The following is a 72,089-nucleotide window of genomic DNA, read 5'->3' as shown; positions in this document are numbered from 1 at the left end:
TAGAGTCATGGACTGGCTCTGCAACTGGAGTGGAGTCATGAACTGTGAACTGGCTCTAGATCTGATGTAAAGTCATGGACTGGCACTGGAACTGATCTAGAGTGGAGTCATGGACTGTGAACTGGATCTAGATCTGATGAAGAGTCATGGACTGGCACTGGGATGGTTCTGGAGTGGAGTCATGAACTGTGAACTAGCTCTAGATCTGATGTAGAGTCATGGACTGGCACTGGAACTGATCTGGAGTGGAGTCATGGATGGCATCAGACTCAGAAGTCAGACTAGAGCTAGTCAACAGTGCTGTCAATCATTTCCTGTTTGAGGTAAACTTTGCTTCTGATCATGACATCTTCTCAAGCTCCAGCTGACCTGTTTTGACCATTTGCCATTTACAAGGTCCAATTGGGCCCCATAAGTTACAGTGAAAATTCAAATAGCCTTGCAGCTCTGGCTTTCTCATTTTAGACCAAACAGTATAAAATCCCACTGTGATACAAAAACTACAAGTTATGTAAAAGGAAATGGGACTCATCTGATCAGGTGACCTTTTTCTGGTCCAGAGTAGTTGTAGTAATAATAGTAGTAGTATATTCATATAGCACATTTTTTACACAACACAATCAACACTATTTAAAATGTCAAAGCACACAACACATAAACAACTAAAACATAAAACAACCCCCTGCTTATGAGTTACAATTGTACCACAAAAACTTCAGTTTGACTAGTAAGATCTAAACCAATTGAGAACAGAGCCTTGAACCCCATGACCTTCTCAAGGCAGGAAATAAGGATCCCATGATCTACCATTTCAAAAGCTGTACTAAGGTCTACAAGCATAAGGACTGCAGAGTCCTGGGTTCCCTAAATAACGAAGTGTTCCTCATTACTTGAAGACTACTATGAAAGACTTTAAAACCCAATTGTAAAACCTCATAAATAGCATTGAGCTCCAGAAAGCTCTGTTCGCTGATCCTTCTTTAGGGACTTAGATAGAACAGTATACTTTAAGATAAGTCTAAAAGTGGACGACATTGATTTTGAGAGGGTGGACCAACCACTGGCATTATTTAGATAGCTATTGTGTAACAGACTGAAGAGGATTTCGATGTAGGCACTGGTCACAAACAAACGAAACCATTACTAGAGAGAACAACAACAACAGAAATAATTCACTGAACAGCTAGTTTTATAGAACCCATAGATATCTGCTTTCAGTAAAATGTTATAAAATAATGCTCTTACCCATTTCACCAACACGTCTGACCGGTGATAGCAGTAAAATGATCTGGATGAAACCAGTACTGGCATTGACACATTCTCAATGACACGTGATTAACACCCTATATTTTAATGAGGTTTTCACAACTTGTGCCTTACAGATAAAGCAGAAGTGCTGTTAAGATGTACCAAGTGCATCATATAGAACCTGCTCCTGAGACACAAAGAAAAAAAAATCTATAAATGGGTCTGGTTTGAGAGCTGCTGGATCATCTGTGCATAAACCTCTAATGCACTGAATGATTTATAGCTGTTTATACTCTCAGTAGTGAAACTATTAAAGGGCCACAGATACAATTTCCTTTTAAAGGAGATATGTGTGAATCTTCGATGGGGTTGTGATCTCTGTGGTTGAACGCGTGATCATGTGACCTTCATGAGTGACAGACACTGAGTGATATCACACCTAGCAGGAAGAGTAAAGCCAGAGATATTCTTATCATGGGGGAGATGAAAATATCTACCATTGGAAAACCAATAACACTAACTTGGTCAAGTGAAGTGCATCTTAGCCAATAGCATAGCTCTTTTCCTGTTTACTGCCATGGAGTCTATGTTAGCATTAGCCTTTTAAGATTTCAGGCTTGGCTTTAATTGGCTTTTGTCAAGCTGGAGGCCTCTTCACAACCCAAAATGGTGTCTCTAGTTACAGAAGTCCCACCTTTAAATAAAAGAGCCAATCAGCAGTCGGTGGAGTCAGCATGGCACTGCAGCTCTCGATGCAGATCTGAAACTTGCATTCAGGACTGAACTTGAGCATTAAAAACATGAAGCTAATGCTATTTTTTTGTTGTTTTACCATAAGAAATTTCATTCAGGTGGCGCAGTAGGTAGTGCTGTCACCTCACAGCAAGAAGGTCGCTGGTTCGAGCCCCAGCTGGGTCAGTTGCCATTTCTGTGTAGAGTTTGCATGTTCTCCCTGTGTTCGCGTGGGTTTCTCTGGGTGCTCCAGTTTCCCCGCCCAGGGTCCAGTGACATGTGGTATAGGTGAATTGGGTAGGCTAAATTGTCCAAAGTGTATGAGTGTGAATAAGTGTGTATGGATGTGTCCCAGAGATGGGTTGCAGCTGGAGAGCTGCATAAAACATGTGCTGAATAAGTTGCCGGTTCATTCCGCTGTGGCGACCCCAGATTAATAAAGGGACTAAGCCGAAAAGAAAACGAATGAATGAACTTCATTCATTGGAGAGTATGGGAATGTCCGAGCAGGTTGGTACGTCCTGTCTTTACAATCAAACCAAAAAGTGGCACAAAATGCAGGGGAATAAAACCCCTGGCTGATAAAATATACTGGATTCTTTAGTTGGATAATCTTGCTAGATACTTAAAAAAAGTTACATTTTACAATTATTAAAGCATGAATATTTTTACTTTGCATACAATTATTACGCTTAAAACAATACAACACTACAGTTAATTGCAAAATGATTTTTATTAGGCAATTAGCAAGACATTTACAGAGCATTTTGTCTAGACTGATATGTGCCAGCCATATTTTCAGTTTGCACTGCATAAAGCAGAGATTTCCTCTGTGATTGTGGATTGTTAAATACTTGCTGAAAAGGTGCATTTCAGTTCATTATATAACATCTTTTATTGTTTAACAACTCAACTGAAATATTTGATCAAACACAAAAAGTGGTCAAATACTTATATGCTAAATGTATATGCTAATAGCAACTCTTTATTCCACTTCCCTTGATCGTTTTAAAAGAGATTATAATTTTGTTTATCAAAGTCGCTAGCATTTTCTCCTGCTGCAGCTTCGCTCAGAGTGGGAATGGAAAACATGGAATGGAGCTGCAGAGGGTGATAACGGGATGCATTGAGTGTGGAGGAGAGTTCCTCTGCTGCTCCATTCTTCTAAAACTCCAGTCCGGGTTAAAATCTGTGTATCCGTAACATATGGACGCTGATAACGCAGGTGAGGATCCACATGCAGTTCTTTAATAATGAGAGTAGTCAGACAGGCAATGGTCAAAACAGGAGCAAAACAGAAGCATAAAGGTAATCCAAAATATCAGTGCCCTACTGAAGTGCCCTACTGAAAAAAACAGCTTAAACCAGCCTAGGCTGGTTGGCTGGTTTTAGCTGGTCGACCAGTCTGGTTTTAGAGGGGTTCTGGTCACTTCCAGCCATTTTTTAGCTGGTCTTAGCTGGTCAGGCTGGAAAATGACCAGCTAAAACCAGCTTGACCAGCCTAGACAGGCTGGGAGCCCAGCCAAAACCAGCTATGTCCAGCTTAAACCGGGCTAGTCAAGGTGGTTTAGCTGGATTTAACTGGTCATTTTACAGCCTGACCAGCTAAGACCAAAACCAGACTGGTCAACCAGCTAAAACCAGCCAACCAGCCTAGGCTGGTTTAAGCTGGATTTTTCAGAAAGAATACAGGCAAAACGTCAGGCTAGGCGCAAGGATCAAAAAATGGCAAGACAAACAAGGAAGAATGGTTGTCATGTTACACGGGGTAAAACAAGACGTGTTTTTACAGTCCAGTTAATGATTCACTTATGAGCTTCAGCTGTGTGTCTCTGTGTATGTCATCATCATCAGTGATCTGGAACAGGTGTGTATGAATAGGTAAAATGGGATTTGTAGTTGTTTTGGTGGCAGATTCGTAGTTCTCCAGCGATCAATATGGACTAGATTGCTGGTGATTGTGATAGTATAAGTTAAGGCTCAGGTTTACTTTAAATAAACTTTTATTTCATTCTTCATTTGAGGACAAAAAAAGTTTTCACGACTGAGTAGGCAGGGCTGTAAATAGGTCATGCTGTTTCTATAAGTGCTATAAACAACAATAGCGGCTGGAAGAGAACAGTTTCATAAACATCTGGCAAACAACCCTCTCCCCGAGATACACAATATATTCCATTTACTGCGCAGAGAAACTATTATGCAATGCAGTTGTGCTTCTCAACCAGTGTGAAACCTTCTGATTCTTAAAAATCTCTCTGTGAGCAATCGTCCAGGTGTGGATAGATCTGTATCAGCTCTGCTGCTCCACCCAGCTGTGTCGTAAGTGGGGGAAAGGAGTGACAGAGTGCTTAGGGCCCTAGCATTTTTACTCTACAACCCCCCCCCCCCCATTTTTACACATTCATCTATAAATGAAACACTGAAATGTGTGAAGCAGTGAAATGTTTGCTGTGCTTCTGAAACACTACTGCTTCCTCTTGTGTTTCTAAAGAAAAAATACAGTAAATAATTTATTAATTACAGTTTTTAACTAAAATATCAAGAACATTTAGGCTAATATGTTTTCTCTATCTAGTCTGTTTTTTTTACTCACCGGAAGGTTTTCATACACAGAGGAGTCCAGTGCAGGTTTACAATTGTTGATTTGAAAAGCCTTGATAAAGAGACAAACAGAAAGAGTTTCTATATAATCAGACAACAGACATTTGATATTTACAACTAATTTTATTTGATTTAGCATTATGGAGTATTTCCTTTTTTTCTATAAGGTAAAGAGAGATCAGTGTTTTAGAAAAGCATCAGCTAAATCACTTACCGTAGCATTCCCATACACAGGCTGATCAACATCACAAGCTTTACGTTTATCATCCTGACGTCTGGAACGATTCTACTTGGTCACGAAAGAGAACAGAATAGAGAGAAAATAATATTTTTACACAACTCATAAAGTCACAACTCCATTCTGATGTGTACAATCCAGGCTCATTCTGAAAATGTACCTCTATATACATTTCTGCAGACCGCAAAATTCGTTCTAGGAGCTAAATTTTTTTTTCTTTGCAGTTTTTGTATTTGTAAATCCACCAGAGGCCGCTATGTATGCTTTTTGAGATCTCAAATTTCTCCCACAGGTGCCATTTGCACCTGCTGTTCTCACGCAAATCCTCCAGAGGCCATTGTTGACAGACTGACCCACCCTCCTCCTTCGCTAAACCCGACCAATAGTATTTTGAAAAGCACAGACTGACACGCCCACCCACCTGCCTTAACCCAAGTGACAATTTTAAAAAGCAATCGAGAAAAACAAAAGCCCTCGCCTGATTTTTACCACATTTTCAAATTGTACCACATCCTCACCTTGTTATTTACTTGTGTATTAAATTTTTTTGGATTCTGTTTTTGTCTTACCGGCTGGAATCGTTCCTCACTGGACTCGAACACTACGGTGAAAATTTAAGAAAGCACTTACAAAATACACCAGCAAATAAAGAAACGATCTTCATCAATTTGACAGCACACGTGTTGAAAATTGGTCACAACACAAACAACTGAAGAAACTGAAGACATTGTCCGTCATGTTTTAGGGTCCCCTTGAAACATTTTCGTTGTTTTACGTGGATATTTACAAGTGTTGTGACCAATTTGCAGCACGTTTCTTCAGTTGTTTGTGCTGTGACCGATTTGCAACACGTGTGCTGTCAAACGGATAAAGATCGTTTCTTTATTTGCTGGTGTTTTTTGTAATTGCATGTGCTTTCTTAAGTTGCAGCGCATTAAGCTCTCTCGGCCACTATAGACTACCATTCTCGTGGTCAACTCCTCTCTGCATCTCAAGTCCGCTGACGTACATAGTGAACATACTGGACAAACTTGGAACAGCAGGATAGCCGTCCATGTGGAGGTAAGCAGTCAGCTGGTAACCAAGAAAAGGTGTCATACCACCCTGTATCGTTCGTTTTAAAAATGAAATACAGCCATACGTACTTCTGGCTGCATAACTCGTGATCTCCAGAAACGTATATAGGACTACTGTATGCTTTCAGAATAAGCCTATGTTGGATGAGTAAATTACTGATTGTTTTCTGACCTGTTGTTTGGCTTTTCTCTCCTTCATCCTCCTGATTCCCCTTTAAAGTCATTAATTTCACACATTACCAAACAATCAGAAGCTCAATGTTTAATACATTTATCATTTACCCAGTGGAATTTATAAGACTGACCACTGCCATTTTAATGTGATGAGATCTGGTTTATAAACAGTGTTTACTGCAGTAATCCTGTGAATTTCAGACTTTCTCATTACATCGAGCCACACACATCTTACCAAATGATCCCCATTGTGATGAAAACTGCAGCTCCACAAACCACTCCAATGGAGATGTAGAATAGCACTGGAGGACCTACAACAGAGACAAAAGAGTAACACATCAGAAATGACCCAAGTTCATCATCTTTAAAATAGTAAATGAGCTGCTTTACCTTTAACAGTGACAGTGACGGCGTCTGATCTCTGAGCTCCATGTGGATTGTGAGCCTCACAGTAGAAGCGTCCACTCTGTACTGCACTGAAACTCTGTCCAGATCCAACAGCTGAGCTTTGATTCTCCTTAAACCAGCTGAAGTTCAGAGCAGGAGGGTTTGAGTCACTGATGCAGCTCAGACTCACAGAATCTCCCTCCATTATTTCAGCAGATCCATTGATGGACACGGAGACATTCCTGGGTGGGTCTGAAAATGACAAAATCAAGTATGTTTCTGAAGATACATTTTAAAAATGCTTATAAAGACCTAACAAATCTGTACTCACAGGTGACATTGAGATAGACCTCAGGTGATGTGAGTGTGTGTCCATGTACAGCACATCTATATCTGCCTGCATCTTCTCTTCTCACTGGATCGAGGATGAGTTTTTCAATAGTTCCTTCAGTCAGTGTGTGTGAGTTTCTGTACCAGATGAATGTTGGTGTGTCAGTCAGATTACAGCTGCTTTTACATGTCAGATTGACTGAATCTCCCTCTGTCACTCTCTCAGGAGACTCCAGCTGAAGATCTGAACACAACACACACATTATATCTAGTGCTGCTCTCATACACTGATTATTATTCTACATAATGCACAGAAGAAGAGAGAAACCTCAGGAAAGTCACCTGTGACAGAGAGACGCACTCCAGTTTTACCAATCCATTTGCCATTTTTATCAGTAGTGATTCTGAAATAATACTCGCGTTCATCTTTCTTTGTCACCTTAATCAGTCTGATGGTGCAGTTCTGCTGTTTATCTCCCAGATACTGAAGCCTCTGACTGTATTCAGGGTCCTCAGACAGATCTGGAAACTCCTCATCATCCTTTTTATCTTTTGTTTTGGTCCAGTACACTTTCACGGTCTGATGTCCAGGAGGGTATTTATAAGTACAGCTCATTATCACTGATGAGTTCTTCAGTGCACAGATGTGTGAAGGACTGTATTTAACATCCCATTCAGTGGTAGAACCCCCTGAAACACAGAAGTCCAAAAGTTATTTATGATTGAGAAAAGCATAATAGTTTTGTGATCTCCAGCAGGATTGCCATCAGGGAGCACTACTTATATCTCCCTCGCAGACTACACATACCATCATGCCTTGCAACCACACACCAGTTTCATTTTACCTTTTTACTACACATAGTTGTAGAATATAATCACTTATAACATGGACTTAGTACCGCGGCTTGTAATTTTGGGAACTATGAAAGAGTATCTGAAGTTGGGCCCATGCTAATATTGTTTATACTAATAAAGTAGGTCTCAAATCAGCTAATTTCATGTTTATACATATAGCGTTTTCACAATGTAGATTGTGTCAAACACCTTAACATAGAAGTTCTAGTAAACTAAAACTGTGTCAGTCTAGTTTTCAGAGTAGAAGTTCAGTTTAGTTCAGTGTGGTTCAATTTTCACTGCTGAAAGTTCAAACACTGAAGAGCAAATCCATCGATGCGCAGCTACACAAGTCCCAAACCAAGCAAGCCAGTGGTGACAGCGGCGAGGAACAAAACTTCACCCGTTGACAAAAGTGAAAGGAAAAGAACCTCAAGAGAAACCAGGCTCATTTGGGCATGACCATTTCTCCTCTGGACAAACTTCTTGTGCAGAGCAGCAGTCCAGGTGCCGAAGGCTGGAGATCTAGGTCTCTTAGAATCATCCTAAATTACCCGGGCTTAGCGGTGCCCCTGCATGGACTACAAATACATCACTGTCTCATTTATGCATGGCTGAGTCGGGTTAACCTGGGAGTACACTGTGTGATTTTTGGTCCAATTTAAGCTTAATACTAACTTGTATGACTCTTCTTTAAATCTGGCTGAATTTCAGCGTTGTCGTGCATCATTTGTGTTCGTGCAGTGTACAGGAGGGACGGAGAGGCAAATAAACTACTAATCGGCTATCGGATAGTTGGATGGTTTTCTGACATTTCAGAAGTCTTTCTGTGCCCTCATCAGGGAATCACACAGTTTAATCAGAGCTAAATTTTAAGTTTTCTTTTCACCAAGCCTTGCACTCTATCCTATTGGTGGCATAAATACACCGCATACTGGTTGGCCAACCACCATGAAAATAAAAAGAAGCAGCGGGTGTTATGTGTTGATTTCATACACATAGTGTGTGACAAATCACATTTGTGAGAAATTACAAAGAAGTTGCACAGTGTATGCCCGGCCTTAGCTGTTGATGAGAGGGGACCGAGCTTTTACTGTGGCAGCACCTAAATTGTGGAATGGGCTGCCTCTGCACATTAGACAAGCCTCTTCTATTACTCTTTATAAATCTATTCGTAAAGCCCACTTCTTTAATTTGGCCTTTGGCACAATGTGAGATGTTGACATTTTATGTTGATTTATTTGTATTTATTTAAAGTATATGTCATGCTTTGTTTTACCCTATATTGTTAGCACTTTGGTCAACTTTGTTGTTTTAAGGTGCATAATAAATAAAAAAGAAATTGAAATAAATGCATTTCAAAGTGTTTTCCCTTGGTTTAGCCTTGCTCTTGTTTCTGACCTTCGGACTGTTTCTTTTGATTTTTGATTGTTTGCCATAGTGTTGACCATTTGCCTGTTTAACCGATTGCGCTCTTGGAATATCTCTGTTGTTGTCTGTGCTAAAATTCGACCCCTGCCTGTCTGACCATTCTTGATAAAGCTGGAATTGGATCTTCACTCCTGTCGTCACGTCTCCTCCTTGCAACAAAACAGTACAGTCACTGAAACAGTAATGGCTTACCGTGAATCATGAGCAGGAAGATCAGAGGAAGGGGAGGAGTCATTCTGATTGACATCACCATAGCGACACCTACAACACAAGCATAGTGGCTTATTGCAGTGTTCATGAGTTAGAAATATATATATATATATTTAAATCTTGTTTCATGATTCATAAGCCAGAAATAAAGTAGTTCTCTAGGTTTGTACATTATGGAATTATGCTCAGGGACGGTTTGCATTCACACTAAATATGTACAGCTCCCGAGCCCAACTGCACCATGCTGTGGCCCACCTCTTCCAACAAGGCCAGAGGCAGGCAGTAGCACTCAGACGAGTCAAACGCTCCAGCATTTTGGGGACAAATGCACTTGGGCACAGTTCAGATTTCCCAGTGCAGGGGTGTCCAACCCTGGTCCTGGAGATCTCCCTTCCTGTAGAGTTCAGCTGCCACCTTGATCAAACATATTTGTGTTCAATTACCAAGTGCTAATTCAGATCCAACTTACTGTAGTTGGTTTAGTTGTGTTCGATTTGGGTTGGACCTGAACTCTGCAGGAAGGCAGATCTCCAAGAACAAGGTTGAACACCCCTGGCCTCGTGTGAGTACACCCACCCAGAAGTGTTTATCCGGTATTTAGCCTTACCACAGGGTCTACTCTTCAGCACAAGGTTTAAAAAAAACCTAGACATGAAAACTCTTTTAAATCCCAACATAAGAGAACAAGTCTCAATTTTCACAAATCTGAACAACAACATATCTCTCTCGTTATTAATATTGTAGCAGTCTGAGGAGGGTCAGGAAGCATTTGACTGTTTAAACTCCTCTTTTAATGAACTTTTGCACAGTGTAGATGAGAGTACTTTCATGCCTGAAAACAAGCCAACTCTCAGATCAGAAAAACATACATTACTGAGGGAAAAACATCCCGACAAGTGCACAGACTCACTTTACCCCAAAACCTGTACCTCGAGGGTTTACTTTACTTTAAACTCTTCTACGCTACACTACTCCCCTCCCCCAGAAAAAAGTGAACATAGTCTTTGGTTTGGACTTGACTTCTTCTTTATTCTGGTGCCACATCGTAGAACAAAACCAAGCAAAGACGATGCAGAAGTTCACTTCTGACACCAGCGTAACAGGTAAGGAAGCTTATAATTCATCATCCTTAACCTTTAATGAACTTTTGCACGGCATAGACGAGGATACCTTCACTTGACGAAAAACAAACCAACTCTCTCTCATCAGAAAAAAAAAGTACATTCCCATTAAAGAAAACCCAGTGAGTACACAGAGTCACTTTACCCCAAAATCTTGAATATTAAAGTCTGCCTTTGTTATTTAGAAAGCTACTGTGCAATAAATTAAAGAGCATTATCAATTACACTTTAGTCACAAACATACAAAACCATTACCAGACACATCAAAAATGTATCCACTAAAAAACTAGCCCCATAAACCATAAAATAGGCAAATACGGTGCTCTTACCCATTTCCCCAACACCCGTGACCAGTTATAGCAGTAAAATAAACTAGATGAAACCAGTACTTGCCTTCACACATTCTCAATGACACGTGATTAACACCCTATATTTTAATATGTGGTTTTTACATCTTAAATAGTGCAGCTAATGCAGAAGTGCTCAGAAAGTTTATTAAGTGCGTCATCATAGAAATTACATTATGCTAAAGGTTATGAATGAGAGAAGCTTTGTATGAGTCTTTAGGGATACTTATTTTGTAATGCTTACAGACTATATCTATATATACACTCACCAGTCACATTATTAGCTACACCTCACTAGTACCGTGTCGGACCCCCTTTTGCCTTCAGAACTGCCTCAATCCTCCGTGGCATAGATTCAACAAGGTACTGGAAATATTCCTCAGGGATTTTGCTCCATATTGACATGATGGCATCACACAGTTGCTGCAGATTTGTCGGCTGCACATCTCCCATTCCACCACATCTCAATCAGTGATAATGATCCAAAGGGATGGACATAGTAAGCAACAATACTTAGGTAGGCTGTGGCGTTGACACAATGCTCAATTGGTACTAACAGGCCCAAAAGTGTGCCAAGAAAATGTCCCCCACACCATTACACCACCACCACCACCAGCCTGAACCGTTGATACAAGGCAGGATGGATCCATGCTTTCATGTTGTTGATGCCAAACTCTTATTCGACCATCCGAATGTGGCAGCAGGAATGGAGACTCATCAGACCAGGCAACGTTTCTCCAATCTTCTATTGTCCAGTTTTGGTGAGCCTGTGTGAATTGTAGCCTCAGTTTCCTGTTCTTAGCTGACAGGAGCGGCACCCGGTGTGGTCTTCTGCTGCTGTAGCCCATCCGCCTCAAGGTTGGACGTGTTGTGCATTCAGAAAAGCTCTTCTGCAGACCTCGGTTGTAACGAGTGCTTATTTGAGTTACTGTTGCCTTTCTATCAGCTGGAACCAGTCTGGCCATTCTCCTCTGACATCAACAAGGCATTTGCGTCCACAGAACCACCGCTCATTGGATATTTATATCCTCTTTGTCAGACCATTCTCTGTAAACCCTTGAGATGGTTGTACGTGGAAATCCCAGTAGATCAGCAGTTTCTGAAATACTCAGAGCAGCCTGTCTGGCACCAACAACCATGCCACGTTCAAAGTCACTTAAATCACCTTTCTTTATCATTCTGATGCTTGGTTTGACCTGCAGCAGATCATTTTGACCATGAGAGCTGCTGGATTTGTGATCATGAAACACTAGATAATTATTGCAGTCAAAAGAAACTATGCATTTCATAAGCTTCCAATGCATTGATAGATTAATAGATGTTTATAATCTCAGTGTCTTTTTTAGGAAGTGTAACTTCTCAATAAAATTGCCACAAATACAGTTGACTAAAACACATTTTCTTCCTAATTGAAGATTGTGAGAACCCCAAATGTGTGAATCTTTGCTTTGCTCTGTGGTTGAACGCGTGATAATGTGACCCTCATGAGCGACTGAGACTCTGAGTGACATCGCACCTAACAGGAAGGGGAAGTCAAGCAGTTTAAAGCTGGAGGCCTCTTCACAAACCCAAAATAGTGTCTGTAGTCACATAAGTCCTGCCTTTAAATTAAAGAGCCAATCAGCAGTCAGTGAAGCTCCCATTGCAGATCTAAAGCTTGCATTCAGGACTGAACATGAGCATTATAAACAAAGTTAATGCTGTTTTAATGTTGTTTGAGCATGAGAAACATTAGTTATGGGGGAGTTGACAGTATGGGAATGTCAGAGCAGGTTGGTAAGTCCTATCTTTACCATCATACCAAAAAGTGGTGCAAAACGCAAGAGAATAAAACCACTAGCTGATAAATAAACTGGCATCTTTGGTTGGATATACTTTGGATTTGGCTGCAAATACTTTGGAAAAGTAAAGTTTTACAATTATTAAAGCATGAATGCTTTTATTTTGCATATAATTCTCATGATATTTTAAATAATAAAAATGTATATATTGGAATGAACTGAAGTCCTGTATTAAGTACTTAACAACACATTAACAAAGCATTATGTCAGAATTAACCTGCCTACAGTATAAGATAGAAGTGAAATTTCCATTAACATTGCCACAAGTTATTGTGATATATAGTATTTCAGTTCACACTGCATAAAGCAGATAAAAAAGGAGTTTACTTTGAGATTGTGAATTGTTAAAATCAGCATAAAAAAGTTAAGATTGTCTTATTGTCTTATTTTTTCCTTTATCATGACGTACATCCACTTGAAACAGTCCTGAAATGATAAAAATGCAGGGCGGTGTGTGAATTTGTCCTTTGGGAACTGATTGGATTGTTGGACATTACCAACAAAATGGAGGAAGATTAACAAGTGGATAAAAGCTGAGCAGAAATGAGACGTGACCTGATAGCCACACCCTAAAGGACTGATAGGCCATGTCCTAAATGACTGATAGTCCTGCCTTTAAGGACTAGTAGCCCCGCCCTAAAGGATTGATAGGCCATGCCCCAAAAGACTGCTAGTCTTACCTTAATGTAATGATAACCCCACCTTACAGGACTGATAGCTCCACCCTAAAGGACTTCCATGTGACCAGAAGAAGTGAAATTTTTGAATAAAGATTCTGAGGGCAAATAAACTTTTCCAAAATAATGAAGTGCACAGAAACATCCTTTATAACACTACTAAATACATCTAAAAAGAAGAAAAGCTCATTTTTAATTTAATTTTAACTTAAAAGGTGAATTATCAGTTGCAAAATGATCAGTATGCCATCTTTTATTATTAAATTTCTATAAAATATTTGGTCAAACAAATACACTCGTGTCTACGTACTCTGTGCCCAGGGGCGTAGCTAGACCCAATTCACTGGGGCACGTGCCCCAGTGAAAATCTCCAGTGCCCCAGTAAATGCATTGAGATATCATTTACCTCATATGCAAGTGTATTTATTAAGAGTGGTAATTCCGAAATAAAGACGTTATTCTCTATGTGCAACCGAACCAACGCTGGTGAAAGCAATGTGTTTAACCAAAAAGCAAACTGAAGCATCTCCGCGTGTGCGCAGACAACCCGCGCGCCTCTCCCACGCGCTGTTTTCGCACGCGCTGCTCTTCTGCTGGTGCTAGTCCCGGTAGTTAACATGCGCGCCAAAAAAGCAGGCTACCTGCTTGTTACGCGCCGCTCATGCGTTGTAAAACCAGCGTAACAGCCTTTTTTGTTTAGCTAGTCACAAAACTAAAGTTTAAACAATATGACTGTGATCTTACTAGCATGCCTCCTGATAGATTTATTTTGTATGAAGCAAAAAGGAGGGATGAGGAGTCAGAGAGGTAAGACTTAACAAACTTAATTATCTGCCATGTGTAAAGTCTACAACAGATAATTCTATAACACATCTTTTTTGTGTGTGTGTGTGTTTTATTTAATTGTCTATAGAATTTCATTAAAATGAAATTAATATTTATGCAAAAGTAATTTCTTAAATGATCTTAGACTAATCACTCCAGTTGTCTTAACATTGTTTTCCAGTTACATTTAAGATTATTTAGAAGAATAATTGTATAATAATAAGAATACTTTTATTTATAATAAATATAATATGATATTATATATATATATATATATATATATATATATATATATATATATATATATATATATATAATATTTATGAAATTTATTATAAATAAAATAATATAATAATTCTTATACTTATATATGCAGTGTGTGTTTGTGTATGTATATGTATATATGTGTGTGTGTATATATATATATACACACACACATATATATATATATATATATACACACACATACATATATATATATTTTTTTTATTATTATTATTATTTTGAGGGGGGGAGGGGCACGTGCCCCAGTAGAGCTTTATGTCTAGCAACGCCCCTGTCTGTGCCTGTCTTATAACTCTACCTCTCTTCTATAAATCGCTGTAAAGGAGTGCAACACCTCCTCTCCTCTATTTGCTATCACTCTGAGGGGGTTCTACAGAATTTGACTCTACTGAATGAACACTCTCTTGAAACAAATGAGATCAAGTGTAAACTTTTATTTTACATGCGTGTATGGTTTTATCATCAAATAAACATCAAATTCACAACAAGAATAAACAAGGTATACCAAAAAGTCAAACTAAATAGTCTTTCTGAAAAAAAAAAAAACAGTCAGAGACCACGTATCATTTAGAGCACTTGAGAGCGATGCAATAATTCCTTATGATGTCCTGTGACTCCTTAAGAGAGGTGGTTGTTTGTAGGAAAGCAGACAAGTTGCCCTGTTTAAGTGAGATTGTGTTGCTCCCCAAGAAATTGGATAAACTTGGTATATCCCAGTGAGAACAGCAAACCAACAGACGCACAAGGATAGCAACATATAAACAGCTCTTTCTAAAACAAGCAAACAAAATGACTTAAATAACTGTTTACTAGGGATAGCTGACGTGAAACTGACGTTTCGACACAGTGTTGAGATCCCGAAGCGCAAGTGTATCGAAACACTGTAGCGAAGCATGATCCAAAACACTCAGGTCACGTGACTTAAGTGTTTTGAAACACCTGGTCACGTGACTAAAGCGATTCAAAGCATTGATCAGTTCAGAAGCGTTTCGAGACCTGGAGAATCTGCATTTGACTGACAGGGTCAGTTGAAAATTTCTGTCTCGTATGGCCCAGTAGACCGTCCATGTGCGTGTTGTTACAGGCTTCAAATGACTTTCGGGTTCGATTCCCAACTTGTACAAATACTCCAAAATCATGATTTTATGTATTTTAATCATGTTACTGTTATGGTGTACTCTAGATAGGATACAGCTGCAGATACGCATTCAATTTAGAGCATCATTTTTGTAGATGTAAAACAATAATTAATATTTTACAGTACTGTGATGGTTGGGGTAGACATTCATAAAATACAATAAATGGGAAATTTAATGAATAATATAAATAATTCTTGTTAACTTCTGTCCACAACTGCATCTGATCTATCAACAGCCCAAAACAAGACATATTTATTCACAAAGTGTTTATTCGGATGTCAGACCAATGTTGAAACAGAACGATGCATGAACAAAGCATCTCAAACTGATATTAAAGCATTTCAAAACAGCTATAATCAGCCTGGATTCGAACCAACAATCCCCGCATGGTAGTCAGGAACCCTAACCACTCCACTATATCACTTGAGGGTTCATTCTTACAAAGTTAAGCGTTAACTTCAAATATATTATTTATATACCCCCCCCCTACTAGATGGATCAGGAACAACAGGACGGTCCTAGAAATGTGTTTAAGCCTCTACGGTTGTGCAGGAACATACTATTGATAGTTTTGGCATCTGTTAGACAGATTGTCATATACCAAATAGACAAACAAAGACCAGACTGAAAAAAAAAAACGTAATTTACATGTTGTTAAGAACAGGATTAACATGGAGAATACTGCATTAAAAAAAATGAAGCATTTCTCATACAGTCTATAAGTATAATGTGATTTGATATTTGTTTTGCTGTCATTCTGATGTCACCTATTTTACATGCCTTTCACTAAAGACTTACTTAAGATTTTAAAAATTTACTTAAGATTTAATACTTAAGATTTAAAAAATTCTAAATCTAAAATGAGTATTTGAGATATAAAAAAAGCTAATTTAAGTGATCATAAATACAGTTTTACACCAGTCGATTAATATTTTTCCATCCATTCATCTATAAATAAACACAAAGAGATTGAGAAAGGCGGTGAAATGTTTGTGTGCGTCCAAAACACTACTGCGTCCTCTTGTTATTCTGAAGAAAAAAAATAAAATAAATGAATTATTAATTACAGTTTTAACTAAAATATCAATAAACTTTCAGGCTAATGAGTTTTCTGTATCTAGTCTGTTTTTTTTACTTACTGGAAGGTTTTCATACACAGAAGAGTCCAGTTCAGGTTTACAATGATCAGGGCTGCATTGAAAAGCCTTAATGAAGAGACAAAGAGAATAAGTTTCTATATAATCAACCGATAGACATTTGAGTGTTTAAGTCCTTTTCTATAAGTTGAAGAGAGTTTGGTCTAGTAGAAAAGCATCAGCTAAAACCCTTACCGTTGCATTCTCATACACAGGCTGATCAACATCACAAGCGTTACGTTTGTCATCCTGACGTCTGGAACAATCCAGCTTTACCATGAAAGAGAGAAAAAACAGATCAGAGAGAAAATAATATCTTTACCCGACTCATAAAGTCACGACTACATTCTGATGAGTAAATTACTGATAACCAAACTTGTTTTTCTGACCTGCTGTTTGGCTTTTCTCTCCTTCATCCTCCTGATTCCCCTTTAAAGTCAATGATTTCACACATTAACAACCAATCAGAAGCTCAATGTTTAATACATTCATCATTTAACCAGTGGGATTTATAAGACTGACCACTGCCATTTTAATGTGATGAGATCTGGTTTATAAACAGTGTTTACTACAGTAATCCTGTGAATTTCAGACTTTCTCATTACATCGAGCCACACACATCTTACCAAATGATCCCCATTGTGATGAAAACTGCAGCTCCACAAACCACTCCAATGGAGATGTAGAATAGCACTGGAGGACCTACAACAGAGACAAAAGAGTAAAACATCAGAAATGACCCAAGTTCATCTCTTTAAAAGAGTAAATGAGCTGCTTTACCTTTAACAGTGACAGTGACGGCGTCTGATCTCTGAGCTCCATGTGGATTGTGAGCCTCACAGTAGAAGCGTCCACTCTGTACTGCACTGAAACTCTGTCCAGATCCAACAGCTGAGCTTTGATTCTCCTTAAACCAGCTGAAGTTCAGAGCAGGAGGGTTCGAGTCACTGATGCAGCTCAGACTCACTGAATCAAACCAAAGCTGACCAGAATCATCAGTGACAGATACTGAGACGTTTCTGGGAGGATCTGAAAAAGACAGCAAAAGGAATTAAATAATCTTAATTGGTGATCTGGGCTGTGCTTTACAATTACCGACACCATAATATCTACGACAAACATAAGGCCAGGTGTCATGGTGGCGTAGTGGGTAGCACGATTGCCTCACAGCAAGAAGGTCGCTGGTTCGAGCCCCAGCTGGGCCAGTTGGCATTTCTGTGTTGAGTTAGCATGTTCTCCCCGTGTCACTTAGGTTTTCTCCGGGTGCTCCTGTTCCCCCACAGCCAAACACATGCGCCATAGGTGAATTGTGGGTGAATGCAAGAGTGTATGGGTGTTTCCCTGTGTCGGGTTGCGTCTGGAAGGGCATCCGCTGCGTAAAACATATATTGAGTAAGATGGCGGTTCATTCCGCTGTGGCAACCCCTGATTAATAAAGGGACTAAGCCGAAAAGAAAATGAATGAATGAACATAAGGCCTGTTCACAAATTCGTGCTCACTCAGAGAACCAGTCCAGGCTCCTTTTTACTGAGAGGTACGGTTCAGTACAGTATAGTGTGGTACACAATAATCGCATGTCCACTGTCAGCAGTTTTAAATAGTATGAAAATGGTGGACAATACTATACCACTTTTTTGAGACTCTTTCGTCAGGGTGCCTAGCACAATCATACAGTACCAACAGGGTGGAGGTAGACTCACTGCTGAAAGCTGATTGGTTTATAAAGAATCGTCAATTGCGCATGCGACAAGACAGGGGAACGGCAACATAGGAGAGCCATTTTTAAATACAGAGCTGAAACACGACAGTAATAACACACTGTCGGTGTGCAGCAGTAGACCATGGCGGACCTGAACTCAAACAAAGCTGGTCTCTTCTTGTGACAGTCACTTGCCATGAAGAACAACAGATTCTGCTGTATGTCCTCCATTGTTGTTTACAGGCCATTCTTGTTGCATCTAAAAACATGTGGATCACATGAGACGCCGCTTCCTCTTTCTCAGACACTACCACCTACTAATTAAGGATACTATTGGCAATGGAAACACAAGCCTGATCAGGGTGACTTGTACCAAATTATACTAAAGCGCACAGTGGAAATGAGACACTAATAAAAAAATTAACTCACACTGAATGTTTAAAGTCACAGGATCAGAGTTTTTCTCTCCGTGGTCATTTCTGGCTCTACACTTGTATTTTTCACTGTCATCAGAGCTGATCTTGGAGATGTTGAAGATTCTTCCAGATCCTACAAATGTTTCTCCATTAAACCATCTGAAGTTCAGAGCAGGAGGGTTTGAGTCGCTGCTGCAGCTCAGAGTCACTGAATCTCCCTCCACTATTACAGCAGATCTATTGATGGACACTGAGACCCTCTTTGGAGGATCTAAAACAAACAAAAATGAATAGAATTAATAATTTCCCCTGATACAAAATAAATGTGAAGATCAACGATTCTGTACTCACAGGTGACATCGAGAAAGACCTCAGGTGATGTGAGTGTGTGTCCATCTACAGCACATCTATATCTGCCTGCATCGTCTTTTCTGACTGACTTGAGGATGAGTTTATTTCCAATAGTTCCTTCAGTCAATGTCTGTGAGTTTCTGTACCAGATGAATGTTGGTGTGTCAGTCAGATTACAGCTGCTTTTACATGCCAGACGGACTGAATCTCCCTCTGTCACTCTCTCAGGAGACTCCAGCTGAAGATCTGAACACAACACACACATTATATCTAGTGCTGCTCTCATACACTGATTATTATTCTACATAATGACCACAAGAGGAAAGTCACCTGTGATATTAAGAGTCACTCCTGGAACAGCAATCCATTTGCCATTACGTTTATCAGTAGTGAATCTGAAATAATACTTGTGTTGATCTTTCTTTGTCACATGACTCAGTCTGACGGTGCAGTTCTGCTGTTTATCTCCCAGATACTGAAGCCTCTGACTGTATTCAGGGTCCTCAGACAGATCTGGAGGATCTCCACTCTTTACATAATCTTTAGTCCAGTACACTTTCCTGATCTGATGTCCAGTAGGGTATGTATAAGTGCAGCTCATTATCACTGATGAGTCTTTTAGTGCACAGATGTGTGGAGAACTGTAAATCACACCCCAATCATCACTAGAAACCACTGAAACACAGAACTGGATGTTTGAGAAAAGCATAAAACTACATTCAGCCAAATGCTTCACTAAAACATTACTGACTTACCATAAAACATGAGCAGGAAGATCAGAGGAAAAGGAGGAGCCATTCTGACCAACATCACCAATGACACCTACAATAACAACACACAGCTTTCACTCAAGGATATATTTGTCAAATCTTGTTCTCATGTTTAAAATGTTAATTATTCAAGAAAAACACAGCATTAAACAACAAAACACATGGGGGGGGGGGGGGGGGTGTTTGTGAGGGGTGTGTGGCAGACCAGATTGGCCAGTCCTGATGACATCCATATTTTACATTACTGTGCTGACAGGTCACTTTGAACCTGCTTTTTACCATGCAAAACTTGTCGCTTGTATGTCCAGTATTGTTGCATTCACATGGGTTTGAATGGAGGTCTATGGGGCAAAAAGTGTAGAGTGACTGCAGCTTTAGACGATACAACACTATTAAGATACATTAGCATGCATTACCGAGTCACCACAGGCCATCTGAATGATCTGTCTGTGGTTTGACTTTGCTCTGACCTGTTGATTCTCTGCTCTGTTGAATATACAGGGGTTGGACAATGAAACTGAAGCCAATGACCAAACTGATCAATTTAGTTTTGGATGTTTCATGGCTAAATTTAATCAGCCTGTTGACCAATCTTCATTGATCTTCATTCCAGCAGTAAGAGCCGTCAAGTAGAAGAACCACATCCAACAAGAGCAACTGTGGACACAAGAGGAAGCTGTCTGAAAGGGATTGTGAGTGCGCATTTAGGTTTCAGAAATCTATGTAGTCCGTTTCTTGTCAGATGTTGTCTTTTAATCTTCACTCAGATACATAAACAAATAAAAATAAACAAAATATCATCTCAAATTTCAAACATCATAGATCAGTGCTGCCAGACATATGATAATTATTGTATTTGTGCAATAATTTCAACCTCTGTACGATCAATAATGAGAAAAATCCTATTATGTACTATGATTTCATTCAAAGTAATTTCATTGTCATCTTCGGGCTTCTTATTGATTTAGCTGCATCTTTTCTGTACTGTTCTGGCCTGCTTTACAAAAATAAATGCATTCAATAAATAATCACTGGGTGTCGCTATCACATGCCTTCAATTTGGCAGCAGTTCCTGTTATGAAGTAAAACGAACCGAACAAACTGAAGGAAACATAACTGATAATCAAGTTTTGGCGAGCCATGGCACAACCAAGAAAAAGGCAAACCAACAGTGAGTGCAGGAAATTTCAGTCACGTTGGGGCAAAGAATATTTCTTCACAGAGGTCAGCGGAATATGTGTCTGTTTAATTTGCCAGGAATCAGTTGCAGTAATGAAGGAATATAACATTATAAGACAAAACATCAGGTCTTCAGCTCTTACACTGGTGCCGAACGAAATCAAAAAGTAAAACAATTAGCAGCTGCCCTTTCAGCTCAACAACAGCAGTTTGTTTCGTGCTAATAAAGTCCAAGAAAATTCTACGCTGGCTAGTTATGAGGTAGCTCAGCTAATTGCACAGCACAGGAAACCCTTCGCTGAAGGAGAATTTCTATAGGAGTGTCTGATGAGTGGTGCAACTGTAATTTGCCCAGAGAAGTTTCAAGATTTTAAAAACGTAAGTCTTTCTAGAAACACAGTTGGATGACGAGTTAAAATAATTTCATAATATACAAAAACGCACAGACATACATACATACATACACATATATATATATATATAAATTTGGCCCGGGACGTTTTTTTTTTTGCATCTGGCCCTTGGCCCAAAACGTTTGGACACCCCTGGTCTAGACAACAGCCGTATACTCTCCGTTTGACTCATGTACAATAATTTTTCTCCAAATACGATAATTTTGAGGTTCTGGTTTGATACTTTGACGTTTCCAATCTGGCAAAACTGTCCCAGACTCTGCTGTCTTCTAAACAACGCACTGCAGTCAGACTTAACAGATGCAGATTTTTCCATCTGCATTTTTCCATTTCCATAGAATATCCATCTGAACAACATGAATAATAAGTTCACAAATGCAAACAACTCAAAATACACAATATTTTAAACTGAAATGCATCATACAGTTAATATAACATCAGTTACTGAACCCAAACAAACAGGCTCCTATAGGAATGTCTGACTGATAACTCGATTGTATCAAAAAAAACATAAAACCACAGCTACTTGACTCACTGCAGAGTCAAACGTACAGCTCAACTTTCCTGTTTCCACCAAAACTACTTATCAGGAGCTCCACAGGGTCAATATACATGACCGGGCTGCTACAGCCAAACCTTTGGTCACTCGTGCAAATGCCAATTGTCACTTGTGCCAGCAGCGAAAATCTGGACTGTGGACAATGTGACACGTCTTGTTTTCTGATGAGTCCACCCTCAGTGTCTTTCCCACATCCAGGAGAGTTATGGTGTGAAGAAGCCCCAAAACAAGAGTCCCACCCAGACTGCTGATGCCCACAGTGAAGCATGAAGTGGATCAGTGATAGTTTGGGTACAATACCATGGCATTCCCTCAGCCCAATACTTGTGCTAGAGGAGAGCATCACTTCCAAGGACTACCCAAGCATTCTGAAGGACTATGTGCACCCAATGGGTCAAACATTGTATCCTGAAGGCGGTGCCCTGTATCAGGATGATTATGCACCAATTCACACAGCAAGACTGGTGACAGAGTGGTTTGATGAACACGAAAGTGAAGCTGAACATCTCCCAAGGCCGGCACAGTCACCAGATCTAAATATTATTGAGCTTCTTTGGGGTGATCAGCAAAGATTTTCCTCCAACATCACATAGTGACCTGAACACTATTTTGCAAGAAGAATGGTGCAAAATCCCTCTTGCTACTGTGCAGGACTTGTATCTGTCATTTCCAAGACAAACTGATGCTGTATTGGCTGCAAAACGAGGCCCTACACCAGGGGTTCCCAATCTCGGTCCTGGAGGTCCAATATCCTTTAGATTTTAGCTCCAACCGCAATTAGACACACCTTGGCTAGCTAATCAAGCTCTTACTAGTCTTTCTAGAAACATCCTTGCAGGTGTGTTGAGACAAGTTGGAGCTAAAATTTGCAAGACACTCGACCTCCAGGGCTGAGTTTGAGAACCTCTGCCCTACACCATACTAATGAATGATTGTGCTGTAAAACCAGGTGATTCAGTTTCATTGTCCAAGCATTGTATGAATCCGACAAGCCATGCTGATTCACAGAAAATAAGTCACCTTGCAATTACAATTTTTGTCCAACACAATAATGAGAACCAATTGTTTTCACATCTCCATCAGGATAATGCTTTGGTTCACCAATGTATATACAATATAGTACATAAACTTAAGGCTGTTAAAACATTTATTCCAGCTAATATTTTTTGTGGTTCATAAACAAACTTTCTGTACAGAAACATACTTTATAATCTTGGATATTATGATACGACTGTGTTATTTAGATAGCAATAAACAAGTTAAAAAGCATTTTGCTTTACTGTTGGCACTGGACATGAACATACAAGAAAAGAAAAACATTACCAGAGAAAACAAAACTTCATCCACTGAACCAGTCAACGTATACCATAAGATGTCTCATTTCAGGGAAATTTTATGAATAAAATCACGCTCTTACCCGTTTCTCCAACACACAGGATCAGTGATAACAGTAAAAATGAACTGGATGTAACCAGTACTGCCCTTCACACATTGACATATGATCAACACCCTATATTTTAATATGAGGTTTTAACACCTCATGCCTCACAGATAAAGCAGAAGCGCTATGAGAATTTATAGTGCATCTAAAAGTGCATCTTATAGAACCTGGTCCTGAGAGATCAACTGCTAACAGTTCTGGTTTGAGAGCTGCTGAACCATCTGTGCATACACTTCCCAATGCATTGACTGATTAACAGCTGTTTATATTCTCAGTGGTTTTTTTCTTGGAAGTGTGAAAGGGCCTCAAGTACAGTTTCCTTTTAAATGAGACATGTGTGAATCTTTAACAGGAGCTTTGTGCTCTGTGGTTGAACGTGATCATATGACCTTCATGAGCATCACACCAAGCAGGAAGAGGAAGTCAGTCAGAGTAAAGCCAGAGATGATCTTGCTATGGAGGAGATGAAAATATCTATATTACAATTGAAAAACCCATAACACTAACTTGGTCACGTGAAGCACATCTTAGTCAATCTTAGTCACTGAACATAAGCATTGCAAACCTGATGAAATATACTGGCGTCTTTGGTTGGATAATGCTGAAAAATACTTTGGGAAAAGTTTAATTTTGGGATCCTTAAAGCATGAACACTTTTATTTCGCATACACTTGTTATGATGTAGTAAATAATACGGCACTACTTAATTGCAAAATCAATTTTTATTAGGTACTTAACAACACATTTAAGGGTGGCACGGTGGCTCAGTGGTTAGCACTGTGGCTGGTTCGAGTCATGGTTGGATCAGTTGGCATTTCTGTGTGGAGTTTGCATGTTCTCCCCTTGTTGGCTTGGGTTTCCTCCGGGTGCTCCGGTTTCCCCCACAGTCCAAACACATGCGCTATAGTTCTGGACTCTGGCTGGAAGGGCATCCACTGCATAAAACATATGCCAGAATAGTTGGCAGTTCATTCTGCTTTCCCAAACTGGGGTGCGTGCACCCCTAGGTGTGCGCAGTCTGACCACCAGGGGTGCGTGATAAAATGTTTGTGATGGCGGAAAATTGTCTCTTTTATTATTTTTATGCATTTATCTTGCGTAAACTTCACGTCATATTTTGGAGAGAAAAGAAATTCACAGAGAGAGAAAAAAAATCACATTACAAATTGTGAATTACAACCTATGCATACCTGATGCACACTCACTCATCTCTTGGTTTCACGCCTGCGTCACTATAGCCCCACCCTTTCACATTAGGCGCTAAATGATAGTACATTCGTAATTTTTTTCCACATAATACATTCATCAAAATGGACACCTGGTTAAAAACTGCCACTTTAAAGAAGTCAAGTGACAGTAGGGATGATCCCTCTACATCGGCCTCTTCTTTGGAGATGTGCAGCGGCCTTGAATATATGGACTCGGAGGATAACGAAGAGGTGCAGGCGGGAACAGAGAAATCCAGCAGAGATGTACTGATGAAGAGAATTAGGTCTATGCTAGAGACTGAGAAAATGTCAAGTAAGAAACGGAAATAAAGCAACATTTACATGGGTTTCGGGTTTACATGGATTGGAGGTACAGACAATCCAAATCCGCAGTGTGTAGTCTGTGGTGAGGTTTTAGCTAATAGCAGTCTTGTGCCCTCATATATGGTCCGGCACTTACAAACAGACACAGCCACTGAAAAGACATGCCTGTAAGATTTTTTCTAAGGAAAATTGGTGGAACTGCAGAAGAAGAAAAAAGGAGGCACTAAGAAGCAGTAGCTTTCATCTGAAAAGTTGCACCATCGGTTTCATGTGTACACTGCAGCATCCGCCAAGAAGCTCTAGCGATGAAAAGCATGCCTGATGAACTTTTGTCTGTACTTAATGACGCTGTGAAAATTGTCAACTTCATAAAAGCTTGTCCATTAAATTCACATACTTTATTATTTAATTTTAATCACGTATACAGATAATATGTGTTTAGTTATCATAGTTACAGTATGTGGAGTATAATCGGAAAAAGTGATGCTTGACAGGTGTCGAATATTAGAAAGGGGTGCACACAGCAAAAAGTTTGGGAACCACTGTGCAATGGCAACCCCTGATAAATAAGAGACTAAGCCAAAAGAAAATGAATGAGTGAACAAAAAAATTTACAAAGCATTGTGTCTAGAATTAATATGCCTACACTGAAAAAAGTGTTGCACGCAAAACTGTTGCGAACAATTTATTTGTGTTGAATTTAAACAAACAAATTAAATTTAAATTTAATCGGAGGATAACGAAGAGGCGCTGGCGGGAGCAGAGAAATCCAGCAGAGATGTACTGATGAAGAGAATTAGGTCTATGCTAGAGAGTGAGAAAATGTCAAGTAAGAAACGCAAACAAAGCAACATTTATTTGAAATTTGAATTTATTTAAATGGGTTTCGGGTTTACATGGATTGGAGATGCAGAAAATCCAAATCCGCAACGTGTTTAAAAAAGTGTTGCATGCAAAACTGTTGTAAACAATTTATTTGTGCTGAATTTAAACAAACAAATTAAATTTTAATAATGTTCAACTTAATTTGTTTGTTTAAATTCAGCCCAAATAAATTGTTTACAACCACTTAACGTAAAAAAATTGAATAAATCTAAAGAATCATCTTTGAATAATTTTTTTTTCAGTGTACAGTATAAGATCTAAATTACATTTAACATTACTGTTATGTGTCTGGCATGTTTTCAGTTCACACTGCATAAAGCAGATAAAAAAAGGAGTTTACTTTGGGATTGTGGATTGATAAAGTCGGCATGAAAAGTTAAAATTGTCTCATCGTCTGACCTTTTCCTCCATCTTGACTTACATCCACTTGAAATGTTGCTGAATTTATAAAAATGTAGGGCGGTACGTGATTTTGTCCTTTGGGAACTGATTGTTAGAAGACGGACATTGCCATCAAAATGGAGGAAGAAGATTGATGAATGGATAAAGGATGAGCAGAGAGAGACATGCCCTGATAGCCACACCCTAAATGATTGATTGATAAACAAAAAGGGCTGATAGGTCCACTCTAGAATCACTGATAGTCCCCACTGGACAGGGTTAAAACTATGGTCATGGAAATGTGTTTAAGCCTCTTCGGTTGTGCAGGAACATACTATGGAACGTTTTGGCATCTGTTTAAAAGGATTTCTTGCACCAAATACACAAATAAACACCAGACTGAAGAACGAAATTTAATTTACATGTTGTTCAGGATGACATCAACATTGTGTTAAAAAGGGAAGCATTTCTCTTGCAGTCTAGAAACGTAATGTGGTTTGATATTTGTTTTGCTGTCATTCTGATGTGTTAAATAGTTCAAGATTGTAACACTGTACATGACATCTATTTTACATGCCTTTCACTGAAAACACACTGATGCTTAAGATTAAAAACCTTCAAAAGCTAAAATAAGTATTTCAAGTGCAAAAAGTGATCAGTAACACAGTTTTACATCAGTCGATTAATATTTTCCATTAAATAATCTAGCTGAAACACAAAGAGATTTATAAAGGCGGTGAAATGTTTGCTGTGCTTCTGAAACACTACTGCGTCCTCTTGTTATTCTGAATAAAAATAAAAATAAATGAATTATTAATTACAGTTTTAACTAAAATATCAATAAACTTTCAGGCTAATGAGTTTTCTGTATCTAGTCTGTTTTTTTACTTACTGGAAGGTTTTCATACACAGAAGAGTCCAGTTCAGGTTTACAATGATCAGAGACGTCTTGAAGAGCCTTGATAAGGAGACAAAGAGAATAAGTTTCTATATAATCAACCGATAGACATTTGAGTGTTTAATTCCTTTTCTATAAGTTGAAGAGAGTTTGGTCTAGTAGAAAAGCATCAGCTAAAACCCTTACCGTTGCATTCTCATACACAGGCTGATCAACATCACAAGCGTTACGTTTGTCATCCTGACGTCTGGAACAATCCAGCTTTACCATGAAAGAGAGAAAAAACAGATCAGAGAGAAAATAATATCTTTACCCGACTCATAAAGTCACGACTACATTCTGATGAGTAAATTACTGATAACCAAACTTGTTTTTCTGACCTGCTGTTTGGCTTTTCTCTCCTTCATCCTCCTGATTCCCCTTTAAACTCAATGATTTCACACATTAACAACCAATCAGAAGCTCAATGTTTAATACATTCATCATTTACCCTGTGGGATTTATAAGACTGACCACTGCCATTTTAATGTGATGAGATCTGGTTTATAAACAGTGTTTACTACAGTAATCCTGTGAATTTCAGACTTTCTCATTACATCGAGTCACACACATCTTACCAAATGATCCCCATTGTGATGAAAACTGCAGCTCCACAAACCACTCCAATGGAGATGTAGAATAGCACTGGAGGACCTACAACAGAGACAAAAGAGTAACACATCAGAAATGACCCAAGTTCATCTCTTTAAAATAGTAATTGAGCTGCTTTACCTTTAACAGTGACAGTGACGGCGTCTGATCTCTGAGCTCCATGTGGATTGTGAGCCTCACAGTAGAAGCGTCCACTCTGTACTGCACTGAAACTCTGTCCAGATCCAACAGCTGAGCTTTGATTCTCCTTAAACCAGCTGAAGTTCAGAGCAGGAGGGTTCGAGTCACTGATGCACATCAGACTCACTGAATCAAACCAAAGCTGACCAGAATCATCAGTGACAGATACTGAGACGTTTCTGGGAGGATCTGAAACAGAAAAACCCATATTATTAACATTTTCAATAAATATGGCACAGTCTACATTTATAGGAGATAATATATCAGTTACTGAACCATCAAAACTCACACTGGACATCTAAAGTCACAGGATCAGAGTGTTTCTCCCCATGTTCATTTCTGGCTTTACACTTGTATTTTTCACTGTCATCAGAGCTGATCTTAGAGATGAGGAAGATTCTTCCAGATCCTACAAACGTTTCTCCTTTAAACCAGCTAAAGTTCTTAGCAGGAGGGTTTAAGTCACTGCTGCAGCTTATAGTCACTGAATCTCCCTCCACAGCAGACCCTCTGATGGACACTGAGACTTTCATGGGGGGGTCTGAAACAGACATAATTAAAAGTTATATACCATGTAAAATTACAGGAATCATTAAAAAAGACTAACAAATCTGTACTCACAGGTAACATTGAGATAGACCTCAGGTGATGTGAGCGTGTGTCTATGTACAGCACATCTATATCTGCCTGCATCTTCTCTTCTGACTGACCGCAGCAGGAGTACATTGCTTCTGTCTCTTCTCTCAGTGAATGTGTCTGAGTTTCTGTACCAGATGAATGTTGGTGTGTCAGTCAGTTTACAGCTGCTTTTACATGTCAGACGGACTGAATCTCCCTCTGTCACTCTCTCAGGAGACTCCAGCTGAAGATCTGAACACAACACACACATTATATCTAGTGCTGCTCTCACACACTGATTATTATTCTACATAATGACCACAAGAAGAGAGAAACCTCAGGAGAGTCACCTGTGACATTAAGAGTCACTCCTGGTTTACCAAGCCATTTCCCTTCAGGTTTATCAGTAGTGAATCTGAAATAATACTCATGTTCATCTTTCTTTGTCACATGACTCAGTCTGACGGTGCAGTTCTGCTGTTTATCTCCCAGATACTGAAGCCTCTGACTGTATTCAGGGTCCATAGACAGATTTGGAGGTTCTTCTGCATGTATTAACTCTTTAGCCCAGTACACATTCATGATCTGATGTCCAGCAGGGTATGTATAACTGCAGCTTATTGTCACTGATGAGTTCTTCAATGCACAGATATGCGAAGAACTGTAATTTACAGCCCAATCAGCACTAGAAACCACTGAAATGCAGAAATTGATGGTTGAGAGAAGTATAATACAGAATTTAGAAAAATGTACCAGTAACACATTAAAGACTCACTGTGAATCATGAGCAGGAGGATCAGAGGAAGAGGAGGGGCCATTCTGACTGACATCACTATAGCAACACCTACAACACACACACACACACACACACACACACACACACACACACACACACACAGTTTTCACTTATAAATATAGTTCAAAATCACGTTTTCAGGTTTAAAATGTTAATTATTCAAGAAAAATACAGCAGTATAGGATTTCTTGCACTGCATGAATTTTTAAGTGTTCAACATATGTCCCGCCATATTTTGATTGACAGCATGTCTTTGACATTCTTAAGTTAGAGATAAAATTCATCCAGCAGGTTGTTATCACAAAATAAAACCTGACAGGTTTATCAGCAGCCTGACACAAGGCAGAACACTGTTGTATAAGACTGAAGGGTTTTCTCCAATAGTATCTGACTGGGCGTCATGATGGCACAGTGGGTAGCACAATCGCCTCACAGCAAGATGGTTGCTGGTTGGAGCCTCAGGTGGGTCAGTTGGCATTCCTGTGTGAAGTTTCCCCTTTCCGTGTTAGTGTGGGTTTCCTCCGGGTACTCTGGCTTCCCCCACAGCTCCAAAGACTTGCATTATAGGTGAATTAGTTAAGCTAAACTTGTCTGAAGTTTATGTGTGTGAATGAGAGTGTAAGGGTGTTTCCCAGTGATGAATTGCAACTGGAAGGGCATCCGCTACGTAAAACACATGCTGGATAAGTTGGTGGTTCATTCCGCTGTGGCAACCCCAGATTAATAAAAGGACTAAGCCGAAAAGAAAATAAATGAATGATTGAATGAGCATATGCAAGCTGAGACCTGCAGTATCAGTCATGTCATCTTAAGACACAATGCCCTCAATGAGGCTAGTGACCTCACTGTAATGGGCAGGGTTAGGTGTGCACATTAAAGAGCCCCTATTATGCACTAAACAAGTGCATATTTTGGTTTTGGTGGTCTCACATATGATTTGTTTAGCGATTCATTTGTTCACAAACCCCTCCTTAGCACGATGCTAATCTGCGCTGATTGGTTCGATGACCCAGTCTGTTGTGATTGGTCAACTGCGTTCAGCACGAGACAGAGAGAAACGCTCACCACGGCTTATCAACATTGTTGAAGTAGTCAGAGTGCAGAGTGTATATGTGAGCCCAATGCAGGAGTGCATTAAAGCAATGCAGTTAAACACCAGCATATTGCTCTATTCTTAACCATATGTAAAACAGTGACACACATTCAGTATTAATCCACACAGCGGCAAAAGCTGAACTATTTTGAAACTTGACTCCAGCATGTGTTTAGGAACAACTGAAGGTGGCCATAGCAACAACAAACAGCAGAGGATCGCGAGCTCAAATATCCGTAAATCCGTAAACAAAGCGGCACAATGATAGATGCGATATAAGAATATAAAGAGTTAACCAGATACTGTACAAGCCGCATGGAGCAATTACAAGTAACAACACACAATTAAATACATATTTTGCAAGCTAGAACTAGGAGGCAGCCATTTTAATCACACATACTTACAGTTGTGAAATGGAGGAAGAAACTGGTCCATGAACTGTGTACTGATGAAGTTCCTGTCAAGCTCTGACAAAGTCCCATTCATCAATAATCTTTTCCGATCCTTATTTTAATAAATGGCTGATGAATCCCCCGTTGCAGGGTAGATTATTGCATTAATCACCAGAATGTTCACTCATTAATGTTCACTCATCTTCAGTCATGATCAGTCCCACACACCTGCCCTCTGCTAGCATGTGAAAGGCACATTCACGCTTTACTGGATCTGGCACTTCATATTTGGTATTGTTTCATGTTGACGTCAATATAAACAGGCAAAAGACCCTGACGAACTACAAATCATTTAAACGACTTCATTTAAGTCGAATCTTTTATTAAAAAAAATCAACAGTTTTAAATATGGTGCGCTTTCACATTTAACCCTCAGCTGGATGTAGAGTTGTGTGGAAGGTCATTTTCAAAAACCCATAATAGGGGCTCTTTAAAAAGCATTGGATGCAGCTCAGCTTGCATCTGCACCCGGTCTGCAGCCAGACCCTTCTCATCTAGTTTGCAAAAACACTCCTAGATGTATTTAATCACATAGCTACTTGCCACAAGACAAAAATAGACACAAAAAATGGTTCCAAGCCGTAATAGTTTATTAATTATTTATTTCATGGCAAAGCTGTCCGAAATGAAAACAGCTGATGGAGTGATTGCCAATTCCTGGACGAGCCTTTGTTATTCAGCGGTTTTTATATGGGAATAACCTTGGAATGTCACAACTGACCAATCAGAATTGAGTATTCCAGGTGGCCATGTAATAGTATGTATTAGCATTGTAGGAATGGGTTTTAAACCACAGCTGTTCGAAATGTAGTTCTGCCGAATGACTAAAAAGTTATCAGTATTGATGGTAAAAAACTGTACATTTCTAGTCAAACCATTTTTCTGCAATCGTATACCAAAAACAGAAATAAGGGCAGTATTAATAGCTATAAATGTGGGAGAGCGTTGATATTATGTGATTGTATTGTATTGCAATATGGAACAGTTAAGTGTTGATGTTAAATCAAAAATAATTCACAAATACTTGATAATGAAATGATTTAATGACAATAATTCTCTATGGTTACAACTGAATTCATTACAAAATAACTGTATAAAATGATGAGATATGAAATGATAAAGCATATGATATAAATTGTACCCAGCTTAAATGTAAAATTAAAGTTACCAGAGGTAGAAGGAGAGACACAGGGAGAGGGAGAGAGAGACAAAGAGAGCAGGCCCAGAAGTTAGCCTGATTGCAGTAGAGTCAGAGAAGATAGACTCCAGAGGAGGAGAGGAGCAGAGCAGGAGAGCGCAGACCAGGAAAAGACGGGCCAGGAAAAGAGAGCCTAGGAAAAGAGCCCAGGAAAAGACCCAGAGCAGCGTTTTACCACCTATTTTGTATCTTTCTTGACCATGTGACTAAAGCCCAAATGTTGAGACATTCAAACTGACCAATCAACATGTGACCACATCGTAAAACCCCCAAAGTCCACACACCAGGCCCTGATCTTATCAGTATCTGCCTTTGGAGTCAGTATGGACCTTCTTGAGTCAAAAAGACATGTTTTGTCATATAAACAAAAGTATATGATAATTTAGCCTCTTACAGCATGCATTAACATGTCACCATAGGCTGTCTGATTGGTCTGCGGCTGTGCTGTGTATTTCTCACATAACCATCATTATAACTTTATTAGATGACCTGTTGGTTCAGACCAGATGGTGTAGCTTTCTTTGCCTTTGTGTATCAATGAGCCTCCAGTTTGTGTTTGACTTTGCTCTGACCTGTTGATAAATTCTCCTCTGCTGAATATAATTAACAAGTCATGCTGATTAACCTCCCAAAGGAGCTGCTGAAACTGTTCTACACCTCCAACCTTGAATCAGTCATCAGCACATCAATATCTGTCTGGTTTAGCTCAGCTAATACGATCTCCAAAGACTACGTCGAATAGTTCGGACTGCTGAGCGAATCACTGGTACAACCCTTCCTACTCCCCAAGAACTGTACTTATCCAGAGCGAGCAGGAGGGCTGCCAAAATCACTCTGGACTCCTCACACCCAGCACACTGCCTCTTTGAACTTTTACCTTCTGGTCGACTCTACAGAGCACTGCGCACCAGAACAGCCCGACACAGAAACAGTTTCTTCCCTCAGGCAATCCATCTCATGAACACTTGATGATAACATTTGTGGAACCAGCATCACGACATGCTATACACTTTTATACACATATACACTTATTTAACAACACACTTTACATGCCAATTTGCACATAACAGCTGCACATATAACGTTGTATATAGTAATAAACATGTACATACACTTGTCAATCTGTATATTTGCACTCACTACTTACTTCTATTTTTAAAAATATATTTATTATCTGTTTTTTTGTCCTGTCTTTGTTATCCTGTTGCACTGTAGAAGCTCTGTCACCAAAACAAATTCCCCGTATGTGTGAACATACCTGGCAATAAAGCTCTTTCTGATTCACAGAAACTGTCACCTTGCAATTACAATTTGACCCTTAGATTACTAAATAGCTTCCCATTTCTTCTGTCCAACACAATAATGCGAACTGATCGTTTCCTCCTCATGTTTTTTGGCTCTTAAATGTTCAGTATAGCACATAAACAGAGGCTCGATTTCTGTACAGAAACATACTTTATCTTGGATATTACTTGACTTTGTTATGTATATAGCTGTTAACAAGTTAAAAGGACTTTGATGCACTGTTGGCATTGGACATATAAAATCATTACCACTAACAAATCTTCCTCCACTGAACAAATAACCCATGTATGCCACAAAACTATAAAAAGATATCTGATTTCAGTCAAATATTATAAATAAAATGGTGCTCTTACCCATATCACCAACACCCATGACCAGTGACAGCAGTAAAATGATCTGTCTGAAACCAGCAGTGGCATTCACACATTCTCAATGACACTTGATCAACGCCCTACATTTAATGATATCTGATTAATGCCTTATATTTTAATATGAGGTTTTGACACGCAGCTCACAGATAAAGCAGAAGTGCTATGAAGCTTTATTAAGTGCATCATTTTCTAAGAGACGAAGAAAATAAAACCTTTGTCTATGCAAATTGTTCTGTTTTGAGAGCTACTGGACTTTTTTTTCCCTAGAACTTCTAACTTCTTAATAAAGATGGTTACAAATGTGTGATCATGTGACCTCCTTGAGCTACAGAAAAGCACTGAGGGAGATCAAACCCAAAGTAAAAAGAGGAAGTCAGTCAGAGGGTGCATCTCAGTCAGATCCCTTGTGCACTAGTCAGGGCACTGATTAGGATCTCATCTATTTTAAGTGCAGTCTCAACCGCGAAATTCTTATAGTGCACTAAAACATTCGCACATTGAACATTTGTGATTGTTTAATGGTTGAAATGTTACTGGTATTCACCTTATTCTTTGCCGACCAGCGGGCGCAGCCATTTTAATCTTTTTGGCTCGAGACTTCCGGTCTCATTCACTTCCATTCATTTTTAGACGTTAAAAACTGCTCGTTATGCTGCTTGATGTTGCAAACTGATATTTTCGTATTATATTATTATACTTGGTCTGTATAGTCATGCAAACCTTTGTTTGTAGAGCAAGTAGTTTGACCGTTTTCTGCCATTTATTATTTCTAGTCATTTCTCCCATAGGGGACCTAATCGGAAGTTCTAAAACAATCGCGAAAACAGGCGCACTTCCGCATTTTAGAATAAGGTCAATAGGAAACAATCAAATAATTTAATGTACTTTAAAAAACTTAGTGTAGTTCGTTAACTCATCGATGGCCGAATTTGTGTACATGTGTACACGTAACTTTTTGATTGTGACTTATTCGTATGAATTTGTTCGATCTCATTCGTACATTTTAGTATGACTTGCTCCTCCGCCAATGATGGTGGGGTTTAGAGGCAGTTTGTTGCCACATCTCCTTTTAAAAATCATACCTTTTTGTTAGACTAAACTCATACGAATTAGTCACTAAACTGGCAAAATGTAAAATAGTTACATTTCCTTATGAAACCAAGCTGGACCTGCTGATCCATGACCTTAGGAGTTGATTGAGACACACACAACTTTTCCAGCCTCTGACGCTTAGACTGCAGCTCTGCACAAAACGTTTGGCCAGAGGAGAAATGGTCATGCCCAACTGAGCCTGGTTTCTCACGAGGTTTTTTCCCTACACCAGGGGTCACCAAACTTGTTCCTGGAGGGCCGGTGTCCTGCAGATTTTAGCTCCAACTCTAATCAAACACACCTGAACAAGCTAATCAAGGTCTTACTAGGTATACTTGAAACACCCAGGCAGGTGTTTTGAGGCAAGTTGGAGCTAAACCTTGGAAGGACACCGGCCCTCCAAGACCGAGATTGGTGACCCCTGCCCTACACTTTCGTCAATTGGTGAAGTTTTGTTCCTTGCCACTGTCTTGCTTGGTTTGAGACTTGTGGAGCTGGACATCGATGGATTTGCTCTTCAGTTTTTGGACTTACAGCAGTGAAAATTAAACCACACTGAACTGAACTGATCTTCAACTCTGAAAACTGAACGGACACAGTTTCAATTCACTATAATCTTCTATGTCAAGCTGCTTTGACACAATCCACATTGTAAAAGTGCTGTAGAGATAAAGATGAATTAATTTGAATTATTCTACATAATGCACACAAGAGGAGAGAAAACTCAGGAAAGTCACCTGTGACAGAGAGACGCACTCCTGAACTACCAAGCCATTTCCCGTCAGGTCTATCTGTAGTGAATCTAAAATAATACTGGCGTTCATCTTTCTCTGTCACATGACTCAGTCTGACGGTGCAGTTCTGCTGTTTATCTCCCAGATACTGAAGCCTCTGATTGTATTCAAGGTCCACAGACAGATCTGGATACTCGTCTCTGTTCTCCTTTAGATTAATTTTAGTCCAGAACACTGTGCTGACCTGATGTCCTGTAGGGTATGTATAATTGCAGTTCATTATCACTGTAGAGTTCTTTAGTGCACAGATGTGGGGAGGATTGTAACTCACACGCCATTCGGCACTTGAAACCACTGAAACACAGAAATCGTGCAGTGAACAAATTGGCATCATGTTGGGGAAAAACAATGCAGAATGCTAAATGCCTTAATAGTTTCAGAAGTGTTGCAGAGACTCACTGTGAATCATGAGCAGGAAGATCAGAGGAAGGGGAGGAGCCATTCTGATAGACATTGCCATAGCAACACCTACAACACAGGCATTGGCTTATTTTGGAGTTGTAAATCTGGTCCCTTTGTAATATATGTAGTTTTTCATATTTATCATATATCCTAATTGATGCTACTGGTTACTATTCTTCTACATAAAAAGTGTATAGAAATGAGCTGTGTTTGGTTAAAATCAAGATCATTGATCTTATCACTGTCAGCCACAGTCAATTCTGAATTCAATGTAATGTGTGTATTTATATAGCGCATTTATTGTGTATGCCCATACACCCAAAGCACTTCACAATCATGAGGGGGGTCTCTCCACATCAACACCAGTGTACAGCATCCACTTGGATGATGCGACGGCAGCCACAGGACAACGACACCAGTGCTTCACTACACACCAGTGATTGGGAATGGAATGATTGGGATTGGGGCTTGGACATGATGAGTAAGGGTCGATGGAGTGAATTAGTCCAGGACACCGGGGTTACACCCCTACTCTTTACGAGGATTGCCATGGGAGTTTTAATGACCGCAGAGACAGGACCTCAGTTTAACGTCTCTTACAATATAGTACCCCCTTAACTTTACTGGGGCATTAGGGCTCACACTGACTGTAGGTTGAGCACCCCCTTCTGGCCTCACTAACACCATTTCCAACAGCAACCTAGTTTTCCCATGTGGCCTCCTATCCAGGAACTGACCAGGGTCAGCCCTGCTTAGCTTCATTGAGTAACCCCTCCTGGGCTACTTTAGGTTGACATGGCTGTGGCAACATCTTCAGCAATAATTCTTGCATAAGGTGAATAGAAAGAAAAGTAAAATAAACCCTTGTTTGAATAAAGCAGACAACAAAATACTGCTACATTTTTAACAACAAACTAAGCCAAGCCTCCAGAAATGGCTTGTTCTTGTCTGTATGACTGAAATGATGTTTCCACATTATGACAAAATCTGTGAGCCTGCCATTCATAATCATTCATATTTGCTTGACATCGCCGCCTGCCAATATCAGTATAAAATGTAGTCAAGCAAGCACCACAGCACCTCTGACAAAAACATCTCTATATAGGACCACGAGTGAAGTTCAGTGCTACATATATTTTCTGAGACATAATCAGCACCAGAGGTGATCATTGAGTACGTTTACATGGACACCAATAATCCAATTTTAATATATTTTCAAAGATTTATTTTTGGCCTTTTTTGACTTTATTAGATAGGACAGTATTTAGACAGGAAGCGAAGTTGGAGAGAGAGGGGATTCGAACTTGGGACACCCTTACATTCTACTGCATCATATGTCGACGCGCTAACCACTAGGCTATTGCGCCAACCAATAATCCACATTTAATGTGATTAAGACAATACTCTGATTAAGAGTCAACCATGTAATCAGCAATGTTTGATTAATTTAATCTAATTAAGGTCATAAGTATGCTGATTTTAGTTGGATTATTGAAGTGCAGTACAGACATGGAACCACTGCAATCAAACTATTACTGCCGTGGAGGATTTTTGGCACATTTTTCTACAGGACATTCCATACACACAGCTGTTTGACTATTCTCTGCACCTATCGAGTCAGAGAATGACCACAGACACACGCATTGCGAAATGCGAAGGTTTTTTCCCCCGATCTGGCGTGCGGTATCAAACTCCATTAAAACAACACTCTTCAAGCAGTTCATACTCGCATCCAATATCTCGTTTGTCACGGGGGGCATTCATGAATGTTCCTGAATGAAACTGCCAAACTGCAGTTAAAGTCGACAAATTAAAAATAAAACACCCGAAATGACAAAACTCCGGAGGAAAGGTTGGATAGCGTGTTGATCTATGTGCTGTAACATGTAAAACAGGATCATGAAAGGAACATTCAAAAGCAACTCATGTGAACACCTTAATCATATTATTGTCTGATTCAGATTAAGGCAAATAATTAGATTACTGATATCCATGTAAACGTAGTCAATGCCAAAGTAGTTTATGCTGTTGTTCAGCTGCAATATTGCCAAAATAGAAATAGAAATTTTACACAGCGCTGACCTGGATAGTTAGGACAAAAACTCTAACATGGAAAAGATATCTTTTATCATGTGACAGAGCACAGCATCTCGTGTAGTTTAGACGATGTAAAAGTAACTGGTGTTTTTACTCTCACATTATTTATCGTTGTGGTGGGGAGAGCGTGGCCGAACACCCGAAAGGGGGAGAGAGAGAGTGGAGACACCGGCGGCTGGTCAGTAGCCCAATCAGAAATAATTAATAACACCTGCTTTCTCTAGTGCTTGGGTCGGAGAGACGCCTTCTTAAGGGAGCGAGAGAGACCAGTCGGGAGAGACAGAGAGCGAAGCAACAACCACCACATTGAGGAGCTTGTTGTTGATCCCTTAAAGAAATAAAAATAAAGCAATCTTGTCACTACCTTACGCCGACCCTTTCTTCTTCCCTCACAAAGAACCGTACAACAATCGTCTGTTTTATATTTTTATTAAATTTTTTTATATTAAATTTATTATTTAAAGAAAACAAACATTTTATTTAAACTTGTTTTAAACTTTTGATGTTTACACATTTTAATAATATTAATAATAATAATAATAATTACAAACAATTTTATGTTTTGCATTTCTTATCGCTAACTATTGCTAACTTATCGCTACTGAAATAAGCAATAGTTAAACCAGGACCGTTTTTCTACCATTTCCGATAAAACCCTCATACAGAATATCTACTGATAATGAACTTAGTCAAATATTATAAAAGTGATGCTCTTACCTGTTTAACCAACACTCATGAACAGTAAAACCAGTCTGCTGTTTCTAGTCTTGACGACACTGATTAACGCCTTATATTTTGATATGAGGTTTAACGCCTCGGATAGCGCAGATAAAGCAGAAGTGGTATGTGGGTTTATCAAGTGCATTATCACAGAAATTACTTTAGGTTAAAGGTTAAAATGAAGGAGTTTATGTCAGTCCATAGAGGTCATCTTTTTGTAATGTTTTCATATTTGGGTGTATTTATAATCAATCTATTGCAGGAATATTGTTGAATTCGACGACAATAAAGCTGTTATTGAGAGACAATGGAAATAATTGCTTCAAAACTATTCTGTAGTTGTAATTGCTATGGTGTAGTTATAGTTAAATAAAAATTATTTTAGTCAGCATAGACTCATTCTAAAACGTAACCCTATATACATTTCTGGAGATCGTGAATTATGTAGCCAGAAGTATGTATGGCTGCATTTCATCTTTAAAGCGAACACTATGGGGCGATATGACGTCTTTCTTTTCACGCTTACCAGCTGACCTCTTACCTCTGCATGGACAGCTTTCCCGCCATTACCATTCCAGTGGCTCACCATCTACGCCGGCTCGGTTCCAGTAAGTGGGAAAGACAAAAACAGAATTCAAAATATAAAATAAACATGTAAATAACAGGGTGAGTTTGTGGTAAAATCTGAAAACGTGGTAAAAATTTAGGCAGTGGCTTTTCTTTTACTGGATTGCTTTTTAAAACTGTTGGTTGGGTTTAGGGAAGTGGGTGGGCAGGTCAATCGGTGCTTTTGAAAACACTATTGGTTGGGTTTAGGGAAGGAGGAAGGAGGGTCAGTTGATAGGTCAGTCAGTCAGTCGACAGTTGCCTCTGGTGGATATATGCGAGAACAGCCAGCATGAATGGCACTCGCAAGAGTGTACACAGCGGCTGGAGGATTCACGAAAACAAACTCTGCAAAAAAATACTTACCACCTGGGACATATCCAGAAATATATAGAGAGGTATATTTTCAGAATGAGTCTGGGTTGAATTTAGTTCTGATCGACCGAAGAGCAACTTAATCAATTGCAAATAAAGTGACAGTGGAAAGGAACTCAAACTCCATCAATTAATGGAAATGGAAAGCAAATGTTTGGAGAAAGCAGACCCAGCAAGAGGGGTCTGGATGCAGACTTAGTGCAGTTTTAAGGTGAGCTGCAAGCAATGATTTTTAATGTGCACGCCTAACCCCACCCCTAACCCTACCCATCACAGTGACATCAGTTGCTTCATGAGTGCACTGTGTCTGACATTGCAAGTCTGAGATATGCAGTCTCAGCTTGCGAATTCAAGTCTGCATCCAGATACTATTGGACTCAGCCAGGATACCTGTCTAGAACACTGTTTCCCACCCCTGTTCCTAAAGGCACACCAACAGTACACATTTTTAACCTCTCCCTAATCAAACACACCTGAATCAACTCATCAGGACATCTGAAGAGACTCCAAGACCTGAAGTCAATGGGTCAGATGAGGAAGACATACAAAATATGTGCTGTTGGTGTACCTTCAGGAACAGGGTTGGGAAACACTCAACCCAGGCTCATTCTGATTGTGTACTGCTTTATACGTTTCTAGAGGAGCTACGTTTTTTTGCAGTTTTTGCAAATCCACCAGAGGCCGCTGTGTATGCTTTTTCACATTTCAAATGTCTGCAGGTAGTGCCATTTGTGCCTGCTGTTCTTGCGTAAATCCACCAGAGGCCGCTGTCGACTGACTGACTGACTGACTGTTCTTTGCCGGACTCAAACCCTGTCACTGTTGTCAACTCCGCTCTGTGTCTCAAGTCAGCGGACATACATGGCAAGCTACCAGACAAACGGGTAACAGTGGGAAAGCCATCCACACGGAGGTAAGCAGTCAGCTGGTAAGCGAGAAAGGAACGGCGTCATTCCGCCTCGTATCGTTAGTTTTAAAGACGAAATGCAGCCATACATACATTTGGCTACATAATTTGCAATCTCCAGAAATGTATATAGGACTACAATTTCAGAATGAGCCTATGTTGGAAACACTGGTCTAGAAAATCTTTCTTGATTTAGTAATCTTTCGAAATGTGGACTAGAAAGGAGACAAAAACACTTAGTAAGAAAGCTTTCTTTTTAAGCAGTGTATTACATGTTTAATATACTGACTGAAAATGTAAATTAAATGGTGTATTTATTAAAGCAACTGTAATCCACACACTGAGAGGCACTACACTTAAAACATATATAATGCTCACGCTGTAAACAATTAAAATAACATTATCATCATGATGACATTGTTAGCCAACAACAAGCCAATTCTTCCATATTCATCAAATGTCATATCTCACACCCCCGAAGTTCTCCAGTAAAGCGTTATCAGACAGTCCTGTCAATCATCCAGAGCTCCGCCCACTCAGACATCATCGCCTCAGCATGTTCTTGTTAATCTGAGCCAATAATGAGACACAAAAACAACATGCATTTGAAAACCACAGTGGCGTTGACAGACGACAGTATTGACTGAAAATCTGGACACTCACAGGGACATTTCCATAAACTCCAAGGTTCTCATACAGATGAATGGTCATTTTAGGATCATGACTGTCTGTGCAGGGATGAACATCCTTCATAAAAAGAGAAGAAATTATGTGAACCACGAGAAAGAGGAAGGTAAATGTGTTAAACTGAAGTGGCCTACTATAGCAATGTTATCTCGAGTCGCTTTTTCCACTGTATAACACACGTGGTTCAGTTCAGGTCGGTACGGCTCACTTTTGGTGGCTTTTTTCATTGCATTCAATATCTAGTTCCTGGTATTTCTTTTAGCACTACAACTGGTGAGCATCCGGTTACTAAAACATGATGTACAGTATAAATACTTCTGATCACTGATTGGTCTGAGAGAATTGTCACTACTATTATCATTGGATTTGTGACAAGACACCAAAAACTATGGCTGCATCCGAAATCGTGCACTCATTGAGGGAGCAGCCATTTCTAGTTTAGTTTAGTTTATTTGTTTACAGAGGCAATGCACATTAATAAACACTGTAAAATGTGCCGGAATTAGCCAAGAATGGCTATTTTTCATTTGTAAACTCTATAGTGGTGTCCAAAACTATTGTGGACATACTGAAGTGCCCTCAATGCACTCTACTAATGAGTGTACAACCCAACTAGAAAATACCAAAAATGCACTGTGAGATTGCTTTTTTGCACACTGAATGATTTCACATCTGACCACTGGATGGCAGCCATACAGCAGAAACCTATCTGAAAGTTTCAAAATTAAATTTTGAATTAAAGTAACGCTTGCATAGGGCAGCACGGTGGCGCAGTGGGTAGCACAATCGCCTCACAGCAAGAAGGTCGCTGGTTCGAGCCATGGCTGGGTCAGTTGGTGTTTCTGTGTGGAGTTTGCATGTTCTCCTCGTGTTGGCGTGGGTTTCCTCCAAGTGCTCCGTTTTACCCCACAAGTCCAAACACATGTGGGATAGGTGAATTGGGTAAGCTAAATTGTCTGTAGTGTATGTGTGTGAATGAGTGTGTATGAGTGTCTGTGATGTGTTGCAGCTGGAAGGGCATCAGCTGCGTAAAACATGTGCTGGATAAGTTGGCGGTTCATTCCACTGTGGCGACCCCAGATTAATAAAGGGACTAAGCAGAAAAGAAAATGAATGAATGAATGTTTGTATACATAACAGACATTAAAATATGTTGTTTCATTACTAATAGATGCTCATGAAATGTTAAATGACTATCTTTAAAATCGAATCTGTCTGAGAGATTTATCAACCAGCAAAACACAAACAAAAATGCTCCAATTCACTCCCTCGTTTCATTCACTCCTTCAAGCGGACTATAGATGTAGAGCAGGGGTCAGGAACCTTTTTTCAGCAAAGAGCCATTTCAGATTTATTTTATTTTTTTATCAAATGCTTTTTTAAAGAGCCATATTGGGTGTGTGTATATAACAAAATCTTTATTTATTTATGTCCATTCACAACTCAAAAATAAACAAATATGATGCATCATAATGTATAAAGAAAGGACAATTTACTTTTTGCCATCGTCACTCATCATTGTTTGAATTCACGTGTGAAGGGTTACAATAGAAACGTCAATTACCACAGAAACGTAAGAAATATAACTTGCCCTTTATTGTTGTTGTGATTCAAGTTAAACCACAGCACCACATATGCGCATTGGTTGAAACGAACCTTTATTGTAAACCGAGTTCTTATTAATTTTGCTGTAGAAAATACAATATAAAGGGAATTGTAATTGTATTTTTAATAGGAAATTTTTAATATTTTCTAGTAACAGTTATACTTTTAAAAAGATCTGAAATATTATTGAAGAAAAACAGCTGGAGAGCCACATATTTTTGGTCAAAGAGCCACATGTGGCTCCCGAGCCATAGGTTCCCTACCCCTGATGTAGAGTATAGTGAATGGGGGGGCGATTTCAGATACAGCATATATTTGAATAGTGCTGTAGGTGTAGAAAAAACATAATCTTACCATCACATTCTCATACACATATGGCATCTGCCTGGGATCGTATATTATGCTTAGGTCATCAGAATAGTTTGTGAGGGTCTGAATGGAAGAAAACTGAAAAAAGTCAATGCTGCAATCAGATTTACCAGGCAGAACACTGGAATTTAACAGAATAAAATACATTTTAAAGTGCACCGAAAAGAATATGGCTTACATTTTACAATAAGGTTGCATTCGTTAAGGTTATTTCATGCATTTGTATGCACTAGTGTTTTTTTCTGTGTAGATTTCTTACAGATTTCTTACTTATTTGTTCATGCTAGCTAACGTTGGTTAATGACAAGTTGTTCATTGTTAGTTCATGTTAACTCACATTGCATTAATGTTAACAAGCATGAGTTTGGATGTTAATAATGCATTAGTAAATGTTCAATTATGATACTGGATTTTAAAAAAATCTAAATAACAACTAAAATATATGTGTTCTGAATAAACACCCATTAAAGGGGTCCTATTATGCCCCTTTTTACAAGATGTAAAATAAATCTCTGATGTATCTAGTGTTTGTGTGTGAAGTTTCAGCTCAAAATCCCACACAGATATTGTTTTGTAGCTCTCTGAAACTGACCCGTTCAGGCTTTGATCCAAATTGTGGTGTTTTGGTGCCTGTCGCTTTAAATTCAAATGAGATTGTGCTCTTTTCAGAAGAGGGCGGGGCTACAAATGCCTGTGTGCCAGCATAGTGGCAGATTCAAAAAAAGACTAACGCCCTATGCTAATGATGGAGAAATAGTCAATAGTGGGCGGGGCTTTCCCCCTCTGATGACACGTACAAAGGGAGAATGTCAATCAAAGTGTTTCTGCAGAGTTTTGATCAAGTCTGATTATAAACAATATGATTAATACATTTTTTACCATTAAAAGCTGTTTATATTCACACACTGCTAACACACAACTGTTTAAACCCCCTTATTAAAGTGATTTTTGCATAATAGGTCCACTTTAATTATACAATTTGTTACTTTGTGGCCCCCTATAGGACAAAGTCTGTATTTGAGCTTGAATTATAGTACAGGGTGATTCAAAAACTATACCACAATTTGAAAATCTGTATTTTATTAAATAAACATGATGGAACCTTGGGTAATTAATCAATGTGAAGAGTACTTGAGTAGAAAACAAGTTCATAGATGTTCAGTATGACCCCCTGCAGACATCAACCCGAAAGTTGTGGTATTCTTGTTGAATCACCCTGTACAACTAACTGACCTGAGGACGCAGTTGTTTCTGCTTCACATAGCTGCTCGAAAAGAAAACACATTACATCAACATTAAATCATATTAAACAGTAATTAAATGCAACAAAAGAAGCTCAGACTCTTACCAGGTTAATAACCCAATGATGAAAGCAGCTACAATTCCAGAAAGCGATACTACAACAGCAGTATGATATATCTTCCAGTGTTTTACTGAGACAAGAGTGAAGACAGATGGATTAAGTTTGTTTAGAAAGAGCTGAATAAGTAAATGAGCTGCTTTACCTTTAACAGTGACAGTGACTATGTCTGATCTCTGAGCTCCATGTGGATTGTGAGCCTCACAGTAGAAGCGTCCACTCTGTACTGCACTGAAACTCCGTCCATATCCAACAGCTGAGCTTTGATTCTCCTCAAACCAGCAGATTTCTGCAGGAGGGTTTGAGTCACTGATGCAAGTCAAAGTGACTAAATCTCCCTCCACTTTATTGTCAGATTCACTGATGGACACGGAGATGCTCCTGGGTGGATCTGAAATGGATAAGCAATGATGTTACTATTCACAACAAACATTGCATTAGTGTCAACATCGCTGAACCATCATAAACTCACACTGGACATTTAAAGTCACAGGATCAGAGTACTTCACTCCATGTGCATTTCTGGCCTTGCACTTGTATTCTCCACTGTCATCAGAGCTGATCTTGGAGATGCTGAAGATTCTTCCAGATCCAACAAGCATTTTTCCTTTAAACCAGTTGATTTCTGCAGGAGGGTTTAAGTCGTTGATGCAGCTCAGAGTCACTGAATCTCCAGACATTATTACAGCAGGTCCGCTGATGGACACTGAGACGCTCTTTGGAGGATCTAAAATGAACAAACTAGAACTTTAAATGAGTTCATCAAGTAATCTCCAGTAGAGAACTAAACACTGAAGATCAACGATTCTGTACTCACAGGTGACATTGAGAAAGACCTCAGGTGATGTGAGTGTGTGTCCATCTACAGCACATCTATATCTGCCTGCATCTTCTCTTCTGACTGACTTGAGGATGAGTTTATTTCCAATAGTTCCTTTAGTTAATCTCTGTGAGTTTCTGTACCAGATGAATGTTGGTGTGTCAGTCAGTGTACAGTTGCTTTTACATGTCAGACGGACTGAATCTCCCTCTGTCACTCTCTCAGGAGACTCCAGCTGAAGATCTGAACACAACACACACATTATATCTAGTGCTGCTCTCATACACTGATTATTATTCTACATAATGACCACAAGAAGAGAGAAACCTCAGGAGAGTCACCTGTGACTGAGAGACGCACTCCTCGAGTGCCAATCCATTTTTCATTTTTATCAGTAATGAATCTGAAATAATACATGTGTTCATCTTCCTTGTCACATGACTCAGTCTGACGGTGCAGTTCTGCTGTTTATCTCCCAGATACTGAAGCCTCTGACTGTATTCAGGGTCCTCAGACAGATCAGGCATAATCTTGACCTTTTTTTGCACGATATTTGGTCCAGAATGCTGTCATGATCTGATGTCTAGTAGGGTATTTATAAGTGCATCCGATTGTCACTGCTGAACTCTTCAGTGCACAGATGAGCGAGGAACTGTAATTCACAGCCCAATCAGCACCAGAAACCCCTGAAACACAGATATATCTTCTGTCATCACCTTTATGAACAATGCTTTTTTTTTTTTCATCAGTGATCTTAGTCAGATTTCCAGAGCATCTAAAAAGACAAAGATTGCAGTGACTCACTGTAAATCATCAGCGGGAAAAGCAGAATAAGAGTCTTCATCATGACAGCAGCACCTACAGATATATAGTAGATATGTAAAATGGCATTATTTATCTCTGTGTTACCGTATATTTTCTCTCCAGTGGTTTCTATTTGAGTAAAAGGTGTACAAGCACTATCTATATGACATTCAGGTTTTATTACTAATATTTGAATGTTTTCAGTCGTTTCTCTTGTCTTATTTCTATGTTTTTATACTCTGTCCTTTTATTTGACTTTGTCTTATGTACAGCACTTTGGTCAGTCTTGTGACTGTTTTTAAATGGCTCTATAAATAAATGAACTAATATATACTGAAGCGCCAAACTGATTTCACCAAGTAGGACATGTTTCTGGATTAACATTTATGTTGATCCTGGAACAACATTCAGAACCACACAACCAGAATTAAGGGATTAAGGCTTATGGTTATGTTTATGAACTTCTACATGAGTGTTGTCCAACTATTATTCCCTTCTGATTTTGGGAATAATGTACAATTATAGTTGGGTTTAGGGGTAGGGAATAGCTATGGATTTACATTTTCCTACAAAAATGATGTTCCAGGATCAACATAGATGTTAATCCAGGATTGCATCGCACTTGGCAAAATCTTGACGTGTCATATTATATGGGTGTTTTCATTTTATTTTTTAAATACCATCAAAATAGCTTTAATCTAAAGACTTTTGTTTACTCCAATAGTGACCTTAAAGAAATAGTTCACCCACAAATAAAAAAAATTCCTCTTCCTTGTTTCAGATCTGTTTGTTTATTTCTTCTCTTGAATACATAGGAAGATATTTTGAAGAATGATGGAAACCTGTAACAAATGACTTTAATAGTGTTTCCTTTTCCTACTACGAAAAGTCAGTGGTTACAGGTTTTCAGCATTCTTTAAAATATCTTCCTCTGTGTAAGACTAAGAGAACTGAGAGATATAGAAGTCTGTCTTACCGTGCTCCTTTTAGCAGAGACGAATGATGAATAATGAGAAGACGGAGATCTGAACCGCATCACGGCAAAACAAGATGATCACACTTCCTCTTTCCAAACCCTCCAGACAGACAGGAAGATAGATAGATAGATAGATAGATAGATAGATAGATAGATAGATAGATAGACAGATAGACAGATAGATAGATAGATAGATAGATAGATAGATAGATAGATAGATAGATAGATAGATAGATAGATAGACAGATAGATAGACAGATAGACAGATAGATAGATAGATAGATAGATAGATCAAATGATAGATAGATCAAATGATAGATAGATAGATAGATAGATAGATAGATAGATAGATAGATAGATAGATAGATAGATAGATAGATAGATAGATAGATAGATAGATAGATAGATAGATCAAATGCTAGATAGATAGATAGATAGATAGATAGATAGATAGATAGATAGATAGATAGATAGATAGATAGATAGATAGATAGATAGATAGATAGATAGATAGAATGCTAGATAGATAGATAGATAGATAGATAGATAGATAGATAGATAGATAGATAGATAGATAGATAGATAGATAGATAGATAGATAGATAGATAGATAGATAGATAGATCAAATGCTTGCTAGATAGATAGATAGATAGATAGATAGATAGATAGATAGATAGATAGATAGATAGATAGATAGATAGATAGATAGATAGATAGATAGATAGATCAAATGCTTGCTAGATAGATAGATAGATAGATAGATAGATAGATAGATAGATAGATAGATAGATAGATAGATAGATAGATAGATAGATAGATAGATAGATCAAATGCTAGATAGATAGATAGATAGATAGATAGATAGATCAAATGCTAGATAGAAAGATAGATAGATAGATAGATAGATAGATAGATAGATAGATAGATAGATAGATAGATAGATAGATAGATAGATAGATAGATAGATAGATAGATCAAATGCTAGATAGATAGATAGATAGATAGATAGATAGATAGATAGATAGATAGATAGATAGATAGATAGATAGATAGATAGATCAAATGCTAGATAGATAGATCAAATGCTAGATAGATAGATAGATAGATAGATAGATAGATAGATAGATAGATAGATAGATAGATAGATAGATAGATAGATAGATAGATAGATAGATAGATCAAATGCTTGCTAGATAGATAGATAGATAGATAGATAGATAGATAGATAGATAGATAGATAGATAGATAGATAGATAGATAGATAGATAGATAGATAGATAGATAGATAGATAGATCAAATGCTAGATAGATAGATAGATAGATAGATCAAATGCTAGATAGAAAGATAGATAGATAGATAGATAGATAGATAGATAGATAGATAGATAGATAGATAGATAGATAGATCAAATGCTAGATAGATAGATAGATAGATAGATAGATAGATAGATAGATAGATAGATAGATAGATCAAATGCTAGATAGATAGATAGATAGATAGATAGATAGATAGATAGATAGATAGATAGATAGATAGATAGATAGATAGATAGATAGATAGATCAAATGCTAGATAGATAGATAGATAGATAGATAGATAGATAGATAGATAGATAGATAGATAGATAGATAGATAGATAGATAGATAGATAGATAGATAGATAGATAGATAGATCAAATGCTAGATAGATAGATAGATAGATAGATAGATAGATAGATAGATAGATAGATAGATAGATAGATAGATAGATAGATAGATAGATAGATAGATAGATAGATCAAATGCTAGATAGATAGATAGATAGATAGATAGATAGATAGATCAAATGCTAGATAGATAGATAGATAGATAGATAGATAGATAGATAGATAGATAGATAGATAGATAGATAGATAGATAGATAGATAGATAGATAGATAGATAGATAGATCAAATGCTAGATAGATAGATAGATAGATAGATAGATAGATAGATAGATAGATAGATAGATAGATAGATAGATAGATAGATAGATAGATAGATAGATAGATAGATAGATCAAATGCTAGATGGATGGATGGATGGATCAAATGCTAGATAGATAGATAGATAGATAGATAGATAGATAGATAGATAGATAGATAGATAGATAGATAGATAGATAGATAGATAGATAGATAGATAGATAGAATAGATAGATAGATAGATAGATAGATAGATAGATAGATCAAATGCTAGAAATATAGATAGATAGATAGATAGATAGATAGATAGATAGATAGATAGATAGATAGATAGATAGATAGATAGATAGATCAAATGCTAGAAATATAGATAGATAGATAGATAGATAGATAGATAGATAGATAGATAGATAGATAGATAGATAGATAGATAGATAGATCAAATGCTAGATGGATGGATGGATGGATCAAATGCTAGATAGATAGATAGATAGATAGATAGATAGATAGATAGATAGATAGATAGATAGATAGATAGATAGATAGATAGATAGATAGATCAAATGCTAGAAATATAGATAGATAGATAGATAGATAGATAGATAGATAGATAGATAGATAGATAGATAGATAGATAGATAGATAGATAGATCAAATGCTAGAAATATAGATAGATAGATAGATAGATAGATAGATAGATAGATAGATAGATAGATAGATAGATAGATAGATAGATAGATAGATAGATAGATAGATTTATATGTGTACTATATGGAACAGGTAATGTTCAGTTTTGGGAGCAAAGGTCTGTTTCTACAGCAGTAAAACTCAACCATCTCTGACTGAATGATCAGCTGATGAGCCCTCGTGCCAGAGCCTCATCCGTAAGCAAGACTCTGTGTGGGTGTGTGTGTGTGTGTCAGTGAGCTCCACCTTCAGCAGGTACTTCAGTCTGCAGGTGTTGGAGGTGTCAGACAGAGATCAACATCAGCGGTGGACAAGTAACACTCATTATACAGGTATTTATATCATTTACTCATATATATATAACCTATATTTTCTTCATGTGCTGGGGATTATAGACATATACACTTGACGACAGAAGTATTCGCCCTCCTCTTAAATTTATCTTTTTTTCTCCAATTTTTGTTTAACAGAGAAAAGATTTCATCAACACATTTCTAAACTTAATAGTTGATAATTCTTTATTTCTAATAACTGGTTTCTTATATATAGATATTCAGCTTAAAGTGACATTGAAAGGCTTAACTAGGTTAATGAGGCATGTTAGGGAAATTGGGCATTAGTAAAAGTAAAATACACTTTAGAAAAAGGAAAATAGTAGAGTAAAAGTACAAATAAAGCAGTAAAATGTACTCAAGTAAAAGTTAAATACACCTTTTTAAAGCAAAATAGAGTAAAAGTACAGATAAAGCTCTACAAACGTACTCAAATAAAGGTAAAATACACCTTTATAAAGCAAAATAGAGTAAAAGTACAGATAAAGCTCTACAAACGTACTCAAGTAGAAGTAAAATACACCTTTAAACAAAATTGTGGAGTAATAGTGCAAATTAAACACTAAAATGTACTCAAATAAAGGTAAAATACACCTTTTTTAAAGGAATATAGAGTGAAAGTACAGATAAAGCACTAAAATTGTACTCAAGTAAAAGTAAAATACACTTTTAAAGGAAAATAGTGGAGTAAAAGTTGAGTTAACGCACTATAAATGCACTCAGGTAACACTAAAATACACTTTTTTAAAAGGTAAAGAGCGTAAGTAAAAGCCCAAATAAAGCACTAAAAATTACTTAAGTAAATTCACACTTTTTTTTCTCAATTCCTAATAAAACTGACTGAATTACAGTAGTTTGAGTGTTTGTAATTCATTACTTTACATCAGTAATGTTCTCTAAGATAGACTAAAAGTTGCTTTAGTGTAAAATCTTAACAGCTCAGCCTGTTTATCTCCTACTAACATACATGTAATGAGTCAGAAACCAGCGGTTCACCATTCATAATTATAGAATAAACACCAGCCAAGTGTATCTAATAGAGTCTGTACCAGTACGCTTCATTTTGAGGAACCAAAACACCACAAATTACTCACAATCTCCATCTGTAGTTGAGTATTTCCCAGAATTGCACACAGTTTCTTTTATTTCTGTATAGTTTACATAGAAATAAACAGAAAGCTTCCAAAACGTAGAGCTCAGAGCATCTCTTCACACACAGGTTTCTGTTAATGCGCTTAGCATTGTGTTTTTATTGCTTTTTTTGGTCATTTTAATGTGTTTTTACAGCTCTGATGTCTTTTGAGAGAAACTGCTGATTAAACAGACAGACAGACGCTGTACAGTGAAGAGTCAATTACATTACTGTCTATATTCGCAGTTCATTCGCATCATAAACACCATTTTATTATATATTATATGCTTTTACTATGTTGAATACACTGGAAATACTGCTCAGTCTAATGTTCTACTGGAAGGTGTTGAAATATTTAGTAAATAAGTACATTTTTAAGCAAATGAATGCTTTCTTAAATGAGTAAACACATACATATTTTAGAATATTTCATATTTTCTCAAGTGCTGTTTAGCAAAGCAATGAAATTTTCACAGTGTTTCCTATTCATTTTCCTTATTTATTTTAGTTATAAATAATAAACAATATTATTGTATATATATATATATATATATACAGTTGAAGGCAAAAATATTAGCCCCCCCCCTTTGAATTATTGTTTCTTTCTTAAATATTTGCCAAATGATGTTTAACAGAGCATGGAAATTTTCACAGTATGTCTGATAATATTTTTTCTTCTGGAGAAAGTCTTATTGGTTTTATTTCGGCTAGAATAAAAGCAGTTTTTAATTTTTTAAAAAACATTTTAAGGTCAATATTATTAGCCTCTTTAAGCTATATTTGTTTTCAATAGTCTACAGAACAAACCATCATTATACAATATCTTGCCTAATTACCCTATCCTGCCTAGTTAACCTAATTAACCTAGTTAAGCCTTTAAATGACACTTTAAGCTGTATAGAAGTGTCTTGAAAAATATCTAGTCTAATATTATATTATTTATATGTCATCATGGCAAAGATAAAATAAATCAGTTATTAAAGATGAGTTATTAAAACTATTATGATTAGAAATGTATTGACAAAATAAAATCTTCTCACATTTAAACAGAAATTGGGGAAAAAAAATAAACAGGGGGGCTAATATTTTGACATCAACTGTATACATACATATATTTACATATATATTTACATATACATATATATATACACAGACACAGAGACACACACACACACACACATATATACATATATATACACACACATATATATACACACACATATATATACACAGATATATATATATACACACATATATATATACATATATATACACACACACATATATACATATATATATACACACATACATATACATATATATACATATATATATATATATATATATATATATATATATATATATATATATATATATATATATATATATATATATATATATATATACATACATATATACATATACATACATATATACATATTACAGGACTTAATATTATGTGCTGTCATCATGGCAAAAACAAAAGAAATCGGTTATTTGAAATTAGTTATTAAAGCTATTATGTTGAAAAATGTGTTATAAAATATATAAAAATATCCTTTATATTTGTTATATTTGGCTTTCAACTGTACATTTATATAAAAAAAACAAACCGTTTGTAGATAAATGTGTTTCTAATACAGTATAAAGGTAAATTATCAACTTTTCGACATCTTTAAAGCATTTCGACTTCATTTTACATTCACTTGTATTTGTGTTAGTTCTACATTAATAAAAATCCTCTTTTCTCATTCAGGAACCAGGAAAATACATCAAAATGTGCTGCAAGGGTTTCCTCAAAGTCATGATGTTTGTCTTCAACGGCATCATCTTCGTGAGTATAAAGGAAATGTTTACGAGTTCTTCGACAATGAGGACATCTATTTTAATGATTTTATGACCGAGCGCTTATCTCTGAGCTACTTCTACCGCAAAACCCCCGAGATTGAGTTACAGACACTCTTATCAAACAAGGAAACTCGTAAAAACAGCGTCATGTTTCTCACACGGAGCCTTTATTATAGGCTTTAACTGTAAAAACACTGAAACATTAGCTTAACAAGGTCAGCGCTGACTGAGGGGTTTAGTAAAGAACAACTATAACTTAGATCAGTGTTTCCCAACCCTGTTCCTGAAGGCACACCAACAGTCCACATTTTCATCCTCTCCCTAATCAAACACACCTGAATCCTCTTATCATAACATCAGAAGAGACTCCAACACCTGAAATGAATGGGTCAGATAACGAGACATCCAAAATATGTACTGTTGGTGTGCCTCCAGGAACAGGGTTGGGAAACACTGACTAAGACAACAAATTGTCAAAGTACTGTTTCTGTAACTAGAATAGAATGGAAAAGCTTAAACTATTAAACAACTGGATATTTTTAACCCTCAGATTCCAAATTTAGAGAAAATCCAATTGGAAGCTATCTTAATGAAGTGCTGAGCAATGTATATTAGTATCAAGGATTGAGTTTTGATACACTTTCATACATCCAAAATGTCCTCATGAAACAAGATTTTGACTTGATATTCTTAATATTTTTTTCTTAAAAGAAAAATCTATAGTTTATTTTATAGTTTATTACTTCTCCACATAAGCAACATAAGTTTTTGTAATTCGCGAACTCCAGAAAAGTACATTCATAGGTTGTATGTGTCGTCACACAGTGGTGCAGTTGCCATCTGTGTGACCGAACTGTTTATACCAGTGGTCGGGAACCTATGGCTCGCGAGCCACAAGTGGCTCTTTGACCAAAAATAGGTGGCTCTTAAGCTGTCTCCCTTCAATAATATTTTGCAGTTTAAAAATGATAACCGCTAGATAACTAGAAATCAGTTTCCTATTGAAAATACAATCACAATTCCCTCGTTATTGTAATTTTTGCAAGAAAAAGAATAAAAACGTTTCGAACAATGCGTGTGTGCGGCGCTGTGAATAAACTTACGTTTCTATGGTAACCGCGCGTGCACCTAAATTCAAACAACAATTATGATTGGTGATGATGGCAAAAAGAAAATAATCCTGAGGAACATCGAAAGTTTCAAAATATAAATATATATATATTAGGCTTGTGCCGTATTCGGTAATGCGATAAATCACGGTAATGAATATGCACGATATTGTTATCGCGGGCACTTCAAAATACCGTGAAAAATAATAGATCCGAATTTATATTCTTAGAACGCGCCTTAGCTTATTTTCCATCAACCGCTTGAAGAAACACTGCGTATATGCTGCGCAGAACTGATGCGCACTCTGATGTAAACAATCCCCGCATGTAGAAGCACTGTGGCACACAGTGCACGCCGCCGCTGCCACCGCACTATAATCCTCACATGAAGAAGAAGCATGGCAGAAAGGAGGAACGCTGCCGACAATTTATCCCCCTTCAAAAAAAAAGTCAGAGGTTTGGAAATGTTTTGGGTTCCAAAAAAATGCAGAGGGATTGCTGATCGAAGACGGTTTCCCTTTGCACATTCACTTTGATATAATTGCTCAAGTTTACTTTTATATTGTGTATTGTTTTATTTATATTTATTTGTATTTAAATGTTTGAAGTACTTTTAGTTAATTAAAAAGTTATTAAAGTTACTAAGTTGATGAAACTGAAGTTTTTTGTGTTTTTTTACCTGTTTCTCTAGTAAAATTACAATATCGTGATAATACCGTATACCGTGATAAAAGCTCAATCAATTAATCGCAACATGAAAATGTGATACCGGCACATGCCTAATATATATATATATATATATATATATATATATATATATATATATATATATATATATATATATATATATATATGTATAGCAGGGTGGCGCAGTGGGTAGCACAATCGCCTCAGAGCAAGAAAGTCGCTGGGTCAGCTGATGTCCCCGTGTAGAGTTTGCAAGTTCTCCCTGTGTTTGCATGGGTTTTCTCCTGGTGCTCTGGTTTCCCCCACAGTCCGAACACAAATTGTCCAGTGTATGTGTGTGAATCAGTGTGTATGGATGTTTCCCAGTCCTACTCTCCGCTGTGTAAAACATATGCTGGATCGTGTCAAGTCACGTGGCTCTTTAAAAAATGCATTTGCCAAAAACATCAAAAATGGCTCTTTGCTGGAAAAAGGTTCCAGACCCCTGGTTTATGCCGTCAATCTGCTGTGGTGCTGATATAGCTGAATTATGCTATGTTGCTTTAGTAGCGGCAGTAAACATAACTACTTTTCATTACATAAACGTGTCCTGATGTAATTAATAATATTGTGATTTGCCAGCAGGCTATACAGTTCCGTGGTCGAGCTAACGATTAATGTTTTTTTTTATAATTATTTTTTAGGGGTTTTTCACCTTTATAATGATAGGACAGTGGAGATTTCAGATAGGAGAGCATTGGGAGCAGAGAAAAGGGAAGGATTGGCAAAGGACCTCCAGGCAGGAATCGAACTCGGGTCGCCGTGAGCACGCCGGTGCTATATGTCAGTGCACAATACCACTAGGCTATTGGCGCGACACTAATGATTAACGTTAACCCTTTGTGGAAACAGCATAAACCGCACTGCTTGACTTTCTTTATTACTGAATAAAAGCACACTGTTTTTGTTATGATCGAAATTTGTTCTAAACAAAAACAAGAGCGCCTTTACACCTTTAAATGATATCTTACTCTTATTTGCATAACCTAAAATGATGGAGTATGCTGCTACACTTCATCTTTAAATACATTTGGAGTAATAATAAACACGTCCGGATGTGTAGGAGTAATCAGGGGTGATAGTCTTCACTGTAAATGGCCTGAGAGCTTCTCTGCTGTTTGGAGTGCATTGAGAACAACTGAGATATACAGTTGAAGTCAGAATTATTAGCCCTCCTGAATTATTAGCCCCCCTGTTTATTTTTTTCCCGAATTTCTGTTTAACAGAGAGCAGATTTCTGTAACACATTTCTAATCATAATAGTTTTAATAACTCATCTCTAATAACTGATTTATTTTCTCTCTGTCACGAGCAGTAAATAATATTAGACTAGATATTCTTCAAGACACTTCTATACAGCTTAAAGTGACATTTAAAGGCTTAACTAGGGTAATTAGGTTAACTAGGCAGGTTAGGGTAATTAGGCAAGTTATTGTATAATGATGGTTTGTTCTGTAGACTATCGAACAAAATATAGCTTAAAGGGGCTACTAATTTAGACCCTAAAATGGTGTTTAAAAAATTAAAAACTGCTTTTATTCTAGCCGAAATAAAAACAAATAAGGCTTTCACCAGAAGAAAAAATATTATCAGACATACTGTGAAAATGTCTTTCCTCTATTAAACATAATTTGGGAAATATTTAAAAAAGAAAATAAAATGAAAAGGGGGCGAATAATTCTGACTTTAACTGTACATTTTACCGGTGTTGAAGATTATTACTACTCAATAAAAAATAAATCCGTAAAATTTACGGTAAAAAACTGGCAGCTGTGGTTGCCAGTACTTTACCGTTAAAAATACGGTACAAACAGTAAAAGTAATTTCTAATTTTTACAGTAAACTACCGTATTTCATTAATTTATAGATGTAATATGTCTGTATTTTGAATTACCAACATCTTCACATCTTTCGTTACACAGATAGACACGTTAACACAGCCATATGCAGGTGATGATGAGTAAGTTACATATGGAACCAATACTCATCTCAAACAAACAATGTATCAGTGTATAGAAGGTGCTCAGTGTCATTCACACAGCTACTAAACACCAGTATGGTAACATGCATAAAATTAAAGTCATGAAATAAACATTAGATGCAACCTAAATCTCTAATGTACATAACTGACGGGGAAACAACTCAAAAGGTCCATAGTAATGTCAACAAAAAGCATAAAAAGTGATACAGGGAATTCTGGGAAAGTCGATTTACGGTTATTTACCGTACATATTAAGGAAACATACTGTTAACCAGGTTACGGATTTTTACTGTAGCATTTTTACAGTTTTTTACCGCTGAAATCGGCCATTTTTTACAGTGTACAGTCTATGTCTCAGCAGATAAGAATGTATTTTCTTTAAATACTGTTGTTTTGAGTGAGTTTTCTGATCACCAGTAACAGGCTGTATGTCCTAGAGTCCATGGCCAAGGCAAACAGTAGCGAAGCCATGAATAAATGTCCAGAAAATGAAGCTGAGAAAGACACGTTGCAGATTTGTAGGAACAAAACACATTTGGAGGTCTCATCAGAAGCATCATAAACCGTATTTGTTTATTTTATTATATTAAGCAACATATCAATTTCATTTAGTCTCATTTAAATGCGCTGCGGTTGTGAGTGTGACCATACCGATATAAATATGTCAGCGAGTGCAGCGGAAGTGATGTTTTTTCTTAGAATTTCGATGGCTGGCAACTTTTAACAACAACAACAACAACAAAAAAACTCTGGTGAGGGAAAGAGTTAAAAGTGCAATAGTATAATAACCTCAGTTTCTCCTGTCTGCAGCTGGCGGGCGCTGCTGTCCTGGCGGTGGGCATCTGGGTGGCCGTGGACAGAGTTTCTCTCCTGGGTTTTCTGGAGCACATTGAAGACGCTCCTCCTGAACTGGCGCAGCTGGCCAACATCGGGTACCTGCTGATCGGAGTCGGGGCGTTTCTGGCCATCATGGGCTTTCTGGGATGCTGCGGAGCTGTGAGGGAAAGCAAATGCATGCTTCTCACTGTGAGTTACTGCTTTATATTAAAACATTTGGGTAGCGCTGCACAATATATCGCTTCAGCATTGATATCGCAATGTGTGCATCCACAATAGATTTAATCAGACTCATAGTTGACTATGAGCCACAGTTAAAAACACATGACTTGTGTGTTGCTGTCATCTTTTAAAACAATGTTGAAGATGTATTTTTGTGTAATCTTTTGAATTATTGTGTGTATTTTTATATTGTATCAGTTTGTTTTATATTTCTTTTATTCCTCTTACATTTGCTTCAATCTTGTGTATGTTCAGCACTTCGGCCAGCTTTGGTGTGATGAATGTGCAGCAGTAAATAAATACATTTACTTTCGGTAACACTTTATTTTGATGGTCCATTTGAGTATTAGTACAGCGGTGGGTCGCAGCCCACAAGGGGGCCTCAGCGAGCTTTGTGGGGGGTTGCGTCATATTTAAAAAAATTCTTAGCAGTGTACAATTAGAGTGATCATGTTGCCTTAGGTCATTTTATCCCCTAGCTCAGTGGTCCTCAACCACCGGTCCGTGGATCAATTAGTACCAAGCTGCACAAGAAATCATGAATTATTTGCGTTTTATTTATTATAAATAATTATGGTACTCAAGTGACCGATCTTTTATTTTGAAAAGTCTTTTATTTTGAAAAAATGAGCTCGCCTACGTCCAAAATTTAACCCACAAGCAGCATAATGAGTAGAAACAGGCGTCTTTAGAAAGTTTCTTTGCTAAGGGAAAAGGCCAAGTGAAGGACCCGCGAACTGCCAAGGAATATATCTGCAACCCACTTGTCAACAAGCGGTTTGCGCGCACAAGCGGTTTGCGCGCACAAGCGGCGTGACGCGCTCGCACCAATGAACCGCGGGCCGTGTTGCGAGCGCGCCGCGAGTCACGTGACAAGAATTGACCAATCAGCTTCAACTTGTATTAAAAAATATTCACATTTCGGCAATTTTCAATTTTCTCAGACAAACACAGAACACACAAACACTGCAGTGCTCTGACTTTTCTCCATTAATAAAACTTGTATCAGGGCGACAGCAATGTTTTGTCAGTTTGTGATCCTCTGAGAAAACGGGTTAATGGTCGCAAATGATTATTTCCCTTATACATCAGTGTGAATACTGATATTTCTGTTATTGAATTTCAAATAGGGCCAATTTAAAGGCTAAAGGCTTACATTTTTCAGTTACAAATGGCCTACTGATGTTTTGCTTTTGTATTTTACATTAGGCTATTATTCATTCATTTTCTTTTTAGATTAGTCCCTTTATAAATCCCCTTATTAATAAACACATATGAAACAATCCCGTAAAAGTGACGTCTCATCTTCAGTTTCGGGCATGTTTTGCACTCACAATATAAGCGTACCGTGCCAAAGCCCAAGTGAACCGCGCTCTGGCACACCTCTTCCAATCGGGCCAGGGCCGATCAAGTGAACCATTTCTGAGCCTGATTCAGAGCACTCACACTTCTCAAATGATCCGGGAAATGGGCCAGGGCTTGATTCAGATAGCATAGTGTGAGTACACCCTACATGTCAACTAACACTAACCCCAACCCCAACCTAACAGTCTCCTGATAATCTAATGACAATTAGTTGCAATGTAATCTAAATTCAACAAGCGGACCATCAAAATAAAGTGTGACCTTACTTTCTGATTTACTCGTGGAGTTTTACCAATAAATGTGTCATTTGCATGTGTTTTAAGGCTTGTGACTGTGTGAGATTTTCCAAGTCACTCTATTAAAGCAATCATTTTAACTTTAAGAAAGATTTATTGTACAGAAAAATTAAATGTCATAATTAAGATCATGCAGTTCTACATTCGCTTAAAACATGGCTGCACTAATATGCATCATTATCTGTGCATTAATTAGTGCATTCATATTGCAAAGTGTTACCAAACATTGTCCTCTCTGAGTCCACTAGCGGATGCAGACATAACAGTGCATTGTTTTGATTTGCTCACAGTTCTTCATCATCGTGCTCATCATCTTCCTCGTGGAGGTGGCGGCCGCTGTGGTGCTCTTCGTCTTTGAGCCTCTGGTAAGAAATGATGCACTGAGACACAACTGAAAAACATACCGTTAAAGACTAAACTAATAGCCATCCACACTTAAAATGATTGGTATCGGGCAACACAGTGGCTCAGTGGTTAGCACTGTGGCCTCACAGCAAGAAGGTTGCTGGTTTGAATCATTGCCGACTCAGGTGGCCTTTCTGTGTGGAGTTTGCATATTCTCCCCGTGTTGGTGTGGGTGTCCTCCTGGTGCTCCGGTTTCCCCCACAGTCCAAACACATGCGCTATAGGGGAATTGATTAACTTAATTCACCATAGTGTATGAGTGTGTGTGTGTGTGTGTGAATGAGTATGTATGGGTGTTTCCCAGTACTGGGTTGCAGCTGGAAGGACATTCACTGTATAAAACATATGCTGGTTAAGTTGGCAGTTCATTCTGCTGTTGCGACTTCTGCTGAATAAAGGCACTAAGCCGAAGGAAAATAAAAGTGAATGAATGTATGAAGATTGTAATATATCAGTTTTAAAAGTTTTCCCAACACTGCTGATGGTTGCTAGGTGACCAATACTACAGTCGGCTACTCTAACATTAGATGGAAACACATTTATTTCGCATTTGGGATTCATTTATCTGCAAACTTTAAAGAGATTTACATCACATTAGAATTGAAGCCCAACTTGTAATGAAAAATGATAATTCATGCCTGAAATTTATATCAATTTTACCGTCATTAATTTCTGTCATTTCATCGTCTTTTAGGTTCAGGAAACTCTGAATGACATCGGACAGAAAGTGGCTAAAAGCATAAAGGATAATTATGGAGAGGATGAGGCTTTCAGCTCAATCTGGAACACCACTATGAATGAGGTACACCATCTTTTCCATTTCCAGATGCTTTCTCTAAAATCTCCCTGCTTCATATTATTCAATCTCAGATTTGTGTCTATGTTTCTAGCTGAAGTGCTGCGGATATAACAACTACACTGACTTTATCGGCTCTAATTTTGTTGCACAAACATCGATGTATCCTGAAAAGTGTTGCTCGAGCAGTTCATCACCATGTGATGAAAGGGCAGCAGAAACTGCGGTATGTAGAGAACGCTCTGTGCCCAAACTCACTAACAAATGAGATTAAGTTTGATGACTTTTATTTCAGTTTAATAAACATTGGACAGTTCAATAGCATCATCTTTAATTTGGTGATTATTAGTCACTTATTTGATTTCTTATTTTCTGTGATGCACAAAGGAAACTGAATGTCATGATTTGAAAGATTTTTTTGTGTGGACTTTTACTTGTTTAGAAAAGTTCAGCTAACTCACCCAATAAGACCGGCAAACTAAACTTAAGTTAACTGAACTTATTGGATTCAGCGCTAAAAACGTAAGTTAGCTGAACTTATTGGATTCAGTGTTAAAAACGTAAGTTAGCTGAACTTATTGGGATCAGCATTAAAAAACGTAAGTTAGCTGAACTTATTGGATTCAGCGCTAAAAACGTAAGTTAGCTGTACTTATTGGATTCAGCATTAAAAAACGTAAGTTAGCTGAACTTATTGGATTCAGCGTTAAAAACTAAAGTAAGCTGTACTTATTGGATTCAGCGCTAAAAAAGGTAAGTTAGCAGAACTTATTGGATTCATCAATAAAAAAACGTAAGTTAGCTGAACTTATTGGATTCAGCAATAAAAAAACGTAAGTTAGCTGAACTTATTGGATTCAGCATTAAAAAAGGTAAGTTAGCAGAACTTATTGGATTCATCAATAAAAAAACGTAAGTTAGCTGAACTTATTGGATTCAGCAATAAAAAAACGTAAGTTAGCTGAACTTATTGGATTCAGCGTTAAAAACGTAAGTTAGCTGAACTTATTGGATTCAGCGTTAAAAATGTAAGTTAGCTGAACTTATTGGATTCAGCAATAAAAAAACGTAAGTTAGCTGAACTTATTGGATTCAGCAATAAAAAAACGTAAGTTAGCTGAACTTATTGGATTCAGCAATAAAAAAATGTAAGTTAGCTGAACTTATTGGATTCAGCAATAAAAAAACGTAAGTTAGCTGAACTTATTGGATTCAGCAATAAAAAAACGTAAGTTAGCTGAACTTATTGGATTCAGCAATAAAAAAATGTAAGTTAGCTGAACTTATTGGATTCAGCGTTAAAACGTAAGTTAGCTGAACTTATTGGATTCAGCGTTAAAAATGTAAGTTAACTGAACTTATTGGATTCAGCATTAAAAATGTAAGTTAGCTGAACTTATTGGATTCAGCAATAAAAAAACGTAAGTTAGCTGAACTTATTGGATTCAGCATTAAAAAATGTAAGTTAGCTGAACTTATTGGATTCAGCATTAAAAATGTAAGTTAGCAGAACTTATTGGATTCAGCTTTTAAAATTTAACTTTAGTTAGCTGAACATTTCTAATTAAGTAAAACCAAATAATCCACGCAAAAATGAACGTACTACATAATAATAATAATAATAATAATAATAATAATAATAATTAAAAGGATTTTGGCAGAAAAATGTAATGGATTTTATGGTGGCCTATAAATAGTCTGCAGTAATTGGTGGCATGGACTAATTGGTGGATTTCATATCTAAAGTAATGGTATTTAGTTTCCCATTGACCGGTGCATTTATAAAGCCAAATGGGTAGTAAATAACAAATGCCCTACTGTAAAATGCAACCAGTCATAAAGTTGGGAATTCAGATATTATTATACATCCTAAACGCCAACCTAGCTAATCTGAAAAGAGTTTGCATAACTTGTAAATAAGCTAAATATATTAATACAAATATGCACTGTCCAACAATGTCAGACAGAACCATTACAGATCTAAATGTCTAGGCAAATGCAGATGATGCGTTGGTGTGTTTGTTCATCAGTGTGTATGTTTTCTGTTTCTGCAGGATATCGAGGGCTGCTTTAAGACATTAGTAAAGCTGATTGAGGATAATGCACTCCTGCTGGCTGGTGTGGCTTTAGGAATCGCAGCTTTAGAGGTATTTAATTCTTTTTACCTTCAACTCAATGAAGGAACTCAATGTAGACTAATGTGTCTATTGACAAACGGTGAACATTGAAAATGAACATGCATGCACCAAATCTTAGTATGTGATATACTACAATTGATGGTCCAAAAATCAAACACATCCACTGTATTATTACTTTGATGGAATATTTACAGCTAATATTTACAATCATTTCACCTGATTTGTTTCCTCAGATTGCAGCAATGGTTGTTTCCATGATCCTCTACAAGAACGTAGGGAAATGAGAGCAGGACTGACTACAGAGATTTGTGTTTACTGTACATCACTGTTTACTCTAGCCTTTTCTATTCACTAATTTAACAGAAGTCATGTAAATAATATACTGGCTGCAGTATGAATGACATTTGCACAGCTTATTCGATAGTTTGTTCTCTTTTAAATGATTTTTTACTTTTTTAACCTCAAGTAAATGTATATTTTTTGACCTCTGCTTAACTACCAAAATATGATCCAGACTTAAAGAGTACATCTAATGCAATGTTGTGTTGAATACTACAGCTCATTAAAGATCACCACAATATTTTCTACATTATGCTTTTTTTAAATGTATAATTAAATACATGAACAATCTTCACCTGGAAATATTTAAATATATTTGTATCATTGTATAAATAAAAAATCTGTCATTTTTAAACACCTCTGTGCATGTTCTTTTCCCAGTAAAGCATATGCAATGTAATATGAATGCATCACATAACAGCCACTAGAGGTCACTGTCAAGTTGAGGTAATGGGTCGTCATTTACTCACCCTCAGGTTGTTCCAGTCCTGTTTAAATACCTTTTTTCTGCTGACCACAAAGGAAGATATGTGGAAGAATGACAGTAAATCAAACAGATATTCCGACACATTTACTGCCATAGGAAAAGTAATTTCTATGTGAGTAAATTGTGGCAAGTTCTGTTTGAACTTAAGTGATGTCAGCAGGGAAAGGGGCTTGGGAAGTTTTTTGCTCTGTTGGTGTCAGTCAAGTTTCTTGTCTAGTTGGTGTCACCCAATTCTTTGCCCCATAGGTGTCATCCGCATTCCTTGGCTGTCATTGTCACCCAAGTTCCTTGTCCTGTCAGTGTCACACAAGTTTCTTGTTCCATCATGTCACCAAAGTTTCTTGCCCCTTCGTGTCACCAGAATTCCTTTCCCCATCATGTCACCCAATTTCCTTGCCCGTCACCCAAATTTCTTGCCTTGTCGCTGTCACTCAGGTTCCTTGCCCCAATTAGTGTCACCCGCGTTCTTGCCCTGTCATGTCACTAGAGTTCCTTGCCCTTCTGTTGTCACCCAAGTTCCGTGTCTTGTCACCCAAATTTCTTGTCCAGTCATTGTCACCCAAGTTCCATGCCCCATAAGTGTCATTCACATTGCTTGCACCATCTGTCACAAATGTTCCTTGCCCTATTGGTGTCACCAAAGGTCCTTGCTTCATCGGTGTCCCCAAAGTTCTCTGTTTCTTGGCCTGTCATTGTAAGTCCCTTGCACCATAAGTGTCACCTATGTTCCCTGGCCTATCAGTGCATCAGTGTTACCCAAGTTCCTTGCCCCATCACTCAAGATTCCTGCTCCATCAGTGTCACCCAAGGTCCTTGCCCCAAAGGTTGCATTCACATTCCTCTCCCCATCATTCCTTGCCACCCTTGCCTCAAGTTCTTTGCCCTGTCAGTGTCACCAAAGATCCTTGCCTTGTCAATCTTCCTCAAGTTCCTTGGCCTGTCATTGACACCAAAGTCCCTTGTCCTGTGGGTATCCCCAAAGTTCCTTACCCCATCGATGTCACCCAACTTCTTTGCATTATTGGAGACCTGTCAGTGTCACTCAAGTTCCTTGCCCCATCATTGTCACCAAAGTTTCTTGTCCTCTCTGTCATTGTCACCTAAGTTCCTTGCCCTGTCAGTGTCACCCAAGTTCCTTGCCTTATCATTGTCACCAAAGTTCATTGTCCTCTCTGTCCTTGTAACCAAAGTTCCTTGTCCTGTCAGTGTCACCCAAGTCTATTGCCCCATCTGTCTCACGCAAGTTTCTTGCCCCATGGGTCCTTGCTCTGAAGGTGTCACTCAAGTTCCTTGTGCTATCTGTGTCTCCTAAGCTCATTGTCTTGTTGCCTCAAGCCTATAGTTGAGTCCTGTCAGCTCCTGTCCAGTCTAAAGCTCTGCTGGCTTCAGCCATGCCCCAAACTCTGCCAGCTTCCCACAGCCCACAAGCTAGTCAATCCAACAGGTCTGCTCGTCATAGTCAAACTCTGCCTCTCTTATGTACCTGATACTCCCAGGACTGTCCCTCTGGCACAACCCTGGCCTTCTGCCAAAGTCCCAGGACTTTCATTTGTGCCTTTTGGCTACTCACATGTACACTTACTTATATATTCAGTGGCCTGAGGGTGGATGAATAAAATGTATAATTTCATTATTGGGTGAAGTATCCCTTTAAACCCTGGATGACTTGGTGCCTGTTCCGATTCTGACACCTGCTTTCTTGAACTCTTTACATGATGTATTTCCTGTATTTTAACCACAATACTGTCCCACATCTGAAAACATCCAACTCAAGTAAGCATATCCCATCATTCATCACAATCAGGAACTCACAATCTCCCAAAACCACAAGATGTCAATGAAGAGGTTTGCAATGCAAGTTATTGTAATATATATTTGTGGTACACATTTTAAAATGATGGGTATTTTGTCATTTAAACTCTTAGGGTTTACCAATCAGAGAAAAAAGCAACATATTAAATACATAGAATGTGTAAATGAAGTGCATTGTCACTACACTACATTTAGGCATGTCCTATTAGCTAATCAAAACATCTAAAAAACATTAGCACTCTTACACCCACATGGACACTTGAGTCAAATACAGGAAATACGTCAGGCAAGCAAACAACTCTCAAGAGTAACATCATAGGCGGAGCGTGTGTAAGGCTAGGGAAGGCTTAGCCTCCCCCTGGCCAGAGACCACAGCACGGAGATAGCAGCAAAGAAAAAAAATGCATTGAAAACATGTAACGGGTGTAAGGCGTAATATGAATGTAATTAAATGTTGATGATTAACACAACACTTTAGCTATTGTAAGTTTGTCAATCAAATTTAAATTCCCCCTCCGCACAAAAGTGAAACTGTCCAACCCCGCACGTTGCACTGATGAGCGCTGTTTATTACTAGAGTTAGCAGCTGCTCTGAAACCCAAACTAAAAGTGCTGGCCAACAGACTATTCTGATTTACTGGTCAAGGACGTAAGTATTAAATGACAAATGAGTATTACGAGAAAGGCATGATAAAATATTATTCTCATTTAATTTGTTTTCAGCATTAAATTGGTAGTTTCATTGTAACGTAGTCTAGCCTATAGTGTAGTAATCTTGTTTAGGCAATCGTTTGGAGTTTTACATTTTAAAGGTCAAATATTAATTGCTGAATTACAAGTTCGGTTTTCGATTGGCCTCGTAAAAAAAGAGAATGATTTCGTATTCTCAGGGCCGGCGCGTCCAGAGGCAACCTAGGCGGCCGCCTAGGGTGGCAGAATAGTGAAGGTTGCGTCCGCGATGATGAATTTTCAGCTTTATTACTTCTGTCTTCAGTCACACGATCCTTCAGAAATCACTCTATTATTATTATTATTATTATTATTGGTAATAGTAATAAAAGCAAAAAGGAGTTATAATTTCATGTGAAACTGCATACAGTAAGTAATAAATAAATATTTAATAAATAAGTATTTAATATTTTTTTAATATTTAATAAATGCCGTCTTGACGAACAGAATAATTTTAATTAGATTATTAAATATAAGTAATAATAATAACAAATAAATAAACTGACCCCAAACTTTTGACCAGTAGTGTATATCAGTGGGTCAGTTTAATAAAATAATTTAATGTGCGTGTTGAATATAATAGGCGTTTGTTGATAGGCGGTGCTTTTGTTAAAACCTCTTCTTGATCGGTCGCAAATCTTTTTAAATGCATTAAAGGGCAGCGCATATATTAGCCTGGAGTTTGTTCACCCTCCGCCTATGAGTAACATGATCACTTTTTATACGAAATATTTTTTAATTAAATAAACAATAAAGCTATTAATTTTCATACATAACAAAGACAATAGCATGATAATCTCTATGGGCAGACTTTATTTCAGCTAAATCTTCACGACTTTAGTCAGACATGTTCTGCGATGTTGATAAAAATGACACCAGCATGAGGTGTGACAGAGAAACCTTGCATTAAAAGGCGTTGTCCACCAACATTTTAAAGAGTGTGAAAACTAAGAGCTGCTTTTATTTTGCTTATTTGCAGTGTTGGTGAAAAAGGTAAGAGCATCGTTTATTAATATTTCCGGAGATTACTTAAATTCTGCATCCTAGATAAAGTTCCTTAACTGTTCTACCTTTAGTTATGTATTGTATGTAACATGTTTTTAAATTAGTCTGTTTTTTCAATAATAAAAATCTATTTTTTTTTGAAAACTACTCAAAATGCACAAAATTCAGTAGTTAAAGGCAAAGTTCATGTTCAAAAACTATTCGAGTTTCTTTTTTCTGCTGCACTCAAATAAGATATTTTGATGAATGCAGCTAGTGGTGTCTGTTTACTTTCGTAAACGTTGCTTTCTTCCTACTATGGTAGTCAATTGGTGCCAACCAACATTGTTCAAAGTATCTTCTTTCAACAGAAGAAAGAAACTCATAAAGGTTTAAGACCACATGTAGTGGTAGTTTTAAATTTTGGGTAAACTAAGACATTTTACCAGGAAAAGCATGACCAAATCATGCTATTTTTATGTACTTATTTATTTTTGAATTGGTTATATGACAGTGTTCTGTTTTGTATGTAGCTCTAAAAGGATGGTTGCAAATGTTACAGCAGAATTGGGTGGTTTTTATAACATGTATAAAGTGACCTTATAATGGGAAAGAAAGAGAAGTTGAGTGTTAACCACAGGGTTTTTTTTTTAAGATTCTCAGTTTTCTTAGCACATAATTTGGTGTTGCGTGTGTTTGAGCTGATGAAACTTCTGTGCTAATATCATGTCTTGTATTGGATTACTAGAATTATTATCATTAAAATCTTTATTTTGAATCTCTTCATCATCTCAGTTCTGAGTATAATGGTAAAATATATACCTTTACAGGCTCCTGTCTTTTAAATTAACAATAAAACAAGTTTAAATCAAGAACAATGATGATGTCAGTCAGAATGGCTCCTCCCCTTCCTCTGATCTTCCTGCTCATGATTCACAGTGAGTCACTGCAACACTTCTGAAACTATCAAGAGGTTTAGCAAACTTTATCTTCACCTGAACATTCTTGATTATTTCTGTCTCAGGGGTTTCTGGTGCTAATTGGGCTGTGAGTTACAGTCCTTCATACATCTGTGCACTGAAGAACTCATCAGTGACATTGAGCTGCACTTTTACATACCCTACTAGACTTCAGATCATGAAAGTGTTCTGGACTAAAGAAAAAGATCAAATAAAAAATGATGATCATCCAGATCTGTCTGTGGACCCTGAATACATTCAGAGGCTTCAGTATCTGGGAGATAAACAGCAGAACTGCACCGTCAGACTGAGTCATGTGACAAAGAAAGATGAACACAAGTATTATTGCAGAATCACTACTGATAACACAAAAGAAAGATGGTTTGGTTATCCAGGAGTGACCCTTAATGTCACAGGTGACTCTCCTGAGATTTCTCTCTTATTGTGGTCATTATGTAGAATAATAATCAGTGTATGAGAGCAGCACTAGACATAATGTGTGTGTTGTGTTCAGATCTTCAGCTGGAGTCTCCTGAGAGAGTGACAGAGGGAGATTCAGTCCGTCTGACATGTAAAAGCAGCTGTAATCTGACTGACACACCAACATTCATCTGGTACAGAAACTCACACACATTGACTGAAGGAATTATTGGAAACAATCTCATCCTCAAGTCAGTCAGAATAGAGGATGTAGGCAACTATAGCTGTGCTGTACGTGGACACACACTCGCATCACCTGAGGTCTATCTTAACGTCATATGTGAGTACAGATTTGTCGGTTCTTTTTAAACATTTCTAGAATTTATCTTGTGAAAAATATTTGATTACATCCGTTTCAGACAAACCCAGGAACGTCTCAATGTCTAAAAATAGATCAGCTGTAATAACGGCTCACAATCCACATGGAGCTGAGAAATCAGACGCCATCTCTGTCACTGTTAAAGGTAAAGCAGCTCATGTACTCACTCCTAAAGTGAACATTTTCTGATGTTTTACTCTTTCGTCTGCTGTAGGACGTCCGCTGATATTATACACATCTATTGGAGTGGGTTGTGGAGCTGCAGTTGTCATCATGATGTTGCTCATTTGGTAAGATGTGTTCAGCATTCAACTGCAGTGTAATAACCATAATATATATATATATATATATATATATATATATATATATATATATATATATATATATATATATATATATATATATATATATTTGCTTAAAGGTTTTTCCCATTAATTCAAGTCCAGTAAGTTTCTACAAAAACATACTCGCTCTACACTGTTATGTAACCTATTCGTTGTTTTAAGGAAACACAAGATGAAGAGAAACAATACAGAAGTATCTCAGGTGAGAAAAACAAGTTCAGTTATTAGTATATGGATCCAGATCGCTCATAAACTGAATCGTTTTGGCTTAATCGTTCATAAGCACTGGTTTATTTTGTGTGTGATGTATTTTTCTTTAATGGCTAAGATGAATCAGTCCAGACCTCATCATGATGGAGACAATGATTACTGTGATAATTTCATGGACCCTGTGTATGCAAATGTACAGGTAAAGTATTTTATAGTTGGTGTGGGAATGCCTTAGTTACAGTATTAGTTATTTTCTATCGATTGATTTCTTTCTTTTATTTCCTGGCAAAGACGTCCAAAGAGTCCAGACCTGATCATGACGATGCAGTTTGCAGTGATGATTTGACCGACCCGGTGTATGCAAATGTAGCGGTAAGTTATTATGAATGTTTTTCATCGTTTGGCTGATGTCTCATTAACTTTAAACCTTTACAAATGTCACCAAGGGCATAATTGTTTATCTAGGCAAATTAATTGGCTAAAATTTATAACTGTCCTTGAATACTGTATTCCATTTTGTTAAATCTGTGCTGTTTGTCAAGTCAGTGGGAATGATCAAGAATTTATCCTTGACATCCATTACAAAAAAACCACAGACAATGTTGTTGCTAATCTGGATCAGTGGTTCCAAAAGTGGGGGTCCGATTGGATTGCAACCCCTAGGGTGATTAAGTTAGATTAACAACACAGCAATACCATCAGTTACAGCAGATTGATATTATGGCACAATGGTAAACTTTGACACCTTACAAAATAAATACAGGTCATGACTGAATGTGGAGGATGTTCTCCAAGTGGTGGTCTCCAAAACTAATCCCAGAATGGACTTTCCTCCAAACATTGTGCCCACCTCAATCTCATTAGGTGAGGCTAATGCTGAAATTAAATAAATAATCAAATATAAAACGATATGGTTCTTAAACTGTTGCATTTCCTGTCTATATACTCATGTTTATAAAGTCCTATTGGTGTATGTAGGCCTTTACGTGCAATGTCTGTATATTTTAGTCACTGGCATTGGGGTGAACAGTTTGAGAAGCCCTGATCAAGATCAAAAACATCTAATTTAATGATCTTTATTTCTAATATAGACAGCGAAATGGCGTTATTTCGTCTTATTACACAACTTGATTCTGATTAGTCACATTTAAAGGTATGTTATGTAAGGTATAATGTAATTCCAGGTGGTTATTATTCCAGAATAAATCCCAACAAGCTTATTGGCAGCTCAACACAATACAGAGCACTGTTGAATAAGACTAAAGGGTTTATTTGGGAAAACAACCATCCTGGATGTACTTTATCACACACCTACTAGCATCAACAACATTGTTCTGAGCCGTAGTAGTTAATTCCGTAACTTGTACACAAAGAGGATAGAAGTGAAACCAAGCATAGGCTACTGACCTATGTGTTAGTCATTGACAAGATGGCGCCAAACAGTTCAAAACAATCAGAAATGCGGTGTGACAGACAAGCAGATACATATGAATGTGGATGCAAGAATATGGGATTGAATGTACTCACTGATGGTCAAGGAGATCCTCTGTTCCCGGATGAGACTGTTATTTAGAGGTTGTTATCTGGGAATAGGGCTGCATGGTAGTGCATTGGGTAGCACTGTTGCCTCACAGCAAGGAGGTCGCTGGTTCGGGCCCCGGCTGGGTCAGTTGGCATTTCTGTGTGGAGTTTGTATGTTCTTCCAGGTTGGCGTGGGTTTCCTCCGGGTGCTCTGGTTTCCCCCACAAGTCCAAAGCGTATGCGTGTATGTCCTGGTCCTCCAGGTTGGAGATTTAGCATTGGGCTAATGATGTGATGTTACGAAACACCAAAATGGTGTGGCTAAATATCAACTTTGATATAAATGGCCTTGGAATAAATAAGTATCTGGCAATAACATACCTTGGAATGTTGTGACTGACTTATCAGAAATGACTATTCCAGACAGCAGTTTACTAATATCAGAAAACAACCACTGAATAACACAAGCTCATCCGGGAACTTTGAATCTCCTTGACCATCAGTGAATACATTCAATTCCATATACTTGCATCCACATTCATACGAATATGCTTGTCTGCCACGCAACGCTTTTTGAGCTTTTGATTGTTTGGCGCCATCTTGTGACTGAATAATGTGCAGGTTCCCTACTGAAAAAACCAGCTTAAACCA

The 72,089-nt window shown here is 37.8% G+C and overlaps 3 protein-coding genes and 2 pseudogenes across 3 annotated transcripts; 2 read left to right on the top strand and 3 right to left on the bottom strand.

Annotated features, from left to right (window-relative positions):
* Positions 1 to 4,386: 4,386 nt before the first annotated feature.
* Positions 4,387 to 10,715, bottom strand: LOC130220790 (B-cell receptor CD22-like; annotated as a pseudogene).
* A 5,789-nt stretch (positions 10,716 to 16,504) lies between these two features.
* On the bottom strand, positions 16,505 to 19,909 carry LOC130220695 (B-cell receptor CD22-like). The gene is made up of 10 exons (XM_056452955.1): positions 19,855 to 19,909; positions 19,430 to 19,774; positions 19,100 to 19,345; positions 18,762 to 19,019; positions 17,413 to 17,661; positions 17,259 to 17,334; positions 17,022 to 17,061; positions 16,828 to 16,902; positions 16,636 to 16,701; positions 16,505 to 16,525 (listed from the first exon to the last, which is right to left on the bottom strand). The coding sequence occupies exons 1-10, from the start codon at positions 19,907 to 19,909 to the stop codon at positions 16,505 to 16,507; spliced, it is 1,431 nt and encodes a 476-aa protein (XP_056308930.1).
* A 554-nt stretch (positions 19,910 to 20,463) lies between these two features.
* LOC130220594 (B-cell receptor CD22-like) lies at positions 20,464 to 46,544 on the bottom strand (annotated as a pseudogene).
* A 3,783-nt stretch (positions 46,545 to 50,327) lies between these two features.
* Positions 50,328 to 63,950, top strand: tspan34a (tetraspanin 34a). Its single transcript, XM_056455332.1, has 8 exons — positions 50,328 to 50,399; positions 53,288 to 53,365; positions 58,006 to 58,221; positions 60,206 to 60,280; positions 61,015 to 61,122; positions 61,211 to 61,342; positions 63,171 to 63,263; positions 63,488 to 63,950. Exons 2-8 carry the CDS (start codon positions 53,309 to 53,311, stop codon positions 63,536 to 63,538), a joined length of 732 nt encoding a protein of 243 aa, XP_056311307.1. The 5' UTR covers positions 50,328 to 50,399; positions 53,288 to 53,308; the 3' UTR covers positions 63,539 to 63,950.
* A 4,532-nt stretch (positions 63,951 to 68,482) lies between these two features.
* Positions 68,483 to 69,432, top strand: LOC130220063 (carcinoembryonic antigen-related cell adhesion molecule 2-like; the record flags this gene model as incomplete). The annotated part of the gene is made up of 4 exons (XM_056452722.1): positions 68,483 to 68,543; positions 68,630 to 68,980; positions 69,079 to 69,324; positions 69,404 to 69,432. Coding segments are annotated over exons 1-4 (687 nt in total), but the record flags the coding sequence as incomplete, so codon positions are not given.
* Between the last annotated feature and the right edge of the window lie 2,657 nt (positions 69,433 to 72,089).

The sequence above is a fragment of the Danio aesculapii genome, chromosome 1 (genome assembly GCF_903798145.1).
Source record: "Danio aesculapii chromosome 1, fDanAes4.1, whole genome shotgun sequence".
NCBI classification, from domain to species: Eukaryota; Metazoa; Chordata; class Actinopteri; order Cypriniformes; family Danionidae; genus Danio; species Danio aesculapii.
The sequence above is the reverse complement of the archived record's forward strand: the minus strand, read 5'-3'. Positions and strand labels throughout refer to the sequence as shown.

Excerpts from the sequence above, each read along its gene's own strand:
- LOC130220695 (XM_056452955.1), bottom strand. The coding sequence starts at position 19,909 with ATGTTGGTCAGAATGGCTCCTCCTTTTCCTCTGATCTTCCTGCTCATG. Across the intron at positions 19,346-19,429 it reads AGTGACTCTTAATATCACAG|ATCTTCAGCTGGAGTCTCCT; the intron begins GTGACTTTCCTC and ends TGTTGTGTTCAG. Across the intron at positions 17,062-17,258 it reads ATCACAATGGGGATCATTTG|GGGAATCAGGAGGATGAAGG; the intron begins GTAAGATGTGTG and ends TTGACTTTAAAG.
- tspan34a (XM_056455332.1), top strand. The coding sequence starts at position 53,309 with ATGTGCTGCAAGGGTTTCCTCAAAGTCATGATGTTTGTCTTCAACGGC. Across the intron at positions 60,281-61,014 it reads TCTTCGTCTTTGAGCCTCTG|GTTCAGGAAACTCTGAATGA; the intron begins GTAAGAAATGAT and ends ATCGTCTTTTAG. Across the intron at positions 61,123-61,210 it reads GGAACACCACTATGAATGAG|CTGAAGTGCTGCGGATATAA; the intron begins GTACACCATCTT and ends CTATGTTTCTAG.